Source organism: Schistocerca cancellata, chromosome 2 (assembly GCF_023864275.1).
Source record: "Schistocerca cancellata isolate TAMUIC-IGC-003103 chromosome 2, iqSchCanc2.1, whole genome shotgun sequence".
Taxonomy (NCBI): Eukaryota; Metazoa; Arthropoda; class Insecta; order Orthoptera; family Acrididae; genus Schistocerca; species Schistocerca cancellata.
Window position 1 is genome coordinate 1078923475 of NC_064627.1, and position 72089 is coordinate 1078995563.

The following is a 72089-nucleotide window of genomic DNA, read 5'->3' on the forward strand; positions in this document are numbered from 1 at the left end:
AATTACTTATTAATTACAACTTCTTTAATGAACTCTTGTTCAAGCAAAAGCGTGGCCACCTAGAAAATCCTTAAATCTTACACTTACCCATTCTGTGGTATTAATCAATCCTAGGTTGGTACAATTTTAAGTCTACAATGTTCCGTATACCTAATAGTTTTCCAGAGCTTGGATACTCTAAGCAATAAGCATTTGTTTGAGGTATACCAATGACTTTGTATGGCCCATTATAAACAAACTTAACTTCATTGTCTATCTCGCTCGATTTTTCAAGTACTAAGTCTCCGATTCCAAACTTAGCAAAACGCGCTTTAGCGACATGACGACGTATGCGAGCATCGGCTTTTACCTTCATTATTTCGCGCAAACGATCTTTTTTCACACCAATACTAATGTCAATTCGTGGAGGGAATTTGATTATCTCTTCCACTAAACTTTTACTTCTGTCATCCAACAGAATTTCCTCTGGAGAAAATCCCGTAGATTCATGTCCCAAGGTGTTCATAATTCTCTCAAATTCTGCTACATATTTGCCCCATGCTCCATGGTTGTGATGGCAATAGGTACGGCAAAGTCGGCCTAGTCTTTGTTCGTGTGTTACGTTTGACACACCATCTACAATACTTTCCAATTCACTTTCTACACTATTGTCAATGCCGAGATTCCTCACGTTACAGTAGTTCAAATTTATACCTATGTCAATAGCATCCGGCCAGTTAACAATGTGTATAGGCTGGTATTGCCTATGCACACCATCTCCTGCCTCGTCAAAACTAACTACAATTGTTTTATCTTGTGACGTACATGTCAAAGTTTTGCTTTCGCAATTAATCACTGCACGGTACTTTAATAGCCAATGTAACCCGATAATTGCTTCCATAGTTAAGTCTGGCACGGCGACAAATTCTTGTTCAAATCGTGCCCCACATATCTCAAAGTTGACAAAAATCTGTTTTGTGACCGGTTTACTGGCCTTCCCAGTAGCACCGATAATTTTCACTCCTATTACGGGCATAACTACGATGCCGGGTCTGTCTTTCAGTAACTCAAATATTTTCCCAGATACAACACTCAATTCTGCACCGGTGTCAATCAACACGTTTCGTTGTAGGTCGTGCATATTAACAGACACTACTGTCTACACTTGTTCTCGACTGTTTCTTTATTTTCCCACAGTAAATCCTCGTCTATATCCAGGTCATTCCAGAAAAAACCATCCGGTTTTGATCCTAAATCCGGCTTATCTGGCGGCTTTTTCAGCCTCTGTTCACATACAGTGTTAATTTCAACACGTTTGTCCTGAGGCTTAGCCTCCAATACCGTTTCCTGCTACTCGTCAACTAGTGAGTGTTGCTTTGCTATCAAATCACTAACTGTCACCTTCGTTGATTCCTCTTTGGCCAGATTGATCTCATCTGCCAATCTACCTGGAGGAATGTGCGCAGTAGTATCTGCAATTATTTCCTCTCGATCTGCGCAACTCATACTGTTACCGTCCGACCGTATAACGTCAGCTCTAACCTCATACACGCTGTAATCTGCGTGCTTTTCTACCAGTCGTGTCCGGCTATCACTAAAATTCTCGTAATCTTTCTCCTTAATACTTTCGCAATGTTTAAACTGGAGTTTTGCGTCGGATGGGTCGGCCACTTCTCCCACTATAACTTTCGGTCAAGTCTGCCGGTCAGGGCGAGAACTTTCCGTTACTACTTCAACATCTAACTCCTGCGGTACGAAACACGACGAATCTTGCTCGTGCTCCCCATTAGCATCAACTATTTCTGGTAAAGTCTGCCGGTTACTGCCAGAACTTTCTATCACTTCACAAACGCCATCATCCTGCGGGACGAGACGCGGCAAATCCTGCACGCGCTCCCCATAAACACTTCTCCCATACATGCCTCTATAAACTCTTAGTTCGTCGTATAAGCGACCGAACTGCCTTAACCAGACCTCATCCCTTCTCTGCATCCCCTTGCTCGATGACGGACGTGTTATCCGACATCTGGTCTTCTCTCAACAATTGCGAATCATTTTTAAACTCAGTCTCCAGTTCTGCTGTGGGTGTTACAGCTGCCATTTTATAATCTATTTCCGGAACACTACTTACGTTGTTCTCACTGACAGTGAATATATTTTCTACTGCCATGTCTACAGCTGATCTACTACTCGTGGGCGCAGTCCTTTCTCTTAACACTGGCTCACTCTCCCGCCGTTGAATATTCCATACGGAATTTTCATAACGACGACACCTGGGTTTTCTCCTGTTATTGGGCCTCCAAAATTTCTCCACGCCCGGTCGGCCCCTCACTGGCGCGGCTAATGGTTTCCCTGGCTCGTCCCAGCAGATATGCTCCCCGGATGCTGCTGAGGCGGCTGATCACACCCTCTGGCGTTATTACTGTTCTGCGAAGCCCGTATCACGCTAGTATGATACTGGTTTCCGTCATTCCTGTTATTATTTGCATTGTACCGATTGTTATTACGGTCCGAACCATTATTGTTATTGCTGTCAAGATTTCGGTATGCATTATTCCCATAGTTATCGTTTTTGTGGTTGCTGTGGTACCCGTTGTTGTTACCACGGCCTCTACCACTGACGCGATTATTGCGCCAATTGTCCTCGTCCTCAACTCTTTCCAGGAAATCATTGATTGTCCTGTAATTGCTTCCTACCGAGCGAAGTGGCGCAGTGGTTAGCACACCGGACTCGCATTCGGGAGGACGACGGTTCAATTGCGTCTCCGGCCATCCTGATTTAGGTTTTCCGTGATTTCCCTAAATCACTTCAGGCAAATGCCGGGGCGGTTCCTTTGAAAGGGCATGGCTGATTTCCTTCCCCATCCTTCCCTCACCTGACCTTGCACTCCGTCTCTAATTACCTCGTTGTCGAGGGGACGTTAAACTCTAAACACCTCCTCCTCCTGTAATTGCTTCCTACGTAGCGTTTTGTATCATCTGGAAGCATCTTGTAGAGTTCCCACACTATTTCGGATTCCGTGCGGGGATCACGCAAATATTCCAACTTGCGGATCCTGCCCTCACAAAACTCCTTCATCGAGCCGCGCGAATACGCATGGAAAGGCCTCGATACGACAAATTCGCGCCAGACACTTTGTTGTTTTTGCTCTGACCAGTATTGAGCCAGAAACAAATTTTTAAACTCGTCAAAAGTTAGGTTCGTAATGTTGAGGTTTAAGCCCCAACGCTTGGCATCGCCAGCCAACACATCAATAACCGCATTAATTTTTCTCTCAGTAGTCCATGATCTGGGTAAAACTCTTTCACAATTTTTAATGATATCCGTCGCGTGTATACCGCCTTTTTTCAAGGGGTCGAACCGCTCCTCTTTCGTCAACAATTCCGAACTATGTGCTCAGATTGGCACATAGCTCTGTTTTTCGTCTAGTGTCTTTTCTAATTCCTAAACTCTCATAATTACTTGGCAAGTGGTTGTCGCAAGCGTTTCCACTTCCCCCTTTTTCTCTACGCAGGTATCAGCCTGCTTCCTCACTTTAGTAGCTACTTCGGATGCTAAAGCCTTTAAAGTTTCCACCTTCTGTTGATCCTCTTTTTTCACTAGTTGAATTTGTTCCGTCACCTTATTCTCGATGATAGGAGCAACTGCTTCTCCTACACTTTTCTCGATTCTGCTAATTTCGGAATAAACACGAGTAGTTATGCTCGCAATTTCCGCCTGAACGCCTATCATTTCCTGTTTTAGATTACCGATTTCGGTATTAATCACAACAATATCTTCTTTGATTTTATCAACTTTCGTGTTAACAACGCCAACATTGTTGTTAACAACATTAATAGCTTTGTTCTGATTGTCTAGCTTCCGTTCAATTTTTTCAGACTGAGCTTCTTGCTGGGCAGACTGAGCTTCTTGCTTGGCAGCCTGAGCTTTAATTTCTGCCGATTGACTCTTGATTTCATTAATCAAAACATACAATAAATCAGATAAATTCCCGGAAACTACCGGTTTTACTTCCGTAGCGGGTTCCTCTTTAATTGTCCCCCCGTATTCGTCATCAAGGGGTTCAGATTTGATTTTCACTTCCGGTTCCGAAACATTTTCTTAAGTTTGGAATTCCATTTCTGCTCTTTGTTGCGTTTCGGCGGGCGCGTCTTTCATGCTAGCCGCCTACCCCTGAACAATGGTTACCGCGGTGCGCGTTTCCCACTGTTCGACTAATTGTTCCGTATCCAAGTCTACCAAATTTTGGTAATTGTTGCCTTCACTCATTTTAATAATTTTCAATATAAATGCCAAATCTCAAATATAATTAGGATTACTCCCACTACTTATTTTCGCTGACGTAACAGCCTGTTTGTAACCAGTACTTTGTTACGAGATTTGCACAATGCAAAATTCGTGTCCAGAACAACCTCAAATCTGAAGATTGTCCTGCCACCAGGTCGCCACGTGTAACCTCCCCATCACATACCGACCTTAATGACAGTGAAAAATTAAACCGCGTGTACCTGATGGAAATTTGGGAAAAGCAATCGTCACAGAAGTTAATCTGTAGGTAAAGAGGGAGGAAAAGGTTACATCTAAATGAAAGGAAAAATGCAAATGAAACTGGTGGAAATTAATTTTGAAAAGGGGTAAAGTTAATAAAGGAAGTAAATGTGCGGCCGTTACGTTAACAATTAACTAGCGGTAATTAGATATTTCAGATTTGGGGGAAATTACGGTCGCCAGTCCTATGGATAATTACTATAGTAACCGAAAAAGAAAGGTTAGTACACATATAATTAGCACTAGAAGCGTGGCAACTGAAGGTTCACACGTGTAGTGTGAAAACTGAAAGTTTGTCAGAAGTAATAAATTTCGCTACACTCTGACTTAATTTAGCAAAATAATCTGTAAAACCAAAAAATTTAAAGTTAATTTAGTGACTGAAATTAATAGTGAGCTTTGTTTCTGAAGCACATCGAAATTTAGTAAAATACGGTTAGTCTTGGGCTACCTTATAACACTCTTGTATGCTACTGCTATACCATAACCTCGAAACTGGAGGCAGTTTGGAAACAGAATATTTTTTTGTTAGAGTAGTAATGGTATAAAGCAACAGAACAGTGTTACCCTCTGAGAGGAATTTTGCTAGGTTGACCGTGTTGTACCTAACGGAAATGGCTTATCGAAAATGAAAGTCAGAATTACGTAAATATTTGAACAGTAACAAACAAAATTTTGCCTATCTGCACTGTTTAACGTATAAAGAAAACGGTCGTTAGCCTAACTAGGCAAGAGAATGATTAACATTCTCGTTCAAGATAATAGTTATTAGTAATTTTAACGAATAAACACAACCTATACTTTGTCACACGCGAGTGCAATGACCTCTGACACATACATATGTTTATGGTAAGATTGAAACTAACAGTTAGAGCAGCAGAAACTATTAGCAAAATTATAAGAGGTACCGAAACACACTATTACTTTCAGTGCTTAAAGAAATTATGGTTTTTATAATTAGTGGTCTTTCCGTTACTTGTTAACGAGCATTAATACAATAAACAAACTGTGGATACTTTCATACTACTAATATGCACTTCTAATACACAAGAGAGACAAATACTTAGCAAACATGAGTATATAACGTTTCACAACTGCAGCTTTCCGCTTTTACTACAGTGAGACACAAAATTAACATATATGTAAGATACTGACTCACCTTCTGCGATTTACAACAGGCAGTAATGTGATCATTTACTAAGCAAAACTTTATAAGCCTCAGTCTTAAGGACTTTTAATTTGAAGTAGGCAACAACACATTAATAAGCAGTTTTACTAGAAAAATTATTTTCAGCAAGCATCATTAACTTTAACTCACTCTCTTGCCACATTAACTTTAACTTTCTCGTTACTATGTTCAAGAGGCGTTAACTAGGAAAAAAACTGGTCTTTAATGTTCTTTCAGTAGGGACACTCGGTAATCACTTTAGTCCAAACGGAGAGGAACCTGAGAGGTGTTATGATAAGGAAAAAATCAAGGTAGGTACTTAAATTCAGATATAAATTACCTTATATTTGAGCACACTAACACATCCATTAAGCTGATCCTTCACTGTACATCATTGTAGTATTCCGATGCAATGATTGCGCAATGTGGTGGCAACTGCATGTTGGTAGGTGGAATTACAGGTAGAATTGCTGGACTCTGTCGTTTCTTGGTGGCGATGATAGATACAAATTCGAGAATAGTTCCAGCTATTTATCCATCTATCCGAGGCATTGGAAAGTAGCAGAAAAAGCCTCTCTCGGAACCAGCACAATATGCATCTTTTACATGGCAGTGCACAGTTTGGTAGCTCGTCCCCGACTCGTAGCTCGTCCCCGACTCGTAGCTTGACCCCGACTCGTAGCTTGCCCCGACTGATTATTGTTCCACCTTTCCTACCTAGGCCAACCACAATTTGCGCGCGCTACACAGTTCCGTTCCCGAGGGGAACCACTACACCTTTTACATAAAAATTAACTAAGAACCAGTGATCAGCAGTGTACATAACAGCAACCAAATACATTAAATAAGACAGAACATTTGCACATATTGACATTTCTACCAAAAATTATTCACACAAAATTACAATTATATACAGTAAGTTTTGTTCCCTCCAAATGGGACAAAGAATTTAAATGACAGATACACTACTTTGCATACAACCAAACCATGACATCAAAGTTTGTACAAAGAAAGGAGTTTTATGTTATCGATTCAATCACACACATTTACAGAAGCTCAACGATGTAACGTTGTACCAAAGCAAAAGGCAAAATAAATCAGTAGAGTATTAGACATGTGGTGTTACAACCTCAACAATCATTTTTTGCTTTTAGTCTTCCTTGTTGGTTGATTGAAGGTTTGAAGTCATCAATCGAGGAGGTGGCGACAGTCACACATTGTCGGCCGTCGCTGTTGCAGAAGCTGGATGTTGGCGCGTCTATTCTCGACACGGTTTACAGCCGAAACGGGCTCTTCATGTGTGCCAGCTAACGCTCCCGTCCGCGACACTATGTCAGAAACTAACATAGCAAGTCGAGCGCAATTACATGCTGCCAAACCCCGAAAGCGCGGCAACTCGTGGGAGCATCACACAACACACCTGCTCCACTGCACTACACCAGCCAGACTCCCCTCTACACGCGCTCCACGCGACAGAGTTAAAACTACCAAAGACCTTAACACTTTGGTTCTCTACACAACCTATCGATGTATTCGTTCGATAGCATAGTTTCCACTAGGCCAGACCCAGCGTATAAATACAAATTATAGTCACAAAACAAACCAAGTATAAAAAAATGGTTCAAATGGCTCTGAGCACTATGGGACTCAACTGCTGTGGTCATAAGTCCCCTAGAACTTAGAACTACTTAAACCTAACTAACCTAAGGACAGCACACAACACCCAGCCATCACGAGGCAGAGAAAATCCCTGACCCCGCCGGGAATCGAACCCGGGAACCCGGGCGTGGGAAGCGAGAACGCTACCACACGACCACGAGATGCGGGCTAACCAATTATACATCGACATAAATGCATGTATATACAAACAGTAAAACAACTCCAATATACAAAGACACAAATACGTTATATCTTCAGGTAACAAAATAAGGAAAAAAATTTACAGTACAATAGATGGAAATAGGAGGATACGCATTTCCGGCGTTACAAAATCAGTGCTGTATTTGGGAATAGTCGACTGGCGTCGCCGATGCACAATTTATTGTGCAATTTTTGGCTATGCAGTCGGTAGCAAAGTGGCATTTCATGCTTGGTATAAGTGGAAATGGATAGGTTAAAGTTAGATATAATGGGAATTAGTGAAGTTCGGTGGCAGGAGGAACAAGGCTTTTGGTCAGGTGAATCCAGGATGAGATTTTCACTCTGCAGCGGAGTGTGCGCTGATATGAAACTTCCTGGCAGATTAAAACTGTGTGCCCGACCGAGACTCGAAATCGGGACCTTTGCCTTTCGCGGGGAAGTGCTCTACCACCTGAGCCACCGAAGCACGACTCACGCCCGGTCCTCACAGCTTTACTTCTGCCAGTATCTCGTCTCCTATCTTCCAAACTTTTCAGAAGTTCTCCTGCGAACCTTGCGGAACTAGCACTCCTGAAAGAAAGGATACTGCAGAGACATGGCTTAGCCACAGCTTGGGGGATGTTTCCAGAATGAGATTTTCACTCTGCAGCGGAGTGTGCGCTGATATGAAACTTCCTGGCAGATTAAAACTGTGTGACAGACCGTGACTCGAACTCGGGAACTTTGCCTTTCGCGGACAAGTGCTCTACCGACTGAGCTACCCATCACGACTCACGCCCCGTCCTCACAGCTTTACTTCTGCCAGTACCTCTTCTCCTACCTTCCCTTCTTTCAGGAGTGCTAGTTCTGTAAGGTTCGTAGGAGAACTTTTGTAAAGTTTGGAAGGTAGGAGACGAGATACTGGCAGAAGTAAAGCTGTGAGTACCGGGCGTGAGTCGTGCTTCGGTACCTCAGATGGTAGAGCACTTGCCCGCGAAAGGCAAAGGTCCCGAGTTCGAGTCTCGGTCGGGTACACAGTTTTAATCTGCCTGGAAGTTTCAGGTGAATACAGGGTTATAAATACAAAATCAAAAGGGGTAATGCAGGAGTAGGTTTAATAATAAATAAAAAATAGGACTGCGGATAAGCTACTACAAACAGCATTGTGAACGCATTATTGTGGCCAAGATAGACACGAAGCCCATGACTACTACAGTCGTACAAGTTTATATGCCAGCTAGCTCTGCACATGATGAAGAAATTGATGAAATGTCTGATGAGATAAAAGAAATTATTCAGGTAGTGAAGGGTGACGAAAATTTAATAGTCATGGGTGACTGGAATTCGAGAGTAGGAAAAGAGAGGGAAAGGAATATAGTAGGTGAATATGGATTGGGGTAAGAAATGAAAAAGGAAGCCGTCTGGTAGAATCTAGCACAGAGCATAACTTAATCACAGCTAACATTTGGTTCAAGAATCATAAAAGAAGGTTGTATACATGGAAGAATCCTGGAGATACTAGAAGGTATGAAATTTATTAGATATTGGTAAGACTGAGATTTAAGAACCAGGTTTTATATTGTAAGACATTTTCAGGGGACTCTGACCAACTTGGTTATGAACTGTAGATTAAAAAAAGGTGGGAATTTAAGGAGATGGGACCTGGATAAACTGACTAAACCAGACGTTGTACAGAGTTTCAGGGAGAGCATAAGGGAGCAATCGACACGAATGGAGGAAATAAATACAGTAGGAGAAGAATGGGTAGCTCTGAGGGATGAACTAGTGAAGGCAGCAGAGGATCTAGTAGGTAAAAGGACGAGGGTTAGTATAAGTCCTTGGGTAACAGAAGAAATACTGAATTTTATTTATGATAGGAGAAAATATAAAAATGCAGTAAATAAAGCATGCAAAAAGGAATACAAACGTCTCAAAAAAGAGATCGACAGGAGGTGCAAATAGCTAAGCACGGATCGCTAGAGGACAAATGTAAGGATGTAGAGGCATATATCACTTGGGGTAAGATACATACTGCCAACACGAAAATTAAAGAGACCTTTCGAGAAAAGAGAGCCACTTGTATGAATATCAAGAGCTCAGATGGAAACCCAGTTCTAAGGAAAGAAGTGAAAGCAGAAAGGTGGAAGGAGTATATAGAGGGTCTGTACAAGGGCGATGTACTTTAGGACAATATTATGGAATTGGAAGAGGATGTAGATGAAGATGAAATGGGAGCTACGATACTGCATGAAGAGTTTGGCAGTGCCCCGGGAGTAGACAACATTCCATTACAACTACTGACGGCCTTGGGAGAGCCAGTCCTGACTAAACTCCACCATCTGGTGACTAAGATGTATGAGACAGGCGAAATATCCTCAGACATCAATAAGAAGTAATAATTCCAATCCCAAAGAAAGCAGGTGTTGACAGATGTGAAAATTACCGAACTATCAGTTTAATAAGTCACAGCTGCAAAATACTAACGCGAATTCTTTACAGACGAATGGAAAAACTGGTAGCAGCCGACCTCGAGGAAGATCAGTTTGGATTCCGTAGAAATGTTGGAACACGTGAGACTATACTGATCTTACGACTTACCTTAGAAGGAAGATTAAGGAAGGGCAAACCTACATTTCTAGCATTTGTAGACTTAGAGAAAGCTTTAGACAATGTTGACTGGAACACTCTCTTTCAAATTCTAAAGTTGGCAGGGGTAAAATACAGGGAGCGAAAGGCTATTTACAGTCTGTACCGAAACCAGATGGCAGTTATAAGAGTCGAGGGGCATGGAAGGGAACAGTGGTTGGGAAGGGAGGGAGACAGGGTTGTAGTCTCTCCCCGATGCTATTCAATCTATATATTGAGGAAGCAGTAAAGGAAACAAAAGAAAAATGCGGAATAGGTATTAAAATCCATGGAGAAAAAAGAAAGTTTGATGTTCGCCGATGACATTGTAATTCTGTCAGAGACAGCAAAGGACTTGGAAGAGCAGTTGAATGGAATGGATAGTGTCATGAAAGGAGGATGTAAGATGAACATCAACAAAAGCAAAACGAGGATAAAGGAATGTAGTCGAATTAAGTTGGGTGATGCTGAGGGAATTAGATTAGGAAATGAGTCACTTGAAGTAGTAAAGGAGTTTTGCTATTTGGGGAGAAAAATAACTGATGACGGTCGAAGTAGAGAGGATATAACATGTAGACTGGCAATGGCAAGGAAACCGTTTCTAGAGAAGAGAAATTTGTTAATATCGAGTATAGATTTAAGTCTCAGGAAGTCGGTCCTGAAAGTATTTATATGGAGTTTAGCCATGTATGGAAGTGAAACATTGACGATAAATAGTTTGGGCAAGAAGAGAATAGAAGCTTTCGAAATGTGGTGCTACAGAAGAATGCTGAAAATTAGATGGGTAGATCATGTAACTAATGAGGATGTATTGAATAGAATTGGGGAAAATAGGAATTTGTGGCACAGCTTGACAAGAAGAAGGGGCAGCTTGGTAGGACATGTTCTGAGGCATCAGGGGATCACAAATTTAGCATTGGAGGACAGCGTGGAGGGTAAAAATCGTAGAGGCAGACCAAGAGATGAATACACTAAGCAGATTCAGAAGGATGTAGGTTGCAGTAAGTACTGAGAGATGAAGAAGCCTGCACAGAATAGAATAGCATGGAGAGCTGCATCAAACCAGTCTCAGGACTGAAGACGAAAACAACAACAACAATAAGTGGAACACACACCACTAGCTATTTAGGATATCACAGTTACCAGAAAATAGAGGTTAAGTGTTACGCTACTCTTTTATTACAGTTGGCAAATTGCAGAAGTTTACTGTAATGCAGCCTTGCTTCTCCTAATATCCGCTATTGAAATAAAAATCTGTCAGCGCTCACTGTGGCATATGAACTACGCAGTGTCAAGTAGTGGAACAATTGGGGGTTGTTATTGAACTGTCTGCCATTTCCCTCGTCAACTGCTGCCACAAACAGTCTCACTCAAACCACGGTTTAAATCCCAAAACAAGTTGATGCTGTAGACCCCCACAAAAATAAAATATTAAAAAGTCCCTTATAGGTCACTTAGCACTTATTGTGATGTCCTTTAGCTCCTACAACCTGGCCATGGTCAAAAGAAGTGAAAATGTGGCCATTACTACTACTACAAGGACGTATTCTCGTCTGATATATGACTGAAGATAATCATGGTTCTAAGAAACCGTTCTACTCACGTTACTGAATAAAAACTTATGTAATGGTGTGCTATTAGATGTTAAAACGAGTTGTTGATTCCATTGTGTGGTGTCACCGCCAGACACCACACTTGCTAGGTGGTAGCTTTTAAATCGGCCGCGGTCCGCTAGTATACGACGGACCCGCGTGTCGCCACTGTCAGTAATTGCAGACCGAGCGCCACCACACGGCAGGTCCAGTGAGACGTACTATCACTCGCCCCAGTTGTACAGCCGACGTTGCTAGCCATGGTTCACTGAGAATTACGCTCTCATTTGCCGAGACGATAGTTAGCATAGCCTTCAGCTACATTTGCTACGACCTAGCAAGGCGCCATTACCAGTATAGATATTGAGATTGTATTAATGTATCATCAAGAGCGATGTTCTACAAATGTGGATTAAAGTGAAGTATTCCAGAAGCAACATACTTTTCTTTATAGCATTCATTACGTATCCTGTTTCAGACCTCACGCCAGCCTGCGTGAGTTTAAGCGCGTGCCTTTCGGCTTCCTCTCATTGTGTCTAGGCTGTCTTGTCTAGACACAAAATATTTGGCGACGAGTCTCAAAAAGGGTCTTCTTCTTCTTTCTACTTGCTTACTTTACTTGTGTAATGGCTTCGCCACAATCTCCTGATGTACAGTCCGAATTTTATCGCTTGCAGAATCAGCAGACGCAGGCCTTATTGGATGCCCTTGGACAGCTCGTCCAGGGTCAACGTGCACTGCAACACGATGCGGCCGCCGCCGCTCCACCGCTACAGCATCCACAACAAGCAGTAGCACCACCTTTTCGTCCGTTCAAGGCGGAAATGGAAAGCTGGACGGAGTGGTCACGCCAATTTGGATTCCATCTCGCCGCCTACAGAATTCAAGGTAACGAGCGGCAGCCTCATCTCCATTCTTGTGTAGGTGTGTCCACCTACCGTGTGATAGTGAAATTGTTTCCCCGACGCGACGTAGCAACTCTGTCCTACGAAGAAATTTTGTCTGCTTTAGATGCCTATTTCAAGGAATCAGTCAATGTAGTTGCAAAAAGGTATACGTTTTTTCGTACAAAACGTATGGCCGGTCAAACTAATCGGGAGTGGGTTGCAACTTTGGAAGGCCTTACAAGGGATTGTGCTTTTGAGTGTGAATGTGGACTCCCATATTCAGATACTATGGTACGTGATGCAATTGCACAGAACGTTTCTGATGTTCGTATAAGGGAACAGATTTTGAAACTAGTCAATCCCTCCCTTCAACAAGTGATAGGCATATTGGATCGGCAAGACACACTTGACTTTACTCAGGAATCATTTGAAACTTCGCCAGCTGTATGTCACGTTCACCGGCCCGCCGGGCGAGCTGCACGGAACTGTAAACAGCCCTCGCGCATGTCCGCACAGCCACATGTGCCACGCAAGCACGCAAATGCAGTGAAATCATGCCCGCGGTGTGCTACTAGACATTCGCGTGAGAATTGCCCGTCACGCCAGGCTATTTGTTTTTTCTGTAATAAGAAAGGTCATGTTCAAAGAGTTTGCCAGTAAAAGCTTAGATCGGACACTCACAACCATTCCAGTCCCTTTGCTTCGCGCCGGAATCGAACCAAGAATACTCAGGCTCGTGAACCTTCGCCCATGGAAATTCATGTAGTTAATGCCACTCCGTCCAGTGCTACTCTCTCTAGCAGTGACTGTGTTCGTCCCCCAACAAGTGTGCGTCGACGTCGACGGAAATCCCGTCATGTCGCATATGATTCTGTACCAGTGTCTGTTCACGTTGCACAAAACAGTCGCTCTTATCGTCAGCAGGACAATAAACTTTTTGTAGACTTGGACATTAATGGCAACGTCATCCCATTCCAGCTCGATACCGGAGCTGCAGTTACATTGATCAATCACGACACGTACAAACAGCTGGGCAAACCTCTGTTGCATGCCACAAATGTTCAGGTCACTAGTTATTCCGGACAGCATATCCCTGTGTTAGGACAGACTTGTGTCGTTTTACGTTCTTCGTTCTTCTTCTGCGGTGAACTTGTTTGGTTTAGATTTATTTCGGTTGTTTAACTTGTCTATCATCAATCAGGTCCTATTAGTGAACCAGACTGTGCCTTCAGCCAGTGTTTCTCGTCTATGTGAAGAATTTGCAGACATTTTTGCACCGGGCCTTCGTTGCACTAAGAACTATGCAGCACATTTGGAACTGAAAGTAAACGCGCAACCGAAATTTTTCAGAGCGAGCAATGTTCCCCACACATTGCGTGATGAGGTCGCAAGAACATTAAACGATTTAGCATCACAAGGTGTAATTGAACGTGTGCAGGCTTCTCTCTGGGCATCACCCTTAGTAATTTTGCAAAAACCTTTGGGAAAATTGAGACTTTGTGTGGACTTCAAGGCAACAGTGAATCCACAACTAGTGATTGCAACTTATCCTTTACCCCGCCCGGAAGATCTTTTTGACAAACTGTGCCCGGGTAAATATTTTTCTAAGTTGGACCTCGCAGATGTGTACTTGCAAATACTGGTGGACGAAGAATCCCAGCGCGTATTGGTGGTTAACACGCATCTTGGTTTGTACCTATTCAATAGACTGCCATTCAGGTGTGCATCCGCCCCTGCATTGTTTCAGCAATATTTACAAACTGTTTGTGCGTCGGTCCCTACTGCAGCAAACTATCTGGACGATATTGTGATCTATGGAAAGACGGCAGACGAACATTTAGCCAACCTCCGAACATTATTTCAGGTCTTGCGACAAAATGGTCTTCGCTTGCGGAAGGACAAATGTGTGTTTTTTGCTCGTGATTTGCCATATCTGGGACATGTACTCAATGCCCAAGGCATACATCCCAGTCCAGAGCACCTCCGTGCCATACAAGACTTGCCTTCGCCGCAGAATTTGAAGCCGCTACAGAGTGTGCTGGGTAAAGTAAATTATTACATTTTCCTCTCGCAGTACCGCTACGATATCTTGTATCGGTCCACTGCTAAGCACGGAAACGCCGATGCATTGTCCCGTTTGCCTGTTGCTGAGGATAGAGCATTCGATTCTTCCGAACTTGCTTGCAAGTTCATTGATGCGGAAACCGATGACGTGGTCGAATCGTTTCCTATTGATTTTCGTCGTGTAGCTGCAGCTACAGCTGCTGACCCTGTCCTTGCTACCGTTTTGCGTTTTGTTGCTACTCAATGGCCCTTGTCCAAGTCACGGATCGAGGATCCGTTGGTTCGCCGATTTTTTGCTCACAAGGAGAGACTTTTTGTACGATGCGGTGTTTTGTTGTTGCGTTCTGATAATGATCAGTCCAGGGTCGTGGTCCCACGTTCGTTACAGTCCTCTGTCTTAATGCTTCTCCACCAGGGACATTGGGGTATAGTGCGAACGAAACAACTTGCTCGTCAGCACTGTACTTGGTTCGGAATCGATGCTGCGATTACGAATATGTGCTCTTCTTGCATGGCGTGTGCCGAACAACAATCCGCACCACCACGGAAATTCTTTGCATGGCCAAAAGCCACTTCCCCTTGGCAACGCTTACACATAGATTTTGCTGGTCCATTCTGGAATGCTCGATGGTTGGTTGTTGTCGATTCATTCCGTAATTTTCCTTTTGTTGTCCGGATGCCTTCCACGACGTCTTCTGCCACAATCCAAGCGTTGTCCGCTATCTTTTGCATTGAAGGTCTACCACAGACTGTTGTTACCGACAATGGCTCACAATTCATGTCCGCAGAATTTCAGTCATTCTGCACGGCCAATGGTATTCAACATCCGACATCCGCGCCGTTTTCGCCTCACTCAAACGTTGCCGCTGAACGTTTGGTCCGGACTTTTAAGTCACAGATGTTGAAGTTGAAAGAGTCGCATTCTCGGGAGGACGCGTTATTGCTCTTTTTGTCCTCGTATCGCTCTCAGCCCCGCGATGGGCGCTCGCCGGCTGAGTTGCTCCATGGTCGCCCTCATCGAACCTTGATGTCATTGCTGCATCCGCCGCGTCAGGTTCCTGTGCAGCGGCAGACACCTGCTTTTGCCCCAGGCGACGTTGTCTATTATCGCAACTATCGCGGTTCACGGCGTTGGCTCGCAGGGCGCATTCTTCGCTGCCTCGGCCGCGCTATGTATCTGGTTTTGGGGGCCTCTGGTGAGGTGCGTCGGCATCTCAATCAGCTGCGCCTCTGTCGTCGCCTGGGTTCTGCTGCTCCCCGTCTGCTTCAGCGACGGTGCCGTCCGGTCAGCGCCCTGGGGACCCATGTACTGGCTCGCCTCATCCCCAGGTGTTACCGACGCTGCCTTCCATTTTGCCCCAATGCGACGCGCCGCCGCCGCCGCCGCCGCCGCCGCCGCCGCCGCCTGTTCTCCCGCCGGCGACGCCCGCAGTGGACGCGTCGCTGCAACCGCCGGGCGCCTCCTTGGGTCACGCGCCGCCGCTCGCTACCCGTGACCAGTTGTCCTCCGCCATGGAACTTTTGCCCGATCCGGACCATCTGTCGTCTTCGCCCGTCGGGTGCTCCGACTCGATGGAGGTCGACCCTTCGGCCCTCCTGACTATCTACGGGCGCATACACCTCATGTTGGCGTGCACCCTGGACTAGGTTTTCAGGCGTTTCCTAGCTCCCCTCGGACCGAATGGCCGGGTGCGGGTGGCACAGCCTCGCCTGTTGTTAGGCTCCCCACCTCGTCGCATACGCCAACATCGGGTCCTCTCCACGGCGGGCGGAAGCCTTATACCACAACCGTCCGCCGATTTGCGGGGGAGGAATGTGGTGTCACCGCCAGACACCACACTTGCTAGGTGGTAGCTTTTAAATCGGCCGCGGTCCGCTAGTATACGACGGACCCGCGTGTCGCCACTGTCAGTAATTGCAGACCGAGCGCCACCACACGGCAGGTCCAGTGAGACGTACTATCACTCGCCCCAGTTGTACAGCCGACGTTGCTAGCCATGGTTCACTGAGAATTACGCTCTCATTTGCCGAGACGATAGTTAGCATAGCCTTCAGCTACATTTGCTACGACCTAGCAAGGCGCCATTACCAGTATAGATATTGAGATTGTATTAATGTATCATCAAGAGCGATGTTCTACAAATGTGGATTAAAGTGAAGTATTCCAGAAGCAACGTACTTTTCTTTATAGCATTCATTACGTATCCTGTTTCAGACCTCACGCCAGCCTGCGTGAGTTTAAGCGCGTGCCTTTCGATTTCCTCTCATTGTGTCTAGGCGGTCTTGTCTATACACAACACATTGTATGTACAGTGTTTCGGCTACTGAGCAAGGCGTCTAATTCAGATGCTGCGAGCTGTACTACTCTGTGCCCTTACTGCCTGGATTCAAGCAGGACTATGAAGTATTGTTTGTCTCACACCGCTGCTTAGAGCGGAGTTCGTCAACCGGCGCCGGCTACACCGGCTGATGATCGTCTGTTTTTCAGAGCTCAGTGCGACAGCACCAGCATTTCTCAGTGTGATGACAGGATGTGTTGATAACAAGACGGCTCGCAGCTTGTAAAGAATACTACTGGGTCGGTTTCTGATATGCAGAAACTGTATAAATTACTATTATCATTTCAAAAAATTATAGGCTGCAAAGTATTAGACAGAGAAATATGTTTCGTCGTAAAAAGTTTAGCAGCTTTCAGAGATTTTTCCTTTGTACAATCTTGCAGATATGATTTAGAGTTCATTAAAATGGCTGCAGACCAGGAGAAGGCTCAATGTGTCACCTTGTATGCAGAATCAAAATCTGTGACAGTGACACTGCGGAATTACCGACGCCGGTATGGGAGGTTACCTCCCGCAGAAGTAAACATAATGAGGTCATTCAAAACCTTTGAAGCAACCGACAGTGTCAAAGACCTTTCTCGACGTAGGTTACTCCTCGCGCCTCAAGCACATATTGACAGAGTGCAAGCTGTATTTGCAGCGCAGGCTACAGAAATCAGTGAGTCGTGTGCCATCTGCAAATAGTGCTCAGGGACATAGGTCCTGAGAGGTGGATAGTTTGTGATGTTCCCATCACATGGGTCTCACGGTCTCCTTGTGTCACGTCGTGACACTTCTGTTTGTGATGTTACATCAAGGATCATACGTACACGACACCAGTCAAGGACATCGCTACCATTCGTGCATGGATCAATAAATCAATGAACCAGTTGGAACTGTTGACGACACTACGCTGACCCAAACATGGGCAGAACTCGAAAATCGCCTTGATGTTCTATGAACGCAGAGTGGGGCATATACTGAAATTGTGGCATAGCAGAAAGAAAACTTCGAGAGCTGCTATACGTCTTACAGTAACCCACAGAGGTGGTGGTGATGGTGGTGCTAAGTTCCTATGGGACCAAACAGCTAAAGTCATCGGTCCCTAGGCTTACACACTACTTAATCTAACTTGAACTAACTTACGCTAAGGACAACATACACACCCATGCCTGAGGAAGTACTCGAACTTCGGACGAGGGGAGCGCGCAAACCATGTCAAGACACCCTCGACCGTACAGCTACTAGGTACGGCTAACCCACAGTGCTCTTTCTCTTGTTGTTTCAGAGATGCGATATCTGTTTTGAAATGTTAGTAGAATAGACACCTTGCATTGTGAATAAAAAAGAATCAACAACTCAGCAAACACTCCAAAGGACACAGTTAATCAGTCACGTCTGCATGGCCTGAGTGATCACAACAATTTGTCTCCTGCATATTCTCATGATTTCTGTTGAATGATCCTAAGAAAATGAGGTAATGAAAATATGTTAGTTCTACAATTAGGATGTATTTGAACAGTATGAGGATACGAGTAGACGAGATGTTTATCTTTCTTAGCACCACAAGGATGTATTACTGATTAAGTTTATTAATGATATGGCAATATTAAGTGAGAGGATAAATGTTTCACGATGCTTTTTTTGTAACTTTGGAATAATGGAACTTCAAGCTATGTCTGAGTAACCGTGTTTTTAGTGACATCAAAGCAAAAAAAAAACATTAGCCATAAACCTCTTTATGAACATTTTGGTCCAAACGCTGCAGAATGACAGAGCACAACTTGGAAAATAATTGTAGCCTGGCGAAAATTTCAACCTGTTGGGATCTCGGTGAACATAACATTCCTTAGCGAATACCAAGTGCCTTAAACTGATAAATGAACCCACTCAGCAGCGTGGTCATGTTTTTAGATGTGTATGGCACATCATGGCAGAAGCATGGAACTACCTCGTTAGTACCTGGCAGGACGCAACACTGTTTGTGCTGCTGCTGCTGCTGCTCATCTGGCAGCTCACTCTCCCCCTTCCTCCTCCCCCCCACCCTCTTTGCCACCGCCCACCGTCCGGAGACCCCGTAATGACCTGCGGGTGGCGGCAGGGCGAGCGTGCAAATCCCGGCCCCATTAGCGAGTGAGCGGTGGGTAGAGGCAGGTGGACGGCCGCTAGCCACACTGCCCCTATTGACACACGCAGCAGGCACACTTTGCCTGCTAGCAGCTCACAGTTTTTGAGAGATCCAACCACTCGTCTGGAAAGCTGTCAGATACAGTACTACCCGTCCACTGCGTGCCATGCAGTAGCCAATGTATTAATATTTTGTGGAACACCAACTCTCCTGTTACTGCCAAACCACGAAATTTGAAGTGAAAATCCTTATTCACTGGTAAATGCAGTGAACTGAGAAATGTGATTGATTTATATCGTAGTGTATTGACGCTAATCATTTCATCTGAAAACAGAAGACACATAAAAGAACGGGTAACATAACTTCACTCATATAGAACTATAGTTAATGAGAGACAGCACTATTTTAACATTGATATAAGATTTCTGGGGAAACACAGCTACATTTACACAAAATAGACTACTGATAAGTTACATCTGGCCCAAATAATTAATTCACCGCTTGTGAAATTTTCTATTGAATTCTAGAAAAGTAGTAGAATGTCATGAAGCATGAGTTTTCGGTGAGTCTGGCTTTATGCTTATGAGATTCTTGCCGTTTAGTTTGTTGTTCTCACAACTACAGAGTTTGAGTGTTTCAGTTTAAACAGAGCAAGGAGCTTACAATTACCCTTATTCTTTTCCTTGAACAGCTCTAAATATGTACATAAAGATCTTTTAGTAATTGAATATTGTTAAACAGCTGATTATGTGATGTACAGCACACAACCTTCTTATGCTTCTTTTCAGCTCCTTTGGTATGTGTTACATGTCGCTTGAACCCCTGAAAGCAATATTGTACCTTATGACAGATTGGATGTAACAATGCCTTGCGGTTTTCCTTGTGTCCACGCCAGTGGTACTAGCCAGTATTTGCAGTGCAAATGTAAAGCTGCAGAATTGCTTTGCTGAATGATCAACACCTTCATTCCACTTCAAATACTTCATATTTACTGTTAATCGTAAGAATTTAATAGAACACACTTACTCTAGATCTTCATTTGCATGTGTCATTTTAGTACCCTGGGATTTTGACTGGTTTCTAATGGTTCAAATGGCTCTGAGCACTATGGGACTCAACATCTGAGGTCATCAGTCCCCTAGACTTAGAACTATTTAAACCTAACTAACCTAACGACAGCACACACATCCATGCCCGAGGCAGGATTCGAACCTGTGACCGTAGCAGCAGCGCGGTTCCGGAATGGAGCGCCTAGAACCGCTGCGCCACAAAGGTCGGCTGATTTATAATGGTCTAGATCAATGGTCACCAAACTTTTATATTTAAGAGCCAACATTGACATTGCAGAACGACACCTTGGGCCATATAGGAACGGGGGAAGAGGGTTTAAAGTGGATAATCAAAAAGAGATTAAATTTTCACCAAACGATGCATATTGAAAGAAGGTTACACTTACACTTACACATTTTTAATCCACTTATGATAAGGTATCACACCAAATATTTTTCAGCGATAAGAAAATAATATATTCGAACAGAATTTTTCTCAAGACTTACACTTCCCGTATCTCAGGTGACACTGTCACCAATGCCATCGATACAGCATCCCATGTTTGTTTTCCTGTTTTCCAGTCAAATTTTATAGACCTCCAAGCCCTAGTATCTGAAAGAATTCCGAGCAGGTGCAGCAGAGCATATTCACCAGGAATTTTCTGTTAAGCCAAATGTAATAGAACAGAGGCAGTTTTCAATAATACAACGTAACTAGTTCAAAATCATCACAAGCAATAGAATGGTGGAAGACAGCTTGCCAGCTAACATCCCAAAGATGTTCAGGCTCAGATGCGGTTCTTCTTCGTCGAAACGTCTTGGCTCAAACTCGTCTAGGGGTTGAACAGCATGTGCGGCATTACACGCCCTAAATTAGACATCTGTGACCCTTTGTTTAATTGTCTGGCTGATGGCAAGCTTGCGAAATACAAAGTTAAAATAACAGTAATATTACAGTAATATTAATATCGGGAACTACATCAATGGCCCATAAATAATGAAGTCCTCACAGTTGCGATTTGGTTAGAATAATGTTTATTCAGAAAGCAAACTAATAGCGAGAGTGGTTGTATTTAGAGTTACTGTTACACTCGAGCGCATATCCATTTGACGCAGTTCGACCATTGACAATCTCATCGCGAAGTAGAAGTTGACTACGCGAAAAGTTAGAGTTCACACAAGACGCGCGGTTGCTCACCGCTCAGGGACTGAGTCCCGTGATACCACACAACGCGATATTTTCCGATTCGTTTCCCTTCGTAGCTGCCTAAAGACCGACTGTCCGCTTTCGCGTCTCAATCCGAACTGTCTCCAGCCGAACTGAAATGTCTGCTTTCGCACCTGCACCAGCATTCAATCTGCCCGTCCCCGGCCTCGATTCCCGCACGCCGAATATCCTCGCTCAAGTCTCCGGCCATCCTGATTTAGGTTTTCCGTGATTTCCCTAAATCGTTTCAGGCAAATGCCGGGATGGTTCCTTTGAAAGGGCACGGCCGATTTCCTTCCCAATCCTTCCCTAACCCGAGCTTGCGCTCCGTCTCTAATGACCTCGTTGTCGACGGGACGTTAAACACTAACCACCACCACCATCCTCGCTCAACTGACTAGGGCAGTTCCCTTTCCTGAATCTGTCCATCTGATTGGGTACAGCTTATTCTACATTATTTTACCTTTTAACATATTTAAATAATCAAAATTTGACCACTTACACGTTCTAAATAAAGTAACGATAATATCCATTACATAATAAACGTTAAGTTCTTTTACGTAAAACAAATACAATATCTTTCTTAACTGCGGATGTAACGGGTTGTAGCCTTCAACCAATGTGCTTTCTGATAAATAAATAAAGAACAAAAGTAAATGTTATGCACTGAACTTTAGAACAAATATTCTATTACCTATTGATTCAATAAGGTGACATGCTGTCGTTGTTCAACGTGTTTTGTGTGGAGGAAATGATGATCTGATGCTTAATTGAAAATACTGATAATTTAAATTTACTGTATCTTTTAAAGAAATGAAATTATCCACTTGATATGTGCAACATTTGTCATTTTAACTACGCGCTTCTATATGAAATGCCGATCGTTAAGATCGACTAAAGTGTTCAGACTTTAGCATTCATGCCTTTTTTCCAAAACTGGTGAACTTCAGTTTAACAGTAAATCCTAAAGTAATATATATGTGATCAATATTCAAGTCTTATTGGGATCACCACGAAGATTTATGGAGGATGGCAGATTAAAATTACTGTGGCTTGATTCCCTGCATTATAACAGAATTAAATAGTTTTCATAAAAGTTTCCCTGCATGGCTGATCTTTTGTCCGCCATATTTAACTCTGCTACGTCTTCTCGGCCACAAACGGCTTCTACTGTGTTTCCCTATGATGTAGGTTCTCTCCTGTCTCAATCGCACATAGGCCTCAATAGACAACAGTCGCCTGTGAATTTCCCAATATCGTGGTGAATATGCACCCTTCCTAAGATGATGTCTTGGATGACAGGCTCTCTTTCACAATTCCTGTAGATTGACTCTTTTGGCCATGCATTTAAATGAGAGTGCAGTGCTCGTTAAATCGCAAGCTTTGCGTATAAAAGAGTTTAAAAGTAAGTTTTTGTCTGTTGTACTGGGTGATTGTAATTAAAGTTAAACTTTCAAACCGCTGTAGTAATAGCACCACTTGGAAGAATGGCGTCAAATTGGAACGAAATATTATTGGAGAAGATAGATAATGTATGGTAGAAGAAACATAAATAGTTAAAAAATGTAGCAATAGACAGCGCCGAGAGAATTATAATTTAATAGTGGTCGACTACAAATCGCAAATGAATTATACGGCGATGCCTAAGATGTACGTGTGACGTTAAACCAACTGTACTACTCAGTGTGTACGGCTGTACAGGCGTGATACTGTTAGTTACGTAAGCCCATCCACCACAGCAAGGTTATATCACATCGGATGGGGAGCATCAGTTTTCAGTTGTCCTGAGGCCAACAACCCCATAAAGTACATAAATTACATCAGCTTTTTATCATCCTGAGGCTAAAAACCACATAATAAGTATCAATGAAAATCAAACCGTAAGTAGTAGGTTGGTGGTACCCTTGTTATGTTTTCTTATTGGCAACGTTACGTAGCGCTCTGTACGAAAATCACTGGCTGTGCTGTGTGCAGTCTGTGGCTAGTTTGCATTGTTGTCTGCCATTGTAGTGTTGGGCAGCGGCAGCTGGATGTGAACAGAGCGTAGCGTTGCGCAGTTGGAGGTGAGCCGCCAGCAGTGGTGGATGTGGGGAGAGAAATGGCGGAGTTTAGTAATTTGTCATGAACTGCTATATATATTATGACTATTAAGGTAAATACATTGTTTGTTCTCTATTAATATCTTTCATTTGCTAACTATGCCTACTAGTAGTTAGTGCCTTCCGTAGTTTGAATCTTTTATTTAGCTGGCAGTAGTGGCGCTCGCTGTATTGCAGTAGTTCGAGTAACGAAGATTTTTGTGAGGTAAGTGATTTGTGAAAGGTATAGGTTAATGTTAGTCAGGGCCATTCTTTAGTAGAGATTTTTGAAAGTCAGATTGCGTTGCGCTAAAAATATTGTGTGTCAGTTTAAGCACAGTCATGCATAAATTTTTCTAAGGGGACGTTTCACCCTCGGTGTAATTTCGATATCAAATTGATATGAAATTAATTAAATAGATCAATTAACCACCCCTGCACACGACCTTGCCCACCCCCGCCCCCAGATGACGTCATGTGTTTCTGTGTGCTTCATGTGTGCCCCAGCCTCCGCATCCCCTTCCCCCCTCCCCCACTCCATCCCTGCCCCCAACCCATCCTACTGGCGCGAATTTCGCATTTTGCTGCGAATTTCAAATTTTTGTGGGAATTCCTTTGTCCCAGGCCTGTGCTGATGTGCCCAACCCAATCCCCACCCAGGAAATTAAAAGTAGGCAGTACCATTTCCAGGACTTAGCCCCTGACCCTTCTGGGCGGAAAGCCAAAGTGTACCCACCTTACACAAAGAAATCACCAGAGGCGTTTGAAATTGATGCAAAATTAAAAGTGGCGGTGCCCTTTCCAGGGCTCTAACCCTGATTCTACCACTTTGTTTACTTTGGTCAGGAAACTGACGAAAAGATCGAGCCTAATAACATAATCAATAAAAAAGATCGGTCCTAGTTATACAACCATATGCATAGCGCTGTACAAGGATGGCATAAAATCGCAATACAATTCAAAAACTGGTGATAATATACAACTGGAGGTATCCTGCTGGGAAACAATTTCTCAAACCACTCGAAACCATTGACAGATACACTCAAACTCTACCCTTCACCTACAAGTTGGTGTGAAAAAGGCTGGGGTGTAAGATACTTTTTGGTGGGAAATACATTCAACTGATGAGATGGTGGTATTGGACAGAGAAGAGATTAAAGTGTGTGTTACCAGCAAACATACAGTATCTATCGCTGTTTGATGTCAGAGTTCGCAACAGATGTCTACTAAAAATCACCCTACAGCCCAGCTAACCAAAGAAGATACATGCTATCACAGACGATGGAAAAAAATGCGTCACAGTTCTAATTACACTTCGAAGTTGTGAAAAAACCGGCACTTGTAACGGATGGATCATAATGCAACACATGTACCGGGGAAAATCGTCGTCCTAAAAGAATTCAAAGGGGGTGGTAGTTGAACGTGCATTTTCCTCGATCTACAATCATAATCTGCCGAAAATCGAGGCCGCCTCCCCTCACTCCCTCCACCCATCTACAGGATGGATGGACAGAGTGTTGGAGCTATGCATGAAGTTGCGTAGTTAGGAAATTGTGATTTATTGCGTAATTAGGCTCGATCTTTGCGACAATTTCCCGACTAAAGTAAATAAAGTACGCTAACCTAACCTTCCTCTTCCGCATCTGGACAGTTTCCATGTGTTAGACGTGCACTTGGGCTTTCCATCCAGTAGAATCAGGGTTCGAGTCGCGGAAAAAGCACATCCATTTTTAATTTGCCGACAATTCCAAGCGCTTCCAGTGATTTAATTGCATAAGGTGGGTACAGTTGAGATTTCCGCTCAGGAGGACCATTTTCTGAGTCCCGGAAAGGGTATTGCCAATTTTTAATTTCCCGCCAACTCCCAGGTGGGAGGAGGGTGCGCACATCAACACAGGTCTGGGGCAAAGAAATTCTTACCAAAATTCGAAATTTCTACCAAAAGTCGAAATTCATGCCAAAATTCGAGATTCCCATCAATAGGGAAGGTTTGACACAGGGGTCGAGGGGAGGAGGGGAGAGGGGGATGAGGAGGTTGGGGAACTTGTGCAGCCGAGGAGAACATGTGATGTCATTTGGGGGTGGGGGTGGGCGCGATCAGGGGAGGAAGTGGTTGGGGGTGGAGGTGATTAATTGATCACGTTAATCAATTTGCATGTCAATTTCATATCAAAATTGCACCAAGGGCCCTACTACCCTTCTACTACTATATTATTAATTTCGTGTGACTGGCACAAAGCATTTTCAATATGTTGTCCACCTTTTTCTGCGACAAGTTGAGATCGAGAAACAGCATGTTTCATAACAGATTGAAGTGTTTCTCGGGTCACGTACGGAATGTGTTGTGCAATGTATGCCTTCAATGCAGCTATGTTTGCAGTTGGAACACTGAACACAACATCTTTCATATATCCCCACAGCCAGAAGTCTCAAGGATTAAGATCAGGTTATCGGGACGGCCAGACTGAGGAAATTGGCAGCTGATAAATCTAGCATTTCCAAAATGGAGCTTCAACAGCTGCTTAACTGGATTTGCAATTTGCGGTGATCCGTCATCTTGCATAAAAATGATCCCATTCACACATGCACGCTGTTGGAGAGCGGGAATGACGTGGTTGCTTAAAGACACTCATTGCGCTTACCAGTGACTGTACAGGTAACAAGACCGGAAGCACTCGTCCCTTCGAAAATATGTGGCCCTATGATAAATAATGCCGTAAACCCGCACCACACAATGGTAATGATTGATTTTCGTGTTGATTTTCCACTGTCCACAATCAACAATTCTGAGAATTGACGTATCCTATCAGATTGAAGAGGGCTTCGTCTATCTACAAAATCTTCCACGGCCAATCATTGTCCACTGATATGCGAGCAAGAAATTATGAAGCATAGGTCTCTCTTACTGGCAGATCAGAAGGAAGCAACTCGTGACACTTGGGTAATTTTGACTTCAAAGAACGACGTTTCGTAGGATTTTACGCAACGTGTTCACGGGTATGTCCAAGGTTCGGGCAATTCTCCATGCACTACATGCTTGCACACCACCACTCGTCTCCACCTGCATTATTGTGGCCTCTGCTTCCACTGACGTCGAATCAAGTCGTTTCCTCCCTCTACCAGGTTGCACACCAAAAGAACCCGCCCTTTCGAATTTCCGAATCATTTTCTCCAGGCCCACTGCAGTCATCAGACCAATGCCTTTATTCAAACCCATGAGTGTCCGGAACTTCTGCAGAGCGATGTGTGCACAGTCATCATTCTTGTAATACAGCTTTTCAAGCAGAGCGCAATCCTGTCTTGAGACGAGGCGAACGTCGCAGCCACGAAAAGAGGAAAAGCCGTGTACCCGGCGTGTATATAACAACTTAAATGTCTAGTGCGCTTGACAGGTGCTTTTATTTACGTATTCTGAGACATACAGCACCATCTATTGATCAATTTTCACACTTTTTTTTCTGCCATACGTTTTCCCCCTTTTCCAATAATATTCCGTTGCAAAAATGGTTCAAATGGCTCTGAGCACTATGGGACTTAACATCTGAGATCATCAGTCCCCTAGAACTCAGAACTACTTAAACCTAACTAACCTAAGGACATCACACACATCCATGCCCGAGGCAGGATTCGAACCTGCGACCGTAGTGGTCTCGCGGTTCCAGACTGAAGCGCCTAGAACCGCACGGCCACACCGGCCGGTTATTCCGTTGCAATTTGACGTCATTCTGACCAGTGATGTAACTTCTACAGCAGTTTGAAAATTCAAGTTTATTTATAATCACTCTGTATTATGCGTGTTTCATGGATGTAACTAACGCTTACTTTATGCCTGTCTATCTTTTCACAGATGGTTATGGGACCTCGGCTGTTGAGTACAGAATGTCAAATCGAACACTTTTCAGCCGCTGGGGTTGAATTTTTGTCTAACAGTCGGGAGGTGATGTTTGAAGTGATCGCTGTCTCAAAAATCTACGGATACCAGTCTTTGGATGCTGGATCCTTTATCGACTGGACAACAAGTGAGAGATCTGTCAGGGAGCCTGAAGATTGCAGAATATGTTACCGAAACTGTTATCCCAATAAAATAGTATTTTAGAAATTACGGTGGCTGAAATGTGTTTGCTTTGACATGCCCAAGTCTTATTTTGGTTAACGCCTTGGTCACTTTATGCTGGCGAGTAGTATGGCTACTTCTCCCAATCGGCAGTACTGATCCATAGGAGAAACTATAAAATCGAAATAAGGAACAAGGGACTACATTTGTAGGCCAAACGACGTTGTTTAAACATTTGTTATTGTAAACATTTATTGCTCCCCATACAAGTGAGCTAACAAGAACAATATAAATGATTTTTTTCCATCAAACGATTCAAAACCAATTCGGTTTCCACTAGAAAATAACGGAACAGGTTTCCTCTGTGAATCTCACTGACAACAATGGCGATGTCCAGTATATAAGAAATAGTGTGACCACTTCTCGGTAGGCACCAGTGACGTCCAGGGCAAAAAATATGTAATGGTCACTTTTCCCGTCCTGGCCACTTTCCACATGTTCTCCAACCGACCTGATGTTAACTGGTAACCTACATAATGTAATTGCAGTTTGAGACACTATAATAGATGTTTACTAAGTGTTTTGAATGTGATTTTTCTTCCACTCATTGCATTGTATTACAACAGCCTTAATTTGATTTCACATTACTTACTACAAACATGTACAACTGTTGAAGATGACAGTCTCTATTATGCGATTCACCAGTCCATCTTATTTCCGTTTGACGCTTATACAATATGAGCTGTTCGATGCTAGTTGCACACGCTCGTCAGTTGTCAGCCATGGAAAACAAATAACAAAATATTCCTCCCCCCCCCCCCCCCCCCACCTCCATGAACCCTGCAGTGGCCGTGCTACATACAACTCAGTCCCTTACGTAAGCGACAAACTTTACTAACTTCATGGCTAATTCACCAACGTAAATTAAAATCAAGCTCATCCTAAAATATCACTGTCTGTATAAGTATTTCTGTTCGTGCTAAGCAAGAAAAATACACTCTTAAGAAGCTCTTAAAGTTAACTGACGTTAATTGCTAGAAGCGTATTATTATGAAATATAGGTTATAACAGCGGGCCGCAGTTTAACGACCACTGAACTAAATCATACACTTCTCAAAAAATATTTTGTGAACTCAATCGTTTGGAGGAGCAGAGTGGTCTAGAGTTAGCGTCTAGTAATCAAAAGGTCCTCGCTCCTGCTTCAATTTTGAATAAAAATCATCGGCAATGGGGCCGTAGATTTCCGCTTTAGAAGGACCCTCGTTCTGCCAACGACCTTGTCAATGAGGTCGGAGGAGCGGACAAAGGTTTAGGACACTGTCTTGCCTTAGGGTGGGGAAAATCCCTCTGAAATTTTCCTTCTCCAAGAACGTTATAAATCTTGAGTATAAACCATGTTCCAAAATTCAACATCAGATTGACGTCAACGATACACGTCTGTAATTGTGTGCATCGTGCTACGGTCTTTCTTGAAAAGGGGATTGACCAGCACTTTCTTCCAGTCGCTAGGTACCCTTCATTGCTTAGACGATCTACGGTAGATTACTGTTATAAGGGGAACAAGTTGTTTCGCATAATCTTTGTATAATTTTGTACTACTGAGCGATTGTAGTTGTTTTTCTGTTCAGCGCGTTCGCACGAGGATTGATAGGAGGGACTGTGTTGCGATCTTCCCTGGTGAAACGGTTTCGGAAGACCGAATACAGTATTTCGGCCTTCTCTCTGTTACCTTTCGTTTCGGTGCCAGTGCGGTCACTGAGTGAATGTATAGATGATTTTTACACATTTACTGATTTTACATTCGACCAAAACCTCTTAGGCCTTTTAGCCAGATCGGTTGACAAAGTCGTACTTTCAGAGTCATTGAGAGATTTTCTCTTTGCCTTCCATACGGTCATTTTCGCTTTGTTCGGCCTTTGTTTGTCACATAGATTTTTCGCTTCTTTCGAGTCTGAGACATACAGCAAATAACTGAGGACGTAACTTGCAGGTTCTACTCTGAGATGAAACGGTTGCCACGGTGGAGAATTCGTTGCGGGCCACAGGAAACCATTCCACCCACCAACAAAAACATCATATGGGTCTCTGGAATGTTCACGCTTAATCCACTGAACTCAAACTAAGTCTCTAGATTATTTGTTGTACTGCTGTTGCAAACAGACGTGTATTCTGGGCAATGGTATTTAATTAACACAGATGAATCATGGGCAAATACCACTGCTGGGGTATCTACTTATGAAGAACAAGAACAAAGTATGACCTCTCTGGTTTTCTTGGTGTGAATGATTAATAGTGTGTTTTCGGTTGTTTTCCATTCTATGCACACTATTTCGAGGACCCACCCAGTCATGTTCTTCAGCTGCTTCGAGTTTTGCTGTTACTTGTTGTCACTGCCTAAACTCCAACCAGAGAGTGATCTATCGTTGCTCTCACGCTACTGTTTATAGCCGAGTTCGGTTCCTAACACCCATCACACTTCTTGGTGCTCTTTTGTCTCTCAGGTCATAGAATACAACCTTCAGCCTCATCCTGTTTTATTGTTTCCCATTTGGAGGAATAATTTGGTTTACTTAAAGAGTCAATTATTCTTTATGTTATATAGCACATCAAGTAAAGGAAAGTCAAGACACCTTCATAGGATTTCTCGACCTGGAAAAAGCGTCCGATAATGTAAATGGGAACAAAGTGTTCGAAATTCTGAGGAAAATAGGGTTAAGCTGCAGAGAGAGACGGAAGATGTACAATATGCACAAGAGCCAAGAGAGAATAATAAGGGTGGACGAACAATAACAAAGTGGTCGAATTAAAAAGTGTGTATACAGATATGTAGCCTTTCACTACAACTGTTCAACCTGGATATCGAAAAAGCAATGATAGAAATAAAAGAAACGTTCAGAAGTGGAATTAAAATTCAAGGTGAAAGGATATTAATCATACAATTCGTTGATGACATTGCTATCCTGAGTGAAAATGAACAAGAATTAGAGATTCTGCTGAATGTAATGAATGTCTAATGAGTACAGAATATGGATTGAGAGTAAATCGAAGAAAGACGAAAATAATGAAAATTAGCAGAAATGAGAACAGCGAGAAACTTAACATCAGGATTGATGGTCACGAAGTAGATGCTACCTTAGCACGAAAATAAGCAACGACGGACAGAGCAAGGAATCAAACTTCTGGATAAAAAGGACATTCCTGGCCAAGAGAAGTGTAATAGTATCAAACATAGGCCTTAATTTGAGGAAGAAATTTCTGAGAATGTACGTTTTGAGCAGAGTATTGTGTGGTAGTGAAACATGGACTGTTGGAAAACAAGAACAGAAGATAATAGAAGCGTTTGAGATGTGGTACTACAGATGAATGTTGAAAGTTAGGTGGACTGATAAGGTAAGTGTAGTATCACCACCGTTTAGATGGGAAAAGGTTGACTTCAGTGCAATATTTCTGAATGCACAACTTACAGCCAGGCTCAGGCCTGTTGACAGTAAGTTACACTACCAGTGGTTGCGAAGTAAAATGGAGGCCACAGGGCTGTAGATCCACTGAAAAGAGTAAACGCAGCAGTTTGCATTGCGCAGGTTACAGGCAGAAGGGGCCCACTTGGCCAACGTAGATATTATGAGTACATGACTCGGAGCAGTGCATTAGCAAAACAGAGGCACACAGCCCTGCATAAATCGGAGCCGGTTCACTAAAAAGGCATTCAAGTGTAACAGCTCTCCTGGACAGTGGAGCGTGTCATACCACTGGCTACATGCAGCTGCAGATGGGGCGCCAGCGTTCCAGTCCATGACAGGTCGCTGGTTCGACCCTCTGAAGTCAATGCAGGGTCCACCACATGCCAACTTTGGCCCATAAAAACAGGTACTCATCAGCATTTAACTTCTTCTTCCTTCTCGTACTCAAAACAAATGGCATGCTTGGAACAAGAGTACCATATGGCTGTTTAGCCAGCAGTCCTGTAGTCTCAGCAATACTCCATGTATTCCAAGCCAAAATGTTAGCATCAGGAAATGCTTCAAGGCCACCATAATCTGCTGGATTTCCCCATACAACAGCAAGTGTCAGCCAGGTACTACCTCCAAACTCTACTTGTACATCACAGGTAAAGTTGAGATGGAGTCCACGAAAAACATTTGGACCTCCAATCAACTCTTGGTTGCATGCTAGGTGGGTGACCTTGAATGGGACTTAGCCGCTGGATGAGGCTGCCGTGCAACACAGGCCCTAGTATTACTAGGCCCGTGTTGCAGAATAATTCGCTTCCGATCGCGACAGTCGGGACTGATAAGGCGCGCCGGCGCACTGCATGCCTGTGGCCACTGGAAGTTGTGGTTGCGATAAGCGCTACTGGGGTCCAGCTGCACCGCAGTATGGAGCGTCGCTCGTTCTGCGAACGTCGAGGAGTGCAGACGCATAGCTCTGGGTGTCTTGCTGGGCGTTGGCTTGCTACATTTACTTGTGTTAACGTGCCACAGCAATGCCACTGCAACGTGGTTACCGTCGTCGCTGGCGGCGCAGTGTACCTGTGTATCGCAGTTTGAAGGTGATTGATATTGACTTGGCTGGGCATTTAATAAACAGCAGTTGATTGGAGGTCCAAATATTTTTCGTGGACTCCATCTGAAATTTACCTGTGATGTACAAGCAGTGTTTGGAGGTCGCTGGTTCGACCGTCTGAAGTCAATGCAGGGTCCACCGCCAGCCATAAGCTGGCCCTGTCACAGTTCACTGCTGCGGGCAGTCTCGTTGACTCCCAACACACACTGGAGTCATCCTGAGGCGAGGGCTGCAGATTCGGACACAGGATCACAGGCACTTGTTGTCGCCACGATCTAAGTTGCAGCTCATAGTGGGCAGTACTGAGGGGGCAGGGACGGAGACCGCTGAGTCGACTGCCGGTGCATCCTGACATTGTCACTAGTCTGCGGCAGTACAAGGCTCACACACACCTGTGCATTGCATGGGTTGCAGAGGCAGCCATTCTGCACCAAGCCGTTTTGCAGACAGTGAAGTGGTGGCCTCAGCATTGCAGGACCCGGTGGCGCTGACCAAGAGGAACAGGGGCACTGTAGCTGGAAATAATAAATCACTTGGGAAACTCGGACGAGTGTTAATATGGTGCATCCTGACAGCCCATCCTCATCCAACATTCCTCTACATAAGGAATGAGGTGGTTCTGTGCAGAATCTGAACGGGAAGGAATATGTGGAAAGCACTGACAAGAAGAAAGGACAGGATGATAGGACATCTGTTAAGATACCAGGGAATGATTTCAATGGCACGAGATGGAGCTGTAGAGGCAAAAACTGTAAAGAATGACAGAGAAACTGGAATAACTGGAATACATCTAGCAAATAATTGAGGATGTAGGTCGCAAGTGCTACTCTGAGATATAGAGGTTGGTACAGAAGAGGAATTCTTGGTGGGCTGCATCAAACCAGTCAGAAGACTGGGTCCTTAAAAAAAAAGTAGTCCAATATAGAACACTGTCTCTGAGATCAATCTAGTTCATAGGTAAGCAGAGAGAGATTAAATGAGTTAAATATTTTTATGAAAATTCAGAAGATATCAGCAGCTTTACTCTTATTATCTAATGATTGTATAAAATTCTCAGAAAACTGCACACTTACATATATAGTGCTATTTTCACAGTGAAAGGCAAATAAAACACCCAAAATTATTTCACATTCTCCAATGAAATTTCGAATTTCGCTGCCAGCAGCTTCCTCTGATACTTACAGGTAGCAGAAGAGAGATGGGATGCTAATGTACTATGGCTTCACTTGATCCTTTCTTGAACTGCAATTTTTCTTCTGTGTACCTTAGTTTCTCTGGGGAGCATCTAGTTAAATAAATTGATAAAATATTATATGTAGTGTATTTTCTATTATTTTATGCAAAAATGTAAATAAATTTTGGGTATCCCATGCTAACTTGCAGAATTATAGTTTTTCAGTGATTATGTAATATATTATTCATCCACTGCTGAAATGTCTGTGAGGCATTCAGACATTTGGAGATGCTAACTGGTGCTCAACTTCGAGGTATTCAGCGGGTTCAGACCACTGATTAAGTTGAAAGAGAAGCACATTCTTTTGAAACCTTTTACATTGTCACATGATTTCACCACATTAATGAAGAACTCATTGAATCTTGAAAACCTTTCAATGAAAATACTTTGCAGACTGGACAAGATTGTTTGGAAATTTGCAGAACCATAAATTTTTTGGCCCAAGTGCATTCCATCCCATTATACCAGTCATGAATCACAATAATGTTTTCTTTACAGAACTTACGTTTCACGTAGAATTTGTGCACAGGATTTCCGAACTTGCTTTGGTCGGTTTGCGGAATAGTGCTTAATGATCAGAAATTCCTAAATGCAAATAAAATTTACATACATTTCCAAGTACATAATTCGTTAAACTGTTGTCAATAAATGTAACTGACTGATCACTTTCTCTCGTGGATTTCCAAAAATATATTTTGATCAAATTTTATTTTATTTAGTCAATGAATTTGGATGCCTCTAAGTTTTCCCTTATCTTATTGATGTAGTAAGCAGCACCAATCACATTTTTTTCTTTACTAAGCTGTTGCAGGAAACTCTGAAATTTACACAGGAAATGCTCTGTTTTCACCCTCCCTGTAATTCTGTAAACCGGAATAATAACAACATTTAGATGCATCAATTCGTTACAATAACCATCAAAAATACCAAAAAAATTACCTAGTAACAGTCAACGGCATTGATATGCTCGTTGTATCAAAAAGAATCATCCGATTTAGCACTTCTATATTTCTCAAACTAATAAACATATACAATGAAGTTTGTTTTTTTGTGGACAGGAAAATCAAAAGGTTTCCTTCATACGCTTTCATAGGTGTTCAATATGCCCCCCTTGAGATGCGTGGCATATCTGAATGAGGTATTTAAATTGTTCCCTCACTGCAGCGTTCGTGTCTTGAGTCACAGCTTCCACAGCTACTGTTATGCGATGTCTCTGTTTATTCATTGTTGTTGGTATCGGAGGCCCATCAACAGAGTCTTTTATAGACTCCCACTAGAAATGATCACATACAGTCAGGTCCAGAGACCTCGGAGGCCAGTAATGTAGGGTTCAGTCATTTGGTCCAGTTCAACTGATCCATCGTTCAGTAATCCTTTGATTTAAAAATTCCCGCACTTCTAGATGCAGTGCCCCATCCTGTTGGTAAACGAAGTCGTTCTAATCAGTCTCCAACTGTGGGAAAAGAACGCTCTCAAGCATATCGAGATATGTACTTCCTGTAACAGTGTTCTCGACAAAGGAAAATTGGCCATTCACTTTTTCCCGTGGCACAGCACAAAATACATAAAATTTTGGAGAGTTGTACAACTTCATGTGGTTGTTCCGTACCCCATATTCTCACATTCCATTTAAATCAAATGTTGCCTCGTTACGAAACAGTAAGAGAGGAAGATAACTGTCATCCTCCATCTTGACAAGAACGAAATTACAGGAATCCACACGTTGTTGATTGTCACTTTCGTGAAGAGCTTGCAATAGCTGAATTTGACATGTTTTCATGTGCAAATGTCGACGCAACGCACGCCACACGGACATCGGGACATGTCGAGCTGCACGGCGAACGGATTTCTTCCGACTCCATGTGAAACTATTGCGGATGCGTTTGACGTTTGTGTCAGACACTCGGGGACGGCACGGCTATTACCTTTACACAAACAACCTGTTCTCGAAATCGTTCGTGCCATCGTCTAATGCTGTGTGCTGTGGGAGGGTCACACCATACCTAATAAAAGTCACGCTGAACAATTATTACTGACCCACACTGCGCAAAATGTGGAATATAAAACGGTTTCCGTTGACTCGACATCTTTTTTACTCGACCTGAAGTGGGTGCACACTACTGCTACCTAGTGGGAACCATGTAAGACTCGAGCGTTTCCGTTTTCCAATTGTAGGTTGTCGCATATAATATAATAGCTTTTTTTTAAAATCAGATGATTTTTTTATACACCCTGGACTTTGAGAAATGCACGATACACACTGTGCTGTCTTACAACACGTTTATTCACTGCTGATGTAGATCAGGGACCATCCTCGTAGTGCTAGTACAAAAAGGGAAACAATATGGAAATATCGATTGTGACAGCTTCACTTGGCATACGTGCTATCTAACCTGGGATGTATACACAAATGCTGGCTTGAAAACGTAAGAATATTGATTTTTGTTGCAGTAACACAGGCTTAACCTAGCAAGTTACTTTCATGAGATTTTTATTCCTGTATGTTAATCCACTTTTGTATGTGGTACTTCGATGTACCAAGGCACACATTTTTATTTCATTACATTAGGACTGAACGTTTACCGTCAGTCACTATATTATTAATTTATATGTAGCACCATAAATTGTTAACTGCAATAAAATATATATTTATTTCATAATATATTCATACATTGTCACAGAGTCTTGTATTAGCATTAATATATCATGTAAGTTTCTGTGGTAGTATACAATGTTTCGTTAAAGAATGGTTATCTTCATGAGACAAATGTAAATGAAATAATAATGTCTCTACAAGTAACAAAAGAAGAATTAATAGCGCATGCAAGTTGTTCAGTTACCAACTTGATACTTACATTTAATGTGCCACATAAACAAAAGAAGATGTTATTGAACTTCCTCAATCTGAAGGTCTGCATTATATATTCCAGATCGACGATACAAAGAGTGTGCAAATTATAGTTACCTTAAATTGTTGTAAGGAAAAAAAATACCTTCAATCTGCCCAAAGCGTTGAATATATCGAACACACAACAAATTAACATTATCAAAAATCTCTAGAAAAGTATGATAGAGTTGCTACATCACTACAGTCTATCGAGTACAATAAAAACATACCATGGTCTGGAATTTGTTTTTCACCTGCCATTAAAAATAGAAACTATTTTTAAATAAACAAACATATATATTAGTTTAAAAACGAACTCATGGAAAAAAAAACAAAGTTAATAAGAGAAGCTGCAGCTAACATGCTGACAGGATGAATTACAGTAAAATGATGTCATTTTGTTGAATTCCTGAATAAAATATTAATTTAGTCACACCAGGGTTTTCTTGTGACATTGAGGGTATGAATAAATAGAAAATAAGCTATATTTGTTCAGCACTTCTGGAGAAAGTCTGTTGTCAAATCACTGACTGCAAAGGAGTTTGTAAAGCTAAGTAAGGGACATAATTTTGTATATGTGGCCTATTTATTATGTTACTGGTCTGTTTGTCAATACTACTGCCAAATATTTCAAAATTCTGTATAAGTAATAATGAGGTGGTTTAGTGCATTTTTAATTTTTTGATTGTAACAAAGTTATGTTAAGTACAGCCAATGGTTAGAAAATAAAAACTATGTATGAAATTAGTCACCAATGATTTTGAGTGTGGATAGAGTTACGACTGGGAATCTAAATGGAAAATATAACTTAAATCCATAATTTTCATTAAATCAGGTTCAAACTACTACCATTGAATTAGAGCTTTCTCCTCATTGTGATCGATGAGATAACTGGTTTTATGTAAACATGTTGATGATATTACATGACATTACATGACAGAATTTAAAAGCCAATGATAAAGAAATAATATTCACGAAATGTGAATTGGTTGGTGAGAACTAATCGGATCATCACAGTTAGAGACCAATTAAAGTAACATATGAAACAGAAACATTTATATGAAAAAAAAGCTATAGGGGCCATAGCATCAGAACAATGAACAGAAAAATTGATTGAGAGCTTAATTTTTGTTTCATACTATGGGTTTCACATTTCGTTTTCGTTCCACTCAATTTCTATTTTTACAAAGGCATTAAGAAGGAAACAAAATTTCTTAAAACGGTGTGTAGTGTTGGACAAGAAATTTAATGTTCATAATTTGATAAGCAGTCGGTCTTATGATTATGTTCATTTTCTTTTTCTGGTATATCTGATAGTTTCCAGATAGTTCTTTGTAATTCGAAATATGGGAATTACGTAGTGGTTACAGTTTTTACCAGAATCTGTAGGGTCCTCTATAATTGGTAAACCATCTCATAGTTTGAAGGAGGTGAAAGGTATTCCATGTGTAAAAGGGCCACACCAAGTATGATGTGGGCTTATAAATGAACTTCAAGTTGGAGATTACTATATGGCTCTTCTAGTCCAAGCAAAAAATTAAAATCCCTATAGTATACTGAGAGTGTAATTTTTGTACCTTTAAAACTCTGTCATGGAGGAACAACATACAGTTATTGTAACATATAACTGAAATTATACATTCTTTGCAGGTAAAAATATGTTATTTATGTTAGTTATGCTGTTCCTGTCACTGTTACATTCATAATTTTATGTAAACTGCAAGACGTTTTAGATGTGTTGCGAAGTTGTTGCAGACATAAAGTCTTGCTTTGGTAGTTACCTGTCACTGTTACATTCATAATTTTATGCAAATTGCAGAACTTTTCAGTTATGTTGCAAAGTTGTTCCAAGGGTTAAGTCTTGCTTTGGTAACCTTTTGGAATTATTTAACAGCTCTTAAAATTTTGTACATAGAAAAATCATTTATTGGGATAATTTTTATTTTTAATCTTTAGGCGACTTTTCAGCTATTTAACATTTGTCTCAGATTCACCAGTAATGTTATTTGAAAAACTTGGTTTGTTTTTAATTGTCTCCTAACTTATAATTGTGATGAGTGTGTGGAATATGTGGTTCTCATTTAGGAGACAGAACTTTCCCAATATGCTACATAGGCACACCACTACCAACATGGAGATGATATCAAATTGTTGATATTTTCTAATTTTTCTTAAAATCATAATTTAACCTAGTGTTGAATAATTCTAAATGGTCAATTAAGATTTTTTACTAAAAGTGAAACTACACTTAGGGTAATGTGCTACCTAGGCAAATAAACATCAGAAGTAGTTATTTTATAAGTCTCAGTTCCAAACTATCACAAATCTGTTTGAGCAATTAGAGAAATTTAAAATTTAGAGATATTTATTGCTTGTCTGGTCACTCCACTTTCCATCTCCCCACATCCGTCACATTAAACGTGACTTATTCATCTACACAGTGGAGGGTAAGAATGGTAATGTGTTGGACACCACTGAATGGTGTCAGTAGTCTGCTAAAGGCTATTCCTCATATCTCACAGTTTATTGGTTAGTTATTTTTCAGGAATATTACGACTTTTCAGAAAGAGTGATGAACCTTTTGGATATTAAATCTATGTTTTTAACCTTAAGACATATATATCAATGTTTCACTTTTATTTATACACTGCAACATGATCATGAATTGATCAAAACTACTATAAACAAGTGACAATTTGCTACTGCGAATATTTAAAGAATATTTGTTTGATATATACAGCTGTGGAATATTTAATGACGAAATGTCATAATATCGAAATAAATATCAAGTTTGGTTGAATGTCTTGGTGTTATATGAAACCGCAGCAAAGTTAGACTTCAATACACGAGAGTCATAGGTTTCTCTGTAGCCACTAGGTCCTGGACCAAGAATTTTTCGACTCCTGCCTACAGCAGTGAACCACGGACAAGATAAATTGAATCGTCCAGTTCCAGATCACGCCCTGGGGGTCTTCGCCCGTGCTCTGGGCCAGATGCCAAGACGCTGGAGAACGAATGACCTGGCGCACATTCCAGCGGCCCTGCAGTGCGTGCCTCTGCTAGCCAAACTACATTTTTCCAGGTCACCCAGTTTGTATGTTAGACAATATATTTAGAAGCACATATTTTTCGCTTTTCTGCGGCCTTTTGTTGTTCCGATGTTATTGTCTCTGCTGTATTTGGAGTGCTTGCTGGGTAATTCATTGGCACTGTCAGGCTGTGCACTCTCCACGATTCCAGAGTACCCGAACACAGTTTGCGTCTATAGTGAGGGCACTAGACAGTCTTCACGGTGGTCAGAGGAACGAACATAGGCAATGGGGACACAGCTAAAAAGGAACAATGTCGATCAAAGCAGATTCCTTTGATTTCATTCCTTGAATACGAAAGTACTAATTTCTGTCCTGTTTCTAATTTACTTTCTCACAATATACTCTTTAAATATCAAAATTACTTCGTATGCTATGATTCTAAAATTCCTATTGTTCAGAGAGCAATTTACACTTCGCTAATTTCTGCGCCACTGTTAGTTTGTTAAGTAATTTTAATGATACTGAAGAATTTATTTCAAATTTCACAGTGTCGCGTAGTCTATATATTTCGTCTGCATTAGTGAACTTCCGTTAAAAAATTTGCTTTTACTGCATCAAATCAATGGGTTTGGTGTTATTTCGTTTTAAATCTTTCATTGGTTACCTTCTTCTGTTACTCATCAAATTGGTGGGCTCACTCACACTCCATCTTTTGCTGAAGGTAGTTTCTTGAAACTGATTGCTTCTAACAGTCTTAATGTCACTCACTAACTCCTCTACTCATCCCTTGAATATTATTTCTTCTACAATCCTTAATCCCACCCAATGACTTCCTAGTCAGTCCTTCCCTCCGTCAACAACCTGAACAGACCAGTGACTGGGGTGAGTGGACGATTATATGACTGACCATGTTCCTCCTCCTATCTATGATTCTTTCGAGTAGGGTCCTCACTGCTATGGTTCCTCTCACCAAATTCTAGTTCGCGACTGTCAGTCAATAATATCTTCAGCACTCTTCTTCAGCATTGCATCTCGAAATGTTGCATTCTCTCCTTTTCCGTCTTTATCAGAGTCCAAGTTTGTGGTCTAAATGTATCTCCTTTTAAGAGTCGTTTCATAATAGTAAAGGAGACAGCGTGATGGAGACACTGTCTGACGTCAGTAGTGTTCTTTTCTGAATAAGTGACTATTTTGCATGGTTTATTTTACCTTTCACATCCGCTGTACTTCCACTTTCTGCTATGAAACAGCTTCCGTAGTACCTGGCACCTTACTCGTATATCCGTACGACTGCGTTTCGTATTCCCTCTTTTGCTAACTTCATGATTTTTATGTTTTCCTTCTCGCAGTCTTTATCTCACACTTCTGTATTAAGGTATTACACATCTGACTTCTGTAGGTCACCTCAATTTTCTCTAATAGGAAAAGACAACGAGCGGAAAGGATCGTAGGGAGCGTTTTCCATTAATTTTTGTCCTATGGTTTCTTACTAATTCCTCATAGCATTTTCTACTTACAGATTAAGTAATTATACAGGAAAGATAGCTACATTTTCTCGTTTAATATCTCAGCCTATGGTACAGCTGCCACAGTGAATTTTCCTGTATTCTTCATCTCCCTGAACAATTTGTTCCAGCTATTGTTATCAAAAGGTTTCTCTATTTCTACGTAAGCGATCGATATCGTTGTGTTGAGCCTCAAGAAATTCTCCATAGTTAATAATAAAGTGAGTATTGCCTATCGTGTCCCACGGTTACTTCGAAATCCATACTGGTCATTTCATAGACGTCTTTCCAGTTTCTACACCATGTTACGGTATGTAGTCCTCATTTTCACCTTTCAGGCTTGTGATATAAGTCTTAATATTCTATATGGTTCCGGTTCGCAAATGTTTGCGTTGCTGGTGTTCATAATGTAGATGAGTCTATTCGGAATCTTGGGGTATTATGGGTGAGTGGCGCTTGAACACCACCCCAAAGCACTTTGACTAGATTAATTAATACCTAAGGAAATGGATATGAATCACTCGTAGCTACGAGGATATGTGTCTTCACTGTGCGATTTTGTAAATTGAAATGCTGCACGAAATAAGCTTATTTAGAAAAAAATTTAATTTTCAGTATGAGTATAAATATCATCACCATCTTCGACATTAAGGGTGACCAACACTCTTCCTTTTTCAAGGGAAATATCCAATAAAAAGCCGTCCTACATTCCCTTGTGCTCTTCAAACATCGTAATTAGTGCTCCTGCCCCACCCAACATCGATGATACATGCATTATAAGACGTGTGTATTCTGCAGTATAAGTGAATTAGGTATGTTTCGAGCGTGCCTTTTGCGTGCGTATAGCACACATAGGTGTTTTTAGTTTAACTGTAGATGCAGCTCTGTGTGACCGAGGCGTGGTCTGTCGGTGAATGTTTTTGTGGGAGGCTTAGTGACTAGGTGGTTCTGATCATTTATCATGCTAAGAATGTGTGTATTTTGAAGCTGAATAATGAAGAACTTCGGTAAAATAGAGTAGTTTAATCTTATGTATGCTTCTTCAGTGTCGAGTTGCGTGCAGACTGATTGGTGAAATCCGACTGTAATGTGAAGAGGATAAGATAGCTTCGGTAATAACTAGCTTGCGTACACTGTTGACTCATACTTCACAAACGCTTTGGGCATGTGTTAGCGTCAAGCAGTTAGATTGTTTTACTTTATTGTCCTGTATACCTTTATTTGTACTAATATTTCCAAGTCCATACTTATGTTTTAATTCGGGAGTGTATGGCCTACTGTAAATCTTATAAATCTCTTCTCGACATTATGTAATATCAGCTTGTTGGATTTGTTTTCTGTCGAGTTCTCACTGTTGTATGTTAATACAGACACTCCGATCATTTATAGATTTACTTTTAATTTCCTCTTTAACGGGTGGTTAGTTGTGGCACACATTCTTCGAAATTTGTTTATTTTGTGATTATCTCGATTTACTTACATCAGCCACCTGAAGACCAAGTTTTTGTACACTGTGCAGCTTCCTGGACTGTGTTATTTTCAGATTGTTGAATTACATGAGTTTTAAATAGAACAAGTTATTGGCTTGTTACTTTCTCATCAACTCATTTTATTGTATTTAATTACCTGATGAGTGTTATACGGAAGCGTAACATTTTTTGTGGAGGTAAAGTTTCAACTGAGTAGTTGCAACAGTGCTAGAAACACAAAGGCCACAAGTACCTGCAATTTCTGGTCCTCTTACTGTGTACACTATAATACCTAAAATACTTCACAACATTAACGATTTTGTCCTGAATCTGTGTCTTTTGCTTGGTGTATACCGTTCGAAAACAAATGTACCTTTCCCCAGAATTAGAAGCGCGTTAATTGACAAATCTCTGAATGGATTTAAAATAGACTTGAATTTCACTGTCAAAAAGTTCACAAAATATTTTATTTTATAAAACCTATTCGCTCTCTCAGCGTCTCCCAGAACGTCTGCATCACTTAAATGTAACATTCGAAGAAATTTCAGGAATCTGTACCTAGGAACTGCTTTCGAAAAGAGAAAGTTTCAGTAAGTGAGTCTGTAAAACAATAGCCTTTCCTTCTGCAACTTTTACGTGAGCCATCAGCACGAAGACTGCTAAAACCTGATACATCTTGTCTGCACTTGCATCTGTCCACCGTATTTCCCTAGAAGATCCTGGAAATCCTTCATACACTAATTTGTAAAAGTGGCAATGTCCCCCATCAATTGCCAGTCCAATATAAGCTCAGAACATTCGCTTTCACTAGGTTCATCACTCAGTCCACAACCAGGATTCACTACAGAATCATAGTTAGAAAAAGCGTAGACTCAGAGGTGTAAACACACCATCTGTAGCCATCTGTACTCACTGGTTCCGAATCTTCCCTTCTTTCTCGCCTTCAATGCCCCTATATGAAAATCACTGGCTGTGCTGTGTGCAGTCTGTGGCTAGTTTGCATCGTTGTCTGCCATTGTAGTGTTGGGCAGCGCCAGCTGGATGTGAACAGCGCGTAGCATTGCGCAGTTGGAGGTGAGCCGCCAGCAGTGGTGGATGTGAGGAGAGAGATGGCGGAGTTTGAAATTTGTAAAAATTGATGTCATGAACTGCTATATATATTATGACTATTAAGGTAAATACATTGTTTGTTCTCTATTAAAATCTTTCATTTGCTAACTATCCCTATCAGTAGTTAGTGACTTCCGTAGTTTGAATCTTTTATTTAGCTGGCAGTAGTGGCGCTCGCTGTGTTGCAGGAGTTCGAGTAACGAAGATTTTTGGTGAGGTAAGTGATTTGTGAAAGGTACAGGTTAATGTTAGTCAGGCCATTGTTTTGTAGGGATTTCTGAAAGTCAGATTGCGTTGCGCTAAAAAAATATTGTGTGTCAGTTTAAGCACAGTCTTGTATAAATTGTTCTAAGGGGACGTTTCACGATGACCTAGCTGTTTGGTCTCTTTCACCAAATCAATCCAATCCAATCATCATCACTCAAACCTTTTGAATGCGTCATTCTCACCTAACACGAAAACACAAGTGCAAGTATCGAATTTAGTTCCCATAGATCGAGGCCTCCTGAAAACCCAAGTAAATGCAGATTTTCGCGGCTGATTTTAGCGTCATTTAATCACAGAAGGAAGCAGTCGTCCCGATACGGCGGCAGATACAATGACAGAAAAGGGAAAGCGTACCGTGATACGGTCTTAGGCTGGCGCGACAACATGGCCGCCTCCATATCGGTACGGTTGTCGTCCGCAAAAGGTTTTAAATAGAACAAGTTATTGGCTTGTTACTTTCTCATCAACTCATTTTATTGTATTTAATTACCTGATGAGTGTTATACGGAAGCGTAACATTTTTTGTGGAGGTAAAGGTTTCCACTTTTTGACAGTGAAATTCAAGTCTATTTTAAATCCATTCAGAGATTTGTCAATTAACGCGCCTCTAATTCTGGGGAAAGGTACATTTGTTTTCGAACGGTATACACCAAGCAAAAGGTTGTATCATAGGTAGACGAAAATGCGTACTTTTCCAGTTTTATCATTTACAGATGTTTCATTTCTCAAACCATTCGCAGATGATGACGTTATTAACTAGAAGTATGGTCTGAAAGAAGCTGCACAAATACTCAGTCTGATCTTGATAAGGCTTCGAAGTGATTTAAAGACTGGCAGCTTACTTCAGAAGTTCTTAAATGTAAGATTCTGCACTTCACAAAACGAAAAAGAGTAGTTCCTTACGACTTCAATACTAGTTAGTCACAATTTGAGTCAGGCATCTCATACAAATACCTCCATGAAATACTTCGGAACTACATGAAATGGAACCATCACGTTGGAAAAATGGGACCTTCCCTACGTCGCCGCCGCCACACTGGCCGACGATGGTCATCCGTGGCAGTGCAGAACCGCGATTCTTTGCTGAACACGATGTGACTTCATTAATCAGCAGGACTGAAGTAGGCAACAAAATACTGTGAATAATAATTTTAATTTAATAGTGTATAACAGTAGTAATTTATAACGTATGAACTGTTTAAGATCTTCGCAAACCGATTTCTGAAGAAAACCATGTTTCAGTTGTCACTGAAGATTCTTTGAAATAAACCGTAACGCACATGGGCTAAATACAGGGTGTTTAAAAAATGACCGGTATATTTGAAACGGCAATAAAAACTAAACGAGCAGCGATAGAAATACACCGTTTGCTGCAATATGCTTGGGACAACAGTACATTTTCAGGCAGACAAACTTTCGAAATTACAGTAGTTACAATTTTCAACAACAGATGGCGCTGCGGTCTGGGAAACTCTATAGTGCGATATTTTCCACATATCCACCATGCGTAGCAATAATATAGCGTAGTCTCTGAATGAAATTACCCGAAACCTTTGACAACGTGTCTGGCGGAATGGCTTCACATGCATATGAGATGTACTGCTTCAGCTGTCCAATTGTTTCTGGATTCTGGCGGTACACCTGGTCTTTCAAGTGTCCCCACAGAAAGAAGTCACAGGGGTTCATGTCTGGCGAATAGGGAGGCCCATCCACGCCGCCTCCTGTATGTTTCGGATAGCCCAAAGGAATCACACCATCATCGAAATATTCATTCAGGAAATTAAAGACGCCGGCCGTGCGATGTGGCCGAGCACCATCTTGCATAAACCACGAGGTGTTCGCAGTGTCGTCTAAGGCAGTTTGTACCGCCACAAATTCACGAAGAATGTCCAGATAGCGTGATGCAGTAATCATTTCGGATATGAAAAATGGGCCAATGATTCCTTTGGAAGAAATGGCAGCCCAGACCAGTACTTTTTGAGGATGCAGGGACGATGGGACTGCCACATGGGGCTTTTCGGTTCCCCATATGCGCCAGTTCTTTTTATTGACGAAGCCGTCCAGGTAAAAATAAGCTTCGTCAGTAAACCAAATGCTGCCCACATGCATATCGCCGTCATCAATCCTGTTCACTATATCGTTAGCGAATGTCTCTCGTGCAGCAATGGTAGCGGCGCTGAGGGGTTGCCACGTTTGAATTTTGTATGGATAGAGGTGTAAACTCTGGCGCATGAGACGATACGTGGACGTTGGTGTCATTTGGACCGCAGCTGCAACACGGCGAACGGAAACCCGAGGCCGCTGTTGGATCACCTGCTGCACTAGCTGCGCGTTGCCCTCTGTGGTTGCCGTACGCGGTCGCCCTACCTTTCCAGCACGTTCATCCGTCACGTTCCCAGTCCGTTGAAATTTTTCAAACAGATCCTTTATTGCATCGCTTTTCGGTCCTTTGGTTACATTAAACCTCCGTTGAAAACTTCGTCTTGTTGCAACAACACTGTGTTCTAGGCGGTGGAATTCCAACACCAGAAAAATCCTCTGTTCTAAGGAATAAACCATGTTGTCTACAGCACACTTGTACGTTGTGAACAGCACACGCTTACAGCAGAAAGACGACGTACAGAATGGCGCACCCACAGACTGCGTTGTCTTCTATATCTTTCACATCACTTGCAGCGCCATCTGTTGTTGAAAATTGTAACTACTGTAATTTCGAAAGTTTGTCCGCCTGAAAATGTACTGTTGTCCCAAGCATATTGCAACAAACGGTGTATTTCTATCGCTGCTCGTTTAGTTTTTATTGTCGTTTCAAATATACCGGTCATTTTTGAAACACCCTGTAAGAGTTTTATTATAGCCGTGAAATAGAGAACGTAGCCTATGTTACAACGGACCCGTACAAGCAGTCGTCTCCACGCCTCAACCGATACTAGGCCTGGATGGAACGTTAATGCGAGGTACAGTAAAAAATTTCCTCTGCAACTCACCTCACAGTGAGGTGTGTGTAATTGTTGCAGGGTGAACCGTGGGTGGCATTTCAGTACCTCCTGCCCCGTCAAGTCTTCAGAGGCATAACTGTGCCCGTGACGCTGTCTCATGTTATGGAGGCTGTGACCTTTTTGAGGGCCTGCCGCAGCACTTGTGACGTGTTCGCCGCCCTCGTCTCCTCTCCCACGCTGGAGAATCCGGGCAGCCTCCAGTGCCGCCGCAGAGCCTGCTACATCTCGGGACCCATTCGCCCTGCCCGCAGTTGAGCCTGTCGCACACGCACTCAGGAAGCCGTCTGCTTCCGTATTCACGCCCTCAGGGCTACCCCGTCTCTTTGTTTCTCTAGACTACCGCGGTGGTGGTGATGGCGAAACTGTTACGGACATTTTCATTCCAGTGTACGAGGTGCATTCAAGTTCTAAGGCATCCGATTTCTTTTCTAATTAACTACTCACCCGAAATCGATGAAACTGGCGTTACTTCTCGACGTAATCGCCCTGCAGACGTACACATTTTTCACAACGCTGACGCCATGATTCTATGGCAGCGGCCAAGGCTTCTTTAGGAATCTGTTTTGACCACTGGAAAATCGCTGAGGCAATAGCAGCATGGCTGGTGAATGTGCGGCCACGAAGAGTGTCTTTCATTGCTGGAAAAAGCCAAAAGTCACCAGGAGCCAGGTCAGGTCAGTAGGGAGCATGAGGAATCACTTCAAAGTTGTTATCACGAAGAAACTGTTGCGTAAAGTTAGCTCGATGAGCGGGTGCGTTGTCTTGGTGAAACAGCACACGCGCAGCCCTTCCTGGACGTTTTTGTTGCAGTGCAAGAAGGAATTTGTTCTTCAAAACATTTTCGTGGGATGCACCTGTTACCGTAGTGCTCTTTGGAACGCAATGGGTAAGGATTACGCCCTCGCTGTCCCAGAACATGGACACCATCATTTTTTCAGCACTGGCGGTTACCTGAAATTTTTTGGTGGCGGTGAATCTGTGTGCTTCCATTGAGCTGAATGGCGCTTTGTTTCTGGATTGAAAAATGGCATCCACGTCTCATCCATTGTCACAACCGACGAAAAGAAAGTCCCATTCATGCTGTCGTTGCGCGTCAACATTGCTTGGCAACATGCCACACGGGCAGGCATGTGGTCGTCCGTCAGCATTCGTGGCAACCCACCTGGATGACACTTTTCGCATTTTCAGGTCATCATGCAGGATTGTGTGCACAGAACCAACAGAAAAGCCAACTCTGGAGGCGATCCCCCAAAACAATTCCCTCCACTTTCTCGATCATGTCGTCAGACCGGCTTGCGCGAGCCCGAGGTTGTTTCGGTTTGTTGTCACACGATGTTCTGCCTTCATTAAACTGTCTCACCCACGAACGCACATTCGACACATCCATAACTCCATCACCACATGACTCATTCAGCTGTCGATGAATTTCAATTGGTTTCACACCACGAAAATTCAGGAAACGAATGATTGGACGCTGTTCAAGTAAGGAAAACGTAGCCATTTTAAGTATTTAAAACAGTTTTCATTCTCGCCGCTGGCGATAAAATTCCATCTGCCGTACGATGCTGCCATCTCTGGGACGTATTGACAATGAACGCGGCCTCATTTTAAAACAATACGCATCTTTCTATCTCTTTCCAGTCCGGAGAAAGAAAATCGGAGGGCTTAGAACTTGAATGCACCTCGTACAATCTAGATTCGTATTTAAAAAAAAGAAAGAAGCGACTGGCCTGAAAGGGAATTTGTGGTATCCAAGTTCAGATGTTGCAGTGAGGATTGCTAATGTTCTGTTACAGAATGGACGCAGTGTAACTCTCGCACTTCTATAATATAGCTGGGTTGTGGACTTAAAGAATGAGTATAATTAAACTTTCAAAACGCTGGTGAGAATGACGTCAAATTGCAACGGGATATTATCGGAGAAGGGGGAAAACGTATGGCAGAAGAAAAATAAATAGCCACAAAATGTAGCAAAAGATAGCGCTTTAAGCATCATAATTTAATGCACTTCCACTGCACTTACTATATCTATATTTCTGTCGGAGAGGGTCGCAGTCCTCTCGCCGTTTGCTGTTGCGAGATGTGTTCGTATTTAGTTTGCTCTATGATTATTTATATTTTCCGCTTATTGAGATGGGTGGAGAGGGGGAGAGAGAGATAGATAGATAGAGAGAGAGTACTTTTTTTCTCCTCCTCGTGACATATACTCTTCCAAACAGTTAATTTCACCGAGAAGTCAGGGGTCTAAAATCTCATATTTCGGTAAATAAAATTCACGAAACACTGGTGACACTTTTTTAATTTATTGTTTGACTTCCGGTATGTTTCTTCTCTCTTGCAGTAGCTGAATGGAATGCAACCCTGTAATACAAATCGTTAATCGTGTCTACATTATTACTGCATACGCTGTCTTATTCGCAGTTGAAATACGCGTCCGACCATTCACAATTAGGTCTTCCATGTTCTCCATAAACCGCTCCACACAAAGGCCGTAAGGTTCCTTTAGTTGCAGTCTATTTCGTTCCCCAGCGATTAAACGTGGCGACTTTGAGGTTCATCTGCAATTCTGCAATGATTTTGATGTCGACGAGACGTTAAACCCTATCTTCGTTCCCGCCGTCCTTTCCAAATCTGTAGAGTTGGTAAACTGGTATACAAGTGCGTATTCGAATACAGGAATGTGTAAACAAGGTATAATACGGCGATGCGGTCGGCAACGTGTATATAAGACAACAAGTGTCTGGTGCAGTTGTTAGATCGGTTACTGCTGCTATAATGGCAATATACCAAGATTTAAGTGATTTTCAACGTGGTGTCATATTCGGCACACGAGCGATGGGACACAGCATCTCCAAGGTACCGATGAAATGAGGATTTTCCCGTACGTCCATTTCACGAGTGTGCAGTGAATATCAGGAATCCGGTAAAACATCCAATCTCGTACATAGCTGCGGCCATAAAAAGAACGGGGCTAACGCCGATTGAAGAGAGTCATTCAAAGTCACAGACGTACAACCCTTCCGTAAATTGCTGCAGATTTAAATGCTGGGCCATCAAAAAGTTTCAGTATGCGAACCATTCAACGAAAAATCATTGATATGGTCTTTCGGAGGCGAAGGTCCTCTCGTGTAACCTTGATGACTGCACGACACGGATCTTTACGCCTTGTCTGGGCCTGTCAACACCGATATTGGACTGTTGATGAATGGAACCATGTAGCATGGTTGGACGTGTCTCGTTTGAAATTTTATCGAGCGGTTGGGCGTGTACGGGTATGAAGAACCCTCACGAACCCATGGACCCTGCATGTCAGTAGGGGACTGTTCAAGCTGATGGAGGCTCTGTAATGTTGATGGGCGTGTGCCGTTAGCGTGATAAGGAACCCATGAAACGTCTAGATACGACTCTCACAAGTGACACGTACGTAAGCATCCTTTCTGATCGATCAGCTACACCCATTCATGTCAATTGTGTATTCCGACGGACATGGGTAATTCCAACAGGACAGTGCGACACCATACACGTCCAGAGTTGCTACAGAGTGGCTACAGGAACACTCTTCTGACTTTAAACACTTAAGCTGGCCACCAAAGTTCCCAGACGTGAGCTGTTAATGTCAGCTGCAGTTCTGCAGCCAAGTTCCAGCGGACATGAGATTGTTGGCTTCGAACAACTTTCGCAGCTTGAGCTTTCTTAGAACTACGCGCCAAATAAGACTTACATTTGCGAGGCTTATAGTAATAGTTTTAAATATGGCTCTCCGGCTTACCGTCCGACTTCTGTTTTTTTTTTTTTTTTTAATATCCGCAAAAGCTCTCCAGTTATGGCAAATGGTGTCTGAACTAAATATCATAAACCAAGCGCACAATAACATGGGATTAGCAATGTCGTGGAATAATCTATAGACACTAGAATCACCAACCATACCGCCAGTGTCGCCTGCATGCCACTCAAGTACACCATATTTAAAAGTGTTAATAATAATCATAAAGGACAGCTTTCTAAAGTAGCCTATGGTCTTCCTCAGGGTTCAAACTATCTCCACAGCAAATACCATCTGAATCGGTTCAGTGGTACGTTCGCGAAAACATAACAGAGAGAACTAGTTCCGCAATTAATAATACAGGTGTTATTATGGAGGTATGGATTAAACATGTTGGGAATCGAATAAGCACTGTATTGATTCCGTTGAAACATATTATGTAAAACATATCAACAAATAAAAGCATTTTCACATATGTGATAAAGTTCGAAAGTGAAAAATTACACAGATTTTTCAAACAATAAAATAATATTGTTCCTTCATTTGCGTAACTTTCTACCGATTGGTAAATATCTTGTACCGCACAGTTTTTGAAGAAGCCTACCTTCTTCATCAGCGCTCAAACTATCTCACTCTAAATTTCCTCGACAGCGCTTTAATCATGAAAACGTAATAGACAGAGTTACTTTCGTACTTACGATATTGGTACAGAAATATGGAGCGGTATGGAATAAACACGTTGAATACTTTTTGAGAATTTTATTATACATATTACTCAAGGCTGCGTATGGCTCCATTACCTAGGAGATACAGGTTGGGATGTTCGGGAGCTCAGTACAAGTCCTTTTATTTGACACCACTTCGGTGAATTGCACTTCGATGATGATAAAATTATGATGACGACAACACAGACATCCAGAAGCGAGCAGAAAAAGAAGCACCAACCCTGGCGGGAATTGAAACCGGGAACCCATGGTCGTCAAACAGCAACAAAGAAGTTATCAGAGACGCATAACGCTAAAATGTGATTGGCTTGAGACACATATTAGTATGGACTAAACACATGTAGAACTGTGTAAAGATTTTATTCATTACGTTGAATCTATTACGTAGAACATATCAAAAAATAAAAGCATTTTCACAAATACGATAAAATTCAAAAGTCAAAGAAATTATTGTTCCATCTTTCGTTTTATATTCTTCAAATCGATAAATATATGGTACTACAAAATTCTTTCAGTAGCATACGTACTTCCTCAGCGTCCAACCTATCTCCATACCAGATTTTATCAAAATTGGTTTTGCGATTTAGTTGTGAAAGCGTAACATACAGAGTTACTTCCGCATTTATAATGTCAGTATGGATTACCTGTCTATTAACTATATACGATTTTACTGCCTGCTAAGGCTAGACCGCCAAGGAGAACTCCGTCACACCACACCTAGAACTGAAGACTACAACACAATACTACAATTTTTTTCTAATATCATTTGTAGTAGTGGTAGATGTTAATTTTTCCGCAGTAGTATCTGTGTTGGAAAACCGAAATTAATTACTCTTGTGCGATACCACATTAATCAGGGGCTGGAATCCTTTATCGCCACACCACAATTAGGTTAATTAGAGCCTTTCACGTTAGCAATGATGTTAATTAATTTTAGCTATAATTTGATTCGAGCATTATGTGCGTTTGGAGAGTGGTTGAGAGATACCAGACAGAAATGACGTCCCGACATTACAGAGATAGTACTGATAATTTTAGGATGTTGTATTTACAGGTAATTCAGAAATTTCTAATTTTATTGATGATGGTGCTTTCCGTTGTAAAGAAGACTTTCGTGATACTTTTGAATGGTCATTCACTTACGAATATACCAAAGAGGCCACACAAAACAATCTGTTCTGGCCGTTGTAAGAAGCAAGGGTCCGGCAATCTAATATAAAGGGTGGTTGTAATTAATCTTCCGCTACTTGAGAGACCCCCACCCCCTGAAAAACGAGAGATAGAAGGATAATGAAACTTTGATTAAATGTTTGTAAGAGCATGCGCTATTGAATACCACTGAAAGAAACACATTTTAATTTCCACAATAGAGGGTACCATTTGTTAATTGTGTACCATATTTCAAACGTTTCATGTTACAAACGTTGAGCAATATTACGAGCATCTGCATCCACGACAGCCTGGAACCCACCAGAGAGACATTTTCGCAAGTGTTGGCGGCGCTTTTTCGGACGGTGGGCCATGGAACGTTCAGCTGTCGCTACACAACTCCGCACTGAGTGAAGACCTCACGTAGCGTCCTGCATTCTCAGCCATGACAGCAATAACTAAGTCAACAATTTTTGGCATCGTTGGCCGTCAGAGTCTTTCAGGAGCAATTCCCAATCTCCAGTTCATTATAACTTTAAAATTGCGTTTTTCAACACCGTTGCGGCAAAAAGACCTCTACGTATTCCTTTAATGCGTCCGTAACTCGCGAGAAGCAGCAGCAACTTTTTTGTTTTAATTAAAACTACTTTATGAGAAAAGCCCTGCTCATATTGTCCAGACTCCTGTTGACTGTCTGAAAGTGTGATTCACGCTGATGCTTGTTTTTCAACCCTACGTCGCAGTACCGACGCCGAGCGGCAAGTCATGACATTGAGGCTGCTAACAAAGCAAATGCTTCAGTGCACAGTCTGAACCTCTTTCCGATAAGGATGGATACCCACGCGGTAAATAGTTTTCCCTGTACACTGGCTCAAGTGGCGAAAGTTTAATTAAAACTGCCCTGTAACCAGGGCACATAGCTCAAAAGAGTTAGGCTGGCTATGAAAAGTAGAGCCCTCTGACCACTGGGATGTATGCTTCAGAATCCAAAAATTCAAATAGCCCCCACATCGAGCACTCTGCCTCGCTGCGACGCGAATTCTTCTGCGGTCCAGACACGTTTCCGTGGCTTATATACAGGGTGGGTCACCTAACGTTACCGCTGGATATATTTCGTAAACCACATCAAATACTGACGAACCGATTCCACAGACCGAACGTGACGAGAGGGGCTAGTGTAATTGTTTAATAGAAACCATACACGCACGGAAGTATGTTTTTAACACAAACCTACGTTTTTTAAAATGAAACCACGTTAGTTTTGTTAGCACATCTTAACATATAAACAAATACGTAATTAGTGCCGTTTGTTGCATTGTAAAATGTTAATTACATCCGGAGATATTGTAACCTAAAGTTGACGCTTGAAACCTCCGACGTTCAGTTGCGTGTTGTAACAAACACGGGCCATGGTCGGCGAGCAGCATCTGCAGGGACATGTTTACGATGACGACCGTTTTTACGAGTGTGGCTGTAGTGTACTGTTGTGGTTTGGTCTAGCTGTCGCAGTGTCCGCATGTAGCGCTTGCTGCTATTGTTATTCTGCATTCGTCTCCGCACGCAGACCAACTGTGGTACACCGTGTTACAAGGCGTCTGTGATAGTGTAGTGTTGTAGGAACTGTGACCATGGTGTATAGTGTAGTGTTGTAGGAACTGTGACCATCGTGTATTCTAACTCTGAAAAGGCGGAGATGATACTCATCTATGACGAGTGTCGACGAAATGCTGCTGAAGCCTGCAGGTTGTATGCAGAACGGTACCCGGATAGAAAGCATCCAACGTGCCGAACATTGCAAAACATCTACCGCCAACTGTATGCAACAGGTATGGTCGTAGCACGCAAACGGGTCCGTAACAGGCCCGTCACAGGAGAAGCGGGTGCAGTTGGTGTGTTAGCTGCTGTTGCCATGAACCCACACATGAGTACACGGGACATTGCGAGAGCCGGTGGACTGAGTCAAAGTAGTGTCATGCGCATACTGCATCGTCACCGCTTTCACCCGTTTCATGTGTCGCTACATCAGCAATTACATGGTGATGACTTTAATCATCGAGTGCAATTCTGTCAATGAGCATTAACAGAGAAAATGTCCCACTGGAAACGCGTTGACGTTTGTGGTAATAGCATGATGGTGCACCTGCACATTCCGCAATTAACACTAGGCTGACCCTTGACAGGATGTTCGACGGGCGTTTCATAGGACGTGGAAGACGCATAAATTGGTCAGCCCGTTCTCCCGATCTTACACCTCTGGACTTCTTTCTGTGGGGTACGTTAAAGGAAAATGTGTATCGTGATGTGCCTACAACCCCAGAGGATATGAAACAACGTATTGTGGCAGCCTGCGGCGACATTACACCAGATGTACTGCGGCGTGTACGACGTTCATTACGCCAGAGATTGCAATTGTGTGCAGCAAATGATGGCCACCACATTGAACATCTATTGGCCTGACATGTCGGGACACACTCTATTCCACTCCGTAATTGAAAACCACGTGTGTACGTGTACCTCACCCCTCATGGTAATGTACATGTGCGTCAGTGAAAAAGACCAATAAAAAGGTATTAGCATGTGGACGTAATGTGCTGTTCCTGTCTCTTCTGTACCTAAGGTCCATCACTGTCCTCTTTGGATCCCTACGTAATTCGGTGGTCTCCGATATACACGATCGAACAGCGGAAGAGTGGTACTCAAGCGTCAACTTTAGGTTACAATATCTCCGGATGTAATTAACATTTTACAATTCAACAAACGGCACAGATTACGTATTTGTTTATACGTTCAGATGTACTAACGAAACTAACGGGGTTCCATTTAAAAAAAACGTAGGTTTGTGTTAAAAACCATACTTCCGTGCATTTTTTTATGGTTTGTATTAACCAATTACACTAGCCCCTCTCGTCACGTTCGGTCTGTGGAATCGATTCGTCAGTATTTTATGTGGTTTACGAAATATATCCAGCGGTAATGTTAGGTGACTCACCCTGTATACTGAGGTGACAAAAGTCATAGGATGGCGATATACAGAAGGCGGTAGTATCGCGTACACAGGGTACAAAAGCGCAGTGCACTGGCAGAGCAGTCATTTGTACTCAAGTGATTCATTCGAAGAGGTTTCCGACAAGATTGCGGCCGTATGAAGGCGACAAACAGCCTTTGAACACGGAATAGTATATGGAACAAGACGCATGGACATTCCATTTCGGAAATCGTTAGGCGCTTCATAAAATAAAATGTCAGGTATTACCTCTCACCATGGACAACGCTGTGAGCGACGGCCTTCACTTAACGTCCGAGAGCAGCGATGTTAGCGTGGTGTCAGTGCTGACAGACAAGCAAGACTGCGTGAAATTACCGCGGAACTCAGTGTGGGGCGTACGACGAACGTACGCACACTTTAGGACAGTGCGGCCAAATATGTGATTAATGGGCTGTGGTCACGGACGACCGCCGCGAGTGCCTTTGCTAACAGCACGACATCGCCTGCAGCCCCTCTCCTGGGCTCGTGACCACACCAGTTGGAACCTAGACTGCTGGAAAACAGCGACATGGTCAGGTAAGTCAGGATTTCAGTGGTAACTGCTGATGGTAGGGTTCGAGTGGGGCCCAGATCCCACGAAGCCACCATTCCAAGTTGTCAACAAGCCACTGCGAAAGCTGGTGGTGGCTCCATAATGGTGTGAGCAGTGTTCGAGTATAATGACTTTTCTAGAGACTATAAATCAGCATGGGTTTCGAAAAAGAAGGTCATGTGAAACCCAGCTCGCGCTATTCGTCCACGAGACTCAGAGGGCCATAGACACGGGTTCACAGGTAGATGCCGTGTTTCTTGACTTCCGCAAGGCGTTCGATACAGTTCCCCACAGTCGTTTAATGAACAAAGTAAGAGCATATGGACTATCAGACCAATTGTGTGATTGGATTGAGGAGTTCCTAGATAACAGGACGCAGCATGTCATTCTTAATGGAGAGAAGTCTTCCGAAGTAAGAGTGATTTCAGGTGTGCCGCAGGGGAGTGTCATAGAACCGTTGCTATCCACAATATACATAAATGACCTGGTGGATGACATCGGAAGTTCACTGAGGCTTTTTGCAGATGATGCTGTGGTGTATCGAGAGGTTGTAACAATGGAAAATTGTACTGAAATGCAGGAGGATCTGCAGCGAATTGACGCATGGTGCAGGGAATGGCAACTGAATCTCAATGTAGACAAATGTAATGTGCTGCGAATACACAGAAAGATAGATCCTTTATCATTTAGCTACAAAACAGCAGGTCAGCAACTGGAAGCAGTTAATTCCATAAATTATCTGGGAGTACGCATTAGGAGTCATTTAAAATGGAATGATCATATAATGTTGAGCGTCGGTAAAGCAGATGCCAGACTGAGATTCATTGGAAGAAGCCTAAGGAAATGCAATCCGAAAACAAAGGAAGTAGGTTACAGTACGCTTGTTCGCCCACTGCTTGAATACTGCTCAGCAGTGTGGGATCCGTACCAGATAGGCTTGATAGAAAATATAGAGAAGATCCAACGGAGAGCAGCGCGCTTCGTCACAGGATCATTTAGTAATCGCGAAAGCGTTACGGAGATGATAGATAAACTCCAGTGGAAGACTCTGCAGGAGAGACGCTCAGTAGCTCGGTACGGGCTTTTGTCAAAGTTTCGAGAACATACCTTCACCGAAGAGTCAAGCAGTATATTGCTCCCTCCTACGTATATCTCGCGAAGAGACCATGAGGATAAAATCAGAGAGATTAGACCCCACACAGAGGCATACCGACAATCCTTGTATCCACGAGCAATACGAGACTGGAATAGAAGGGAAAACCGATAGAGGTACTCAAGGTACCCTCCGCCACACACCGTCAGGTGGCTTGCGGAGTATGGATGTAGGTGTAGATGTAGATGTCCTGGTTATGTTCGCCTACTTGGGGACCATTTGCAGCCAGTCTTGGATTTGATTTTCCCAAACAACGATCGAATTTTTATAGATGACAATGCGCTATGTCACCAAAACACAGCTGTTCGCTATTGGTTTGAAAAATATTCTGGGCAGTTAGAACAAATCATTTACCAAACCAGATCGCCTGACAAGAATCCCGTAGTCGTGCACAACATACTGCACCGGCAATACCTTCTCAATTGAGGACGGCTGTAGAGGCAATGCGGCTCAATATTTCTGTAGGGGACATCCAAAGACTTGTTTAGTCCATGTCACGTCGAGTTGCAATACTACACTAGGAAGAAGACGATCCCACCCGACTTTCCTCACCCGAGTATGGTCAGTCTCCCAAAACGTCCTAACATTTAGGCGCCATGTTGAGACAGCTACAATTTCCGTAAGGGGCGTTAAAAGACTGCTAGTTAATCGAACAAACGCTTAATTACCTTGGTGCTCGCTAGATTCGACAGTTACATCATCCACATCTACGATGGCAACTCGTACATACTATCGCATCTCTACCATTCGTAGTTAAACTACTTCATAACAAAGGTGAGCCGGCCGCGGTGTTCTAGCGGTTCTGGAGCTGCAGTCCGGAACCGCGGGACTGCTACGGTCGCAGGTTCGAATCCTGCATCGGGCATGGGTGTGTGTGATGTCCTTAGGTTAGTTACGTTTAAGTAGTTCTAAGTTCTAGGGGACTTATGACCCAAGATGTTGAGTCCCATAGTGCTCAGAGCCATTTTTTTGAACAAAGGTGACATTAATCGTATAACGACGGCAGCATTCCGCCGCTGAGGTGATCTGCCACATTCTACTGCCATGTGCCATCATTAATCTCTCTCTCTCTCTCTCTCTCTCTCTCTATCTATCTATCTATCTATCTGTCTATCAGTCTATCTATCTGTCTGTCTCTCGCTACTCCCTTACTACTGTAATGCTATTGCATTAATTCGTTCTGAAAGCGGTGCTGATAGACAATAAAAGAGGGTTAAAGGCTGTGAGCTATCTGAGGAAGTTAACCTTGCATTACTGCGCAACTGTTTCACCAGGTATCCACTCTAGCTTACCAAGTTGCCAACCAGACCAACATTAATTATAATGTTGTAGTACTCATCTTACGATAACCGGTGATATATATATATATATATATATAAAGGCAATTTAAATAAAAAGAAATAAATCAGTTTAAATTTGGACATTTATTTTAACATTGATCATTGTTCCGATAAAATTTCAGCATATCAGACTTGATTCATAATTAAACAGGTGCCTTATTTATTTAAGATTGTGTAAATGTGAGTTTGTAATCTTACGGTACACAGCAAATAGGGAGCCAAGATTGGGAGACTGCATACAACACTGCATTCATAAAATAAGACACGAAGAACGTTGAAACATATGCAAGAGGAAATTAACCACAACCAACCGATTCACTTTTCACCCAAAGAAGTTATGTTCGTAGCGCAATCCTGTCCGTCATGTAATTACCACACACTGGTATACTAAATTCATACTAACTCTCTGTTAAATCCAGAATGAGATTTTCACTCTGCAGCGGAGTGTGAGCTGATATGAAACTTCCTGGCAGATTAAAACTGTGTGCCCGACCGAGACTCGAACTCGGGACCTTTGCCTTTCGCGGGAAAGTGCTCTAGCATCTGAGCTACCAAAGCACGACTGACGCCCGCTACTCAAGCTTTACTTCTGCCAGTATCTCGTCTCCTAGCTTCCAAACACTACAGAAGCTCTCCTGCGAACCTTGCAGAACTAGCACTCCTGATAGAAAGGATACTGCGGTAGGAGACGAGATACTGGCAGAAGTAAAGCTGTGAGTACCGGGCGTGAGTCGTGCTACGGTAGCTCATATGGTAGAGCACTTGCCCGCGAAGGGCAAAGGTCGCGAGTTTGAGTCTCGGTCGGGCACACAGTTTTAATCTGCCAGGAAGTTTCACATCAGCGCACACTCCGCTGCAGAGTGAAAATCTCATTCTGGAAACATCCCCCAGGCTGTGGCTAAGCCATGTTTCCGCATTATCCTTTCTTTCAGGAGTGCTAGCTCTGCAAGGTTCGCAGGAGAGCTTCTGTAAAGTTTGGAAGGTAGGAGACGAGATACTGGCAGAAGTAAAGCTGTTGAGTACCGGGCGTCAGTCGTGCTTCGGTAATTCAGATGGTAGGGCACTTGCCCGCGAAAGGCAAATGTCCCGAGTTCGAGTCTCGGTCGGGCACACAGTTTTAATCTGCCAGGAAGTTTCATCTCTGTGAAATATTCCCGAAAAGAATAGCTGAGTGCTACTTTGATGATTACACCACATGCTTCACGTGTATAACTTTGTGGCACTAATTTAATCACTCTACTATATTTCAGTTAGTTAGCAAACAATGATCTCTGTGTCATTATACAGAAACTACAATTAATTATGTGATTGTTTCCCTTAAGGGGTACCTCACTATAAATATGCCCCATGCAAAGGCTAATCGATCACAGTCCAATGGGAATGAATAGCTATCTCACTGATAAACGAAGCAATGTGACAGGAATGAATTTACGAAACAAAATATCACAAATCTAATACATCACATAAGAACAAACACAGATCAATAAAACAGCTCTGAACGTATAATAGTCAACGCCTAAAAAAACAATAAATAGAACACCTACAAAATACAAGAGTCAGTCTAATAAACACCAATAAATCGAACGCCTGCAAAATATATGATCGAAGTTTCTCTGAAAGAACACACGTATATGCATTGGACTAAGAAGCGTATAATCACTGTTCACCGGCACACTTTGTAGTTCCACTGTTCCGAGGCACAATATAAAAGGGGGGGGGGGGGGTTCGTCGCCGCAGCTGTCAGTAGGTTTTTTTTGGTCCATCTGTTGCGTGCAATCCCGCCGTCTCTGCCCTCTCATGAAGTTTCTCTTGGTGGCCCGTGTCACGTACATCTCGATTTCGTTCCATGTTTGTTTTGTCAAATTCGTGCGGTATCCTCGTTTGACACGCCAGGTTGATATTCCTGGGCAAGGATGACACTTAATGGCTCTTCACTGTGCCACCCTTAGCGACCAGAGAACATCAAAATATGATTTACTGTCGCTTGACAGTGGGCATCCGCCAGGAAATTTTGATAGGCATCGTTGAAGTCTGCCGGTTTCTCTGGACAGTATGTGTCAAAAGGCTCCACGCCCCTTGTTACGTTCTTGAGTTATCCTCACTTGGATCACCAGTTTATTATTCCTGGCAAGGATGACACTTAATGGCTCTTCTTTGTGCCACCCTTAGCGACCAGAGAACATCGAACAATGATTTACTGTCTCTTGACAGTGGGCATCCATCAGGATATGTTGATAGGCATCGTTGAAGTCTGCCAATTTCTTTGGACAGTACGTGTCAAAAGACTCCACGCCCCTTGTGTTGGTAAATTCTTGAGTTATCCTCAGTTGGCTCGCCGGTTTGATATCCCTGGGCAAGGATGACACTTAGTGGCTCTTCTTTGTGCCACCCTTAGCAACCAGAGAACACCGAACCATGACTTACTGTCACTTGGCAATGGGCTTCCGCCTAGAAATGTTGATAGTCATCGTTGATGCCTGCAAGTTTCTCTGGACAGTAGCTGTGAAAAGGCTCCAAGCCCCTTTATCCCCTGTCTTCTGTCGTTTCACTGCGGACGTCTCGTCACAGTCGCGTGCGTGTCATGCGTTGCCAGCCTCCATGAAGGGTCGCACTGGTGCGGCCGGCCATTAGCTCCAGGTGCAAGGGAAAGTGTTTGCCGCATACCCTTCTTTTGTTGTCGACTGCGCTCCCGAAGTGGCCCAGTTGACAGTGTGTCCTGCTGGAAAGCCCGCCTGTTTACAACTAGTCCTCCTCCTCGCTGCTCCCGCTGTCTCGTAAGAGTTTAACCGGTTCGCTTTCACGTTCTCAACTGCATTCACAGAAATTGTTCGTCATAGTTATGTGATTACAAAATGTCATACATAATACCACTTAGCATTGTCTTCCACAATTTTTAAGAACAAAAATGAGACTTAATTATTTTTTTAAATAAAAAGTTACGTGAATCGACAATATAAAAATAAAAGTTAAATGTCTTGACAATATATAAAAAAAAGTGAAATGACTTGACAGTATAAAAATAAAAATTAAATGAACTGACAATATAATACCTAAATCCACATCACTAATGTGGTATGCTTCAAATTTAAACAATTCAAACGCTACCTATTAATTCACTAAAATGAATAGGATTATGCCTTGTGCAAGTATAGGTCAGGACAGCATAGGGTTAACATGTTATTTACACACACACACATGCACACCTGTTGTCTATACTACAAAGTAACTAGCCATAAACATGTATTACTCAAAATTCTACTCAATCCACTACTAGTTAATCCAACAAGCTACTTTAATGCTACTTCAACAGTGTTTATACCACTACAACATACATTGTTCTAATTCGTCCTCTTCTTGACACTCGCGGCATATATCTTGTCACATGATAAATATGGAGACACGTTCCTTAAACATACATAGTAAAAAGAACATTGGTTATTTGCACGTCAAATCATTTATACCAGTTCACACACCTGATAAGAGACTCGCAGTTATACATTAATCATACTCATATGTTTATACATAAAACAGTAAGACACTTTCATCTCAAATTACGTTATCACAAGAATTAATCAGACAGATTGAGAAGCGTAAAAATATTTTCATCATACAGGTTATATTACATTTTCTTACCCATTTTGCTCCAATTTCGTTCCTTCTTTAAGTTACCTTTCGCTTCCAAATCAGTTATTTCGCCTGTGATGGTTATTATGGATTCATTTCTCATGAATGGCAAGATTGTGGTCTCCTCTATTCTGTAAAACAGTTTCATCGTAACATCCTATTGAACTTACAACTAACACGAAAGGTCCGAATCCTCCTGTAGTTTAAATGACAAATGTTTTGCTTCATCCTTATTACATTAAACCAAGATTTCCTTCAGTGCCATAATCAAAATTATTTAATCTTCCTCTACCTTCAAGTGGGAAATTTCTTCAGTTCAACTCATATAGGCTGCAGTGCATCCCACACCAGCGAAAACAGTAAGCCGTAATGCTCGCAGCATCAGCAAAACACATAAATGTCACTTTTCTAGGACAAGTATTAACGCAGAATAATTTTTCAGGCACTGGCTCAACATCAATCAAGACTACAAAAAGGATCCATGTTTCTGTTCCATTCTCCATTTGCTGGAAAACTGCTCCTCTTTTGACTACCACAATAATATTTAGGGCCCACGTAAAATACACCAACCACAATTCTTCTTTCACCTTGAAGGGAATCAATCTACTTTCGAAATCCACAGGCACTTTACGTACTCAGCTATAAAGAACAAAAAAAGACATATATCATCAATATTAACATATCATCGCCTATTGGTAAGCCATTGGTTGAACAATCATATTATTGCATCCTGTTCAAGATTCTAAAATTACTCAATCCTTTTTCAGAGTTCTCCTATCATAAAATATTCATACAGCACGCATACTATAGTAAGAGATCTTCATTTATACTGACAGATATAGAATAGTAATAGATAGATAGTAGCACTGAAAGCAGAAAATCGGAAACAAGGCTACTATCAGCTGGGGACCTGGGTTTTCTAGACCCATAATACCCACAGATCGGATATTCCCCTGAGTTTTGCATTAATTCAACCCAGATCTTGCTTCTCTCAGGAGCGACTCTTTTCAATTTACACAACAAAACCGTAAACAGCATTTCACTCGTTCACAAAGAGACCTTTTATCTTCACATTTGAACCAACCTAAATCCTAATTGCAGAAGGAAAGAAAAAAAAACTAAAAACATCATTTCAATCAATCACACAGAAACATCTTTATTACTATTTTTACCAACATATTATTCAAAATGCATATGTCACAAATGTAAACCAATCAATTCATTCTCCTCTCTATACACCCTATGTACTCATTTGCCATGTCACTCGTTTGTTCCGATTGGGCGCCTTCTGCGCTGATCATTTGTCATTGACGGTTTTGTTCATTTCCATTTGCTGGGTTATGTCTTGGGTTAGCCGGCCGAATTTCAACATCATGAGGTGCTCCGCCTACAGTCCCATTCCTACCGTGTTCACCGTAGTATCGATTCTGGTTGCCGTAACTGTTGCGTTCACGATCCTGTCCACGTCCTCGATCATTTCCGTTGTTCCACCTGTGTTCGCGACTGTTACCCCAGTTTCTATACGGCCAATTCCGATTATTGTTCCGTTCGCATCGCGACGACCAGTCACGCCGTTCATAAGTACTACGGCCACGACTGCGATCGCGCTGCTGTGCCCCGTAATAACTTTGTGCCTGATTAGGCGAGCATTCTGCTGTTATTATATTCCAGCTCTTGGAGAAGTGTCTTAAACGTTTCCACGTCCTCTTTGCATCGTCCCGCAAGAATGACGGGGCGCAAGTGCATCGGCAATTTGGTGATGCATATCCTAATTAGTTCCGCAGGCCCGTATGTGTCGTATAGAAATTGATTTGCCTGCAGCATGTGGTCGAATAGGCGTGCTGGGCTGCCGAAACCAGACTGTTCATATTTGGCAGCATAATTATGCCATGCTTGACCCTATCTTGTGCCGCTTCCGACCAATAGTCGGACAGAAAGGCTTGTCGAAACTCCCGAGTGGAGTTGCAGTGACGCGCTGCCGACCTCATGCGAATCGCCGGTTAGCCTTCCAAATAGCCACACATATATTCTATCTTATGTGAACTTGCCCAGTCGGGGGGAAGACAGAACTCAAATTGCTCGAGCCATGCTTGTGGATGTATTCCTTTTTGCGAATTTAGAAATATCTCAAACTTTCTCACCATAAGGAAATGTTTGAAATCAAATCACCGCATTTCCTCCCAGCGAGGCCCTTGAATGTCTCTATTTTTCTCATGTCTGCCCCTCAAAATACATTCTTCCCTGTCGTCAAAATCTCCCTCGTGGCTGGAGTACCTCTCTGCACTGTTCGTACAGCTATTTTTAGTGCTATTGGCGAGTTCGGAATCACACCCCATGCGGCTTTCCAGACGCGCCACGCGTTCTTGTAATTCGCCTGTTACAGCTTTGTGCCACCCGTTCACTTCGAACTGTCCCTTCTGAAATCTAAGAAGCGAACGTACTTCTTCGGTCTCTACGACCGCTAACGGTGCAGTATTGTTATCGCTCTCCGTCACCTTCATCGTGCCTACGATGTCCGCTAATACCGCAATCTTATCATGTATTTGTCTCTTGTCCTCCGCCCCAGTCTGCTTCAATTGTTCTACTTTCTGTTCGAGTGCGTGAATCGCTTGACTGTTGTCCGCTACTGTGTTGCTAACGGACGCAGCGCAATGCGTTTCAGCCTCCTGGACCCTGGAGAGTACCTGCTGGTATTCCCTTTGGCATTCTTCTCTCAGCGCTTGGGAATTGATAAGTAGTTGTTCCTCGCTCTCTTTCGATTCCGCATCACGACTCCGCTTGCCCTGTTGTAAGGCTTGCAGACGATCATCGATTTGTTCAAATGTACAGCCTAATTCTTTCAGAATATCACTTTTTATTTCACTTGCCAGATATTCTTTGTGAGATATCATCGGACACTCTCTGCATCGACTTGTCGACTTTATTTGTCTGCTGGATTAGTTTTTTGTCTATTTTCTCGCCTAGCTCGCGGATCGATTTTTGAGATGATTCTTTTTGTTCTCGGAACGATTTTTCTGATTTCTCTGCGTTTTCTTTATTTAGATGCAATAAGGCTTTTATGAGTTCTGCCAAATCAATTTGGTTAGTTGGAGGTAAATTAATATCTGGATATACTGTGAGCCCGTTCGTCCTGTTTTGCATTTCCTCTGAAGTATTCCCCATTACATTTTCGGAACCGTCTGAGGAGTTAATATTCGAAATCAAATTATCCTCTTGATCCATGTTGCTTAAGTTGTTGGACCGCCTTCTTTTAGCTTGGTTACGTGACTGCATTAGTTCAATTTATACCCGGTACGCAACACACTAATTCAGAATAAATGTATCCCCCAAAAATTACGACAGTCACACGAAAGGTACCCAACCTAGCACGCACTTTTTCACATGCAAAACAAATTTATATCTTTGATCGAAGTCAGTGCAATTTACAAGCGAGAAAAAAAAAACACTTACATATAAAACACACAAATATAGAAAACAAAACAAGACAAACAACACAACACCGATGAACAACGCCGTGACTCTTTCGAAAGTCTGCTCAGAAACAACGCAGAAGTTGTTTGAGCGCTGCAGGGAAAAAAATTAAGATTATACAACGCTCGCAATCTAACGTTTCAGAGTTTCAGGAGTCTAGCTGAATCACAGAACAGGGTCGCCATGTGTAATGTTGTTGCATTAATGCGTTCTGAAAGTGGTGCTGATGGACAATAAAAAAGAGTTAAAAGCTGTGAGCTATCTGAGTTATCTAACCTTGCATACTGCGCAACTGTTTCACCAGGTATCCAGTCTAGCTTACCAAATTTCCAACCAGACTAACATTAATTATAATGTTTTAGTACTCATCTTACGATAACCGGTGATATATATATAAAAAGACAATTTAAATAAACAGAAATAAATCAGTTTATATTTGGACATTTATTTTAACATTGATCATTGTTCCGTTAAAATTTCAGCATATCAAACTTGATTCATAACTAACCTGGTGCCTTATTTAGGATTGTGTAAATGTGAGTTGGTAATCTTACGGAACACATCAAATAGGGAGCCAAGATTGGGAGACTGCATACAACACTGCATTCATAAAATAACACATGAAAAACGTTGAAACATATGCAAGAGGAAATTAACCACAACCAACCGATTCAATTTTCACCCAAAGAAGTTATGTTCGTAGCGCAATCCTGTCCATCACGTAATTACCACACACTGGCATACTAAATTCATACTAACCCTCTGTGAAACCTTCCCGAAAAGAATAGCTGAGGGCTATTTTGATGATTACACCACATGCTTCACGTGGTCAACTTGGTTTACACAAAGAGTGTAACTCCACAATAATTTTGATAAATAAAGTAAATTAGATCGAAAAGCAATTTACAAAAGAAAAACCTCGAACTGGTCTTACTATTAACCTGATGGGTCAAACAATTGTATAAGCACGTGGTACTGGTCTCACAAAGTACAACCCACGGGGGTTGAACATAAAGAAAAGTTGCTATATTGAAAAATTGTGTCAAGACGAGATGTTATAATCTCACGCACATTCGCATTTAAGATTGATGATCTTAGTTAGAGTTAGTGATCAACACGTGGTTCCACTTTACTCACAAAGTAGTGACAAAGCAACTACTGGAAGATATTCTGAACTTCACACTTGAAATACACTGCGTTGCAATTTAAGATAACATTAGATATTTTAGAGTTAAACCTGAAATAAAGGTGATTAAATTTTCAGTTAGGCTGAACTTAAGAAATCCATTGTCTTACGGACTTAGCAGACACGCGCTTAGCCGGAGATCTTACCTCTTAGGACGCTCGACGCGGACAGACTGACCAGGGCTCCTACCAAGCGTGCTGAACAGATACAAACGGAAGTGACCAGAGAGGCAGCTTCCCATACCAACATGACAAGGGACGGACAGGACCATTCTAAGAATACAAAACCTCTCTGCTTTTAGAAAGCGTAGCTACCCGTTGCGACGTTGGTCCTACTGTTCTCTAGCAGGCAGGCTCGTCTGCTACCATCAAGCATGCAACTACAAATACATTTGCTCATTCATCCTCTCACACAGAAGGGCAGGGGGATGACAGTATCTTATCATATACAGTATTTAAAAGAAAGAGGATGTAGATTCCATATGAGACTGTGTGACATGAATTACATATAAATTGTGTTTTAAAGTGCAGTAGTGTGACAGATCGTTCTTGTATACGTGTAAAAGTAACATGTTTCACTGCTCAGTCTCCTCCCAGATAGTCAGAAACACCACAGTAAATTTAGAAGAGGAATTTATGCCGTAAATGACAACAGATTTAAGAAATTAACATAAAAGGAATCCAACACAGACATTTTTACTACCTAATACTTATTTTCTCCCAGTACGATAGTAATTTTCTTCTATGCAAGCACTGTTTGCATCTACACTGCTGGCCATTACAATTGCTACACCAAGAAGAAATCCAGATGATGAACGGGTATTCATTGGACAAATATATTATACTAGAAACTGACATGTAATTACATTTTCACGCAGTTTGGGTGCATAGGTCCTGAGAAATCAGTACCCAGAACAACTACCTCTGGCCGTAATAACGGCCTCGATACGCCTGGGCATTGAGTCAAACAGAGCTTGGATGGCGTGAACAGGTACAGCTGCCCATTCAGCTTCAACTCGATACCACAGTTCGTCAAGAGTAGTGACTGGCGTATTGTGACGAGCCAGTTGCTCGGCCACCATTGACCAGACGTTTTCAATTGGGAAGAGATCTGGAGAACGTGCTGGCCAGGGCAGCAGTCTAACATTTTCTGTATCCATAAAGGCCCGTACAGGACTTGCAACATGTGGTCGTGCATTATCCTACTGAAATGTAGGGTTTCGCAGGGATCGAATCAAGTGTAGAGCCACGGGTCGTAACACATCTTAAATGTAACGTCCACTGTTGAAAGTGCCGTCAATGCGAACAAGAGGTGACCGAGACGTGTAACCAATGGCACCCCATACCATCACGCCGAGTGATACGCCAGTATGGCGATGAAAAATACACGCTTCCAATGTGCGTTCACCGCGATGTCGCCAAACACGGATGCGACCATCATGATGCTATAAACAGAACCTGGATTCATCCGAAAAAATGACGTTTTGCCATTCGTGCAACCAGGTTCGTCGTTGAGTACACCATCGCAGGCGCTCCTGCCTGTGATGCATCGTGAAGGGTAACCGCAGCCATGGTCTTCCAGCTGATAGTACATGCTGCTGCAAACGTCGTCGAACTGTTCGTGCAGATGTTTGTTGTCTTGAAAACGTCCCCATCTATAGACTCAGGGATCGAGACTTGGCTGCACGATCCGTTACAGCCATGCGGATAAGATGCCTGTCATCTCGACTGCTAGTGATAGGAGACAGTTGGGATCCAGCACGGCGCTCCATATTACCCTCCTGAACCCACCGATTCCATATTCTGCTAACAGTCATTGGATCTCGACCAACGCGAGCAGCAATGTCGCGATACGATAAACCGCAATCGCGATAGGCTACAATCCGAACTTTATCAACGTCGAAAACGTGATGGAACGCATTTCTCTTCCTTACCCGAGGCATCACAAAAAAGTTTCACCAGGCAACGCCGGTCAACTGCTGTTTCAGTATGAGAAATAGGTTGGAAACTTTCCTCATGTCAGCACGTTGTAGGTGTTGCCACCGGCGCCAACCTTGTGTGAATGCTCTGAAAAGCTAATCATTTGCATATCACAGCATCTTCTTCCTGTCGGTTAAATTTCGCGTCTGTAGCACGTCATCTTCGTGGTGCAGCAAATTTAATCACCATCAGTGTATTTCAGTGCCTGTTCACCTTCCTATGTGAGCTTCACTCTTATATGTTTGTAGGTCTTTATGAAAATATGCATATTTAATTCAGTCTGTGAGTCTGTAGCCGACTCTTATTTAAGCAGAGTTGTGCTTCCCTCCTTATCTATCATAACGCCTCACCCATACCACTGTGACTGTGTAAGATCGAGATGAATTAGATGCTTTCTGCACCGACCGAGTCTCATTCAGGAAACGGCTACTCGTTTCCGTGCCACTCTGTTCGGAACACAGCTACACCTTTTGAAATGTGTTCGAAACAGAACATTTTATGCAAATAAAAGACTTTGATGGTGACTGTTTACAGTTCTGCAGCTGGTAAAGCAAGCATTCAAAGCAGTTACCCCGTAACTAGTTAATACGCGCACAAAGTTAATTAGATTATCCATCGTGAACACTAACATAATGCTTTACTAAAGGGTCGCTAAATAGTTTCGGTGGCGTCCTCTACAAACCTCTTAACGACTCTACACCTTCTTTTCTTTACGTAGCTGTAGAGTTCGTCTTTTATTATGAGTATCTGTATGAGTATTTGGTCGCGTCTGTTCTGCAGCGTGGCCTAGCTGCAACCTGGCCTGTCTTGGAACTCACTATTAAAAACAATAATACTAAACTTTGATCAGTATTTTAGAGTAAACTGAACTCTCTCACTAATGATAACCATATTTCTTACTGCCTGAATATTAATTACACTAATATTACGAAACATCGGGTAGTTGTATCCAGAAACAAAGTATACACTTCACTTCATTGACAACTGTAATTATAGTTTAGATAATGATTCTCACTAAATCATCGTGGTAGTATTCACTACTGGCTCGGAAACCAATGCTAACTCACCTTGAGAGTTTTCTTGCTGCAGATGGATAATTCTACTTGCTAATGCCGGTGGTCACGTCCTGAAGGGAATTAGTGTTCATGCAAGACAGATTATGAATTTATAATTCCATAAATGTAATTATACATTTTTTTTCTTGATTTAGGCTAACAAGAGCTTAAAACATTTCCTTTTTGCAATAGAATGAAACTTTTCCAACACGAAATGGGGCCAGTAATTGTTATTCGACTGAGGTTACTCGGGTACTGAGACTTACAGTACACAGATTTAAACAAACTAAGTTTAAGTATGTACTGTAAGAAGGTGACCCATCAGAGTTGTGTGTCTCCACTTTCCTACGTTAATGAACCACGCAACCATAACATTCACTGTTGACAATTTTACACATGTTGTTGTTGTTGTCGTCTTCAGTCCTGAGACTGGTTTGATGCAACTCTCCATGCTACTCTATCCTGTGCAAGCTTCTTCATCTCCCAGTACTTAGTGCAACCTACATCCTTCTGAATCTGCTTAGTGTATTCATCTCTTGGTCTCCCTCTACGATTTTTACCCTCCACGCTGCCCTCGAATGCTAAATTCGTGATCCCTTGATGCCTCAACACATGTCCTACCAACCGATCCCTTCTTCTAGTCAAGTTGTGCCGAAAACTTCTCTTCTCCCCAATCCCATTCAATACCTCCTCATAAGTTACGTGATCTACCCATCCAATCTTCAGCATAATTCTGTAGCACCACATATCAAAAGCTTCTATTCTCTTCTTGTCCAAACTAATTATCGTCCATGTTTCACTTCCATGCATGGCTACACTCCATACAAATACTTTCAGAAACGACTTCCTGACACTTAAATCTATACTCGATGTTAACAAATTTCTCTTCTTCAGAAACGCTTTCCTTGCCATTGCCAGTCTACATTTTATATCCTCTCTACTTCGACCATCATCAGTTATTTTGCTCCCCAAATAGCAAAATTCCTTTACTACATTAAGTGTTTCATTTCCTAATCTAATTCCCTCAGCATCACCCGACATAATTCGACTACATTCCATTATCCTCGTTTTGCTTTTGTTGATGTTCATCTTATATCCTCCTTTCAAGACACTGTCCATTCCGTTCAACTGCTCTTCCAAGTCTTTTGCTGCCTCTGACAGAATTACAATGTCATCGGCGAACCTCAACATTTTTATTTCTTCTCCATGGATTTTAATACCTACTCCGATTTTATCTTTTGTTTCCTTTACTGCTTGCTCAATATACAGACTGAATAACATCGGGGATAGGCTACAACCCTGTCTCACTCCCTTCCCAACCGCTGCTTCCCTTTCATGCCCCTCGACTCTTGTAACTGCCATCTGGTTTCTGTACAAATTGTAAATAGCCTTTAGCTCCCTGTATTTTACACCTGCTATCTTTAGAATTTGAAAAAGAGAGTTTTCCAGTCAACATTGTCAACAGCTTTCTCTAAGTCTACAAATGCTAGAAATGTAGGTTTGCCTTTTCTTAATCTATTTTCTAAGATAAGTCGTAGGGTCAGTATTGCCTCACGTGTTCCAACATTTCAGCGCAATCCAAACTGATTTTCCCCGAGGTCAGCTTCTACCAGTTTTTTCATTCGTCTGTAAAGAATTCGCGTTAGTATTTTGCAGCAGTGACTTATTAAACTGATAGTTCGGTAATTTTCACATCTGTCATCACCTGCTTTCTTTGTGTTTGGAATTATTATATTCTTTTTGAAGTCTGAGGGTATTTCACCTGTCTCACACATCTTACTCACCAGATGGTAGAGTTTTGTCAGGACTGGCTCTCCCAAGGCCGTCAGTAGTTCCCATGGACTGTTGTCTACACCCGGAGCCTTGTTCACATAGTGAACGGTAATTTAAAACGGGCTATAATCAAAGTAATGGTAGGTCCTTGAAATAAAATGATGACACTTGATGGCAGTTACTGTCGATACAATTAAGCAAAATCACTTTGCAACACAGTCTCGCTGTCCTGTATATGAACAACGAAAAAACTGTTTGTACCTTGCCTTGTCAGAAGCAGCGAAACACAGAATGTAACGTTAAATACTTCCGTAAAATTATCCTTGTGTCTAATAACGAGTAAGTTCCGATAGGTCGTGAAATGGAAACCACAGCAAAAATCAAAACTGTTGTATTTGCAACAGTTAGCTACACCTTCCAACTACTCCTCTACATAGTCGGCCCTCCGATTCAGACATTTGGCGTACCACTGAATCAACTTTCCGATATCCTCGTCGTAGAAGGCAGCCACTTGTGCTTTCAGCCAATTCTCTACGCTGATTTGCGGCTTGTTGTTTGTACCAAAATGTTGCTCGATAGCCAGCGGTTCATGTGAGCAGAGATGAAAACCAGATGGAGCCAGTTGCGGGTTGTATGGTGAGTGGTCCAACACATCCAATCGAAAACGCTGCAAGGGCGTCCTCATTGCTC